The sequence below is a fragment of the Odocoileus virginianus genome, chromosome 14 (genome assembly GCF_023699985.2).
Source record: "Odocoileus virginianus isolate 20LAN1187 ecotype Illinois chromosome 14, Ovbor_1.2, whole genome shotgun sequence".
Lineage (NCBI taxonomy): Eukaryota > Metazoa > Chordata > Mammalia > Artiodactyla > Cervidae > Odocoileus > Odocoileus virginianus.
In genome coordinates, this window is record NC_069687.1 from 40,350,559 (window position 1) to 40,422,647 (window position 72,089).

Sequence of the window (72,089 nt, forward strand, 5' to 3'; positions counted from 1 at the left end):
TGGGAAGATGCCCTGAAGGAGGGCATGGCAACCCACTCCGGTATTCATACCTGGAGAATCCCATGAACAGAGGAGCCTAGTGGGCTACGGTACATGGGGTGGGTCTCAAAGAGTCAAACATGACTGAAGTGACTTAGCATATATTTATATACATATATGTACACATAAAGATCCTGGTGATTCTTGAAATGTTTAAAGAGCTCTCATGTAGAAGAGGTAATAAGTTTATTTGGTTTGCTGCAGAGAATGAGAAGTTAAAATGTCACAGAGAGGTAAATTCTGGGAAATTTTTGGTTCAATTTAAAGTCTAAAACCCAATATGGAATGCACATTCTACAAAGGCAGGGAATATTGTGTGTGTGTGTGTTTATCTGTGTGTGAGTTTATCTGTGTGTGTGCATGTGTGCTTTTAATTTCCAATGTTTAGTACATATCAGCTTGTGTGTAAAATGATTTTCAAAAGTTTGTTGGATTAATCAACTAGCTAATGGACAACCGGGGAAATTTTCTAACAAATGAAATTGAACTAGCTAAATGAAATGAACTATGTATGTATTCCATAATTCCATTATATCACAGTATAGAAAGCTCACTATCTCTTCACAAGCCTGTGCTATTAATATTACAAGGTGGTTAAATTCAGCAAACAGGAAACTGAAAACATAAGCAACCTTCATAAAAGATTCATAGAAATCTCTGATCTTAGAGAAATTAGTTCAATAAAATCATAGGGTCCAGTTATAGGGTCCAGCCAATGAACCTAAGAAGGGTACAGGGAAAATAATTTTTTCTTCCCCTATACTCTGAAAATTGTATTTTATTTAGGGAGTATAAGTGTTTTGAATTTCACTAGTTGATTGTATTCTATTGTCCTGGTTGGTTTTCACTTTTTTTCAGTTTAACATTATTTAAAAATCTATCCATGCTCTTTAAATAGCTCATCAAGCTCAGTGTTTCTCCCTGCCACACTGTTATTCCTAGTATGCTTTGATATTTTTAAATTAATTTTCCTGGTTAAAAACAGCAAGAACAATCCCTTATGATTATACAATGGAAGTAACAAATAGATTCAAGGGATTAGCTCTGATAGATAAGAGTGCTGAAGAAAATGGATGAATTTCATGACATTGTACAGGAGGTGGTGATCAAAATCATCCCCAAGAAAAAGAAATGCAAAAAGGCAAATGGCTGTCTGAGGAGGCCTTACAAATAGCTGAAAAGGAAAGATATACCCATCTGAATGCAGAATTTCAAAGAATAGCAAAGAGAGATTGGAAAGCTTTCCTAAGTGAACAGTGCAAAGAAATAGAGGAAAACAATATAATGGGAAAGACTAGAGATCTCTTCAAGAAAATTAGAAATACCAAGGAAATGTTTCATGCAAAGATGGGCACAATAAAGGACAGTAACAGTGTGTACCTAACAGAAGCAGAAGGTATTAAGAAAAGATGGCAAGAATACACAGAAGAACTATACAAAAAAGATCTTCACGACCCAGATAATGATAATGGTGTGATCACTCACCTAGAGCCAGACATCTTGGAATGTGAAGTCAAGTGGGCCTTAGAAAGTGTTACTTAAACAAAGCAAGTGGAGGTGATAGAATTCCAGTTGAGCTATTTCAAATCCTAAAAGATGATGCGGCTAAATTGCTGCACTCAGTATGTGAGCAAATTTGGAAAACTCAGCAGTGGCCATGGGACTGCTCAGAAAAGATCAGTTTTCATTCCAATCCCAAAGGGCAATGACAAAGAATGTTCAAACTACCACATAATGGCACTCATCTCACATGCTAGCAAAGTAATGCTCAAAATTCTCCAAGCCAGGCTTCAACAGTACACGAACCAAGAACTTCCAGATGTTCAAGCTGGATTAGAAAAGGGAGCAGACCCAGAGATCAAATTGTCAACATCCATTGGATCATAGGAAAAGCAAGAGAATTCCAAAAAAAAAAAAAACAAACAAAAAAACCCATCTACTTCTGCTTTATTGACTACGCTAAAGCCTTTGACTGTGTGGATCACAACAAACTGTGGAAAATTCTTCAAGACATGGAAGTACCAGAACACCTTACCTACCTCCTGCAAAAGCTATATGCAGGTCAAGAAGCAACAGGTAGAACCAGACATGGAACAACAGACTAGTTCCAGATTGGGAAAGGAGTATGTCAAGGCTGTATATTGTCACTCTACCTATTTAACTTCCATGCAGAGTACATCATGGGAAATGCCAGGCTGGATGTAGCACAAGCTGGAATCAAGATTGCCGGGAGAAATATCAATAACCTCAGATATGTAGATGACACCACCCTTATGGCAGAACTAAAGAGATTCTTGATGAAGGTAGAAGAGGAGAGTGAAAATTTTGACTTAAAACTCAACATTCAGAAAATGAAGATCATGGCATCCAGTCCAACCACTTCATGGCAAATAGATAGGGAAACAATGGAAACAGTGACAGACTTTATTTTCTTGGGCTCCAAAATCACTGCAGATGCTGACTGCAGCCATGAAATTAAAAGACCCCTGGTCCTTGGAAGAAAAGCTACAACAAACCTACTCAGTATATTAAAAAGCAGAGACATTATTTTGCCAATGAAGGTCCATCTAGTAAAAGCTATGGTTTTTCCAGTAGTCATGTGTGGATGTGAAAGTTGGACTGTAAAGAAGGCTGAGCACTGAAGAATTGATGCTTTTGAACTGTGGTGTTGGAGAAGCCTCTTGAGAGTCCCTTGGACAGCAAGGAGATCAAACCTGTCAATCCTAAAGGAAATCAGTCCTGAATATTCATTGAAAGGACTGATGCTGAAGCTGAAACTCCAATACTTTGGCCACATGATTCAAAGTGCTGACTCATTAGAAAAGACCTTGATGCTGGGAAAGATTGATGTCAGGAGGAGAAGGGGATGACAGAAGATAAGATGTTGGATGGCATCACTGACTCAATGGACATGAGTTTGAGCAAGCTCTGGGAGTTGGTGATGGACGGGGAATCTTGGCATGCTGCAGTTCAGGTGGTTACAAAGAGTTGGACATGACTGAGTGACTGAAATGAACTAAACTCCTGGGATAACTTGTGATGTGAGGTATGACTCCAACTTAATTTTCTTGAATTATATCAGTTTCCTAACGCCATCTACCAAAAAAATCTATTGTTTTTGCCCTCACTTATAGTGCAGCATTATCATATAGAACATTCATATGTGTTTGTACATGTGTGTATATATATTCCTGAGCTTGCCATTATGTTCTGAGGTCTTTCTATCTGTGATGAATTCCACATTGGTTTCATTATTATCATATCATTATTATGGCTTTGTACTATGCCTTGTATCTAGCAGAATGTGTTCCCATTCTTTGCTTTTTTTTTAGATAAAAATAACTAAATTATTCAAAGACCTTTATTCTCCCATGTATAATTTTTAATATAATTCCTGCTGCTCCGGCTGCTAAGTCACTTCAGTCATGTCCAACTCTGAGCGACCCCATAGATGGCAGCCCACCAGGCTCCCCCATCCCTGGGATTCTCCAGGCTAGAACACTGGAGTGGGTTGCCATTGCCTTCTCCAATGCATGAAAGTGAAAAGTGAAAGTGAAGTGGCTCAGTAGTGCCCGACTCTTCGTGACCCCATGGACGGCAGCCTACCAGGCTCCTCCATCCATGGGATTTTCCAGGCAAGAGTACTGGAGTGGGGTGCCATTGCCTTCTCCAAATATAATTCCTAAGTTCCCCTAAACATGCCTGATTGAATTTTGATTGAAAATAGGATAGCATCTCCTGAAAATATTGACCATGCATATTTTAGACCCTTATTCTGTCTGGTCCATTAATCGTACTGACTTTTAGTTTTCAGTGTACTGCCTCTCTTTACACTGCCACAACAGCTCCCTAATTTTTTTCCTGTGTGTTGGTATTGGAGAATTAACTACCTTGACAAGTCATATGTGCCCATGGCAGGTTTGAAATTCAAGCCCTAAATTACAATAAGCTGGAAAGTGTAGAAATGGGATGGGTCCAGAGAGCATGAGGTTTAACAATCAAGGCTCAACCATTCTATTTTTAAATGCACCTTCCTCCATACAGCACCAGTAAGACCGAAGGACAACCTGGGGTCTCCGGTCTTCCCACCCCTGGTATCATTCAGCGTTTACCAGGAGAACTCCAGCACAATCCTGTATTCCCCTTCTGTGTTTGGTTTATGCAGCTACTCTTCCATTCTAGGGCCAGCCTCCCCCTGACACTGTTAATGTCACCATCACAGGTCCTGCTTATTAGTTCAGATTATCCAGAAAACTTATTAGAGTTGGCAGTTTGCAACAGTAACAAAACACATTTTTAGACTTTTATTTCCCAAGTTTGTACATGAGGGAACTTCCCAAGTGGTGTGAACGGTAAAGAATCTGCCTGCTAATGCAGGAGACATAAGAGATGCAGGTTCAATCGCTGAGTCAGGAAGATAGCCTGGAGTAGAAAGTGGCAATCCACTCCAGTATTTTTGCCTGTAAAATTCTATGGACAGAGGAGCCTGGAAGGCTACAGTCAATGGGGCTGCAAAGGATCGGACATGGCTGAGAGACCCAGCACACATATACGTATATGAGACCAGTCACAAAATTTCCAGCTTGCCAGGTAATGCAGTAGAAATTTATCAAGCTAGAAAAACAAACAAACAAACAAACAAACAAACACTATTTTCTCTCTATCACAGCTCAGAGCATGATTGTACATACTTTTCCATGTAATAAAGTACACACACACACACACACAGAGAAAGGACATAGTCATTCATGGGGAAAGGGAGTGAGTATATGTACAGACTTGAAAGTAAAATTGTCTGGATTGGAATCCAGAGATGCTTTTGAGTTACTACATGACCTTGCACTAATTATTCAACCTCATTTTCCCCAATCTACCAGCTACCTACCTCACAGGGTTGTTGTGAAGTTAAAATGAATTATTATATATATATGTGTATATATATAATATATTACATATATAATTATATAATATATATATTATAATTATATTATATAATAGTATAATATATAATTATATAATAATATATAATATATATTATATATATAAATACATATATGTGCATATAAATTGGGTACATGGTAAGTACCTTATAAATGTTGACTGTCGTTATTATCGTTGCCCTCAGAGATTTCAGGAGCTTGAAATTTTTCAGTCTAGGAACTCACTGTTCTTTATCCTTTTCCCCATTTTATGCCCTCTAGTGGTAGTTTTAAACATAACTTGTTTGATTTTACATGGATTCTTTTCTTTTTTGTTTTTTTAAATTTGTTTATTTTTTAAATAAAGGATAATTGCTTTACAGAATTTTGGTGTTTTCTGTCAAATATCAACATGAATATAAACATACTTTGTTTCTCTGATTTTATAAAACCCAAATTATTTTAAGTGCAATCTTATATGTGTATCATTGCAGGCAATTTGCAACCATCTTTTATGGATTTGGTAAGGAATGAAATTAAAAGACAATCCTTTGAAGGAAAGTTATGACCAACCTGGACAGCATATTAAAAAGCAGACACATTACTTTGTCAACAAAGGTCCGTCTAGTTAAGGCTATGGTTTTTCCAGTGGTCATGTATGGATGTGAGAGTTGGACTATAAAGAAAGAGCACCAAAGAATTGATGCTTTTGAACTGTGGTGTTGGAGAAGACTCTTGAGAGTCCCTTGGACTGCAAGGAGATCCAACCAGTCCATCTTAAAGGAGATCAGTCCTGGGTGTTCATTGGAAGGACTGATGTTAAAGTTGAAACTCCAATACTTTGGCCACCTGATGCAAAGAGTGGACTCATTGGAAAAGACCCTGATGCTGGGAGGGATTGGGGGCAGGAGGAGAAGGGGACGACAGAGGATGAGATGGTTGGATGGCATCACCGACTCGATGGACATGGGTTTGGGTGAACTCCGGGAGTTGGTGATGGACAGGGAGGCCTGGCGTGCTGCGGTTCATGGGGTCGCAAAGAGTTGGACACGACTGAGCGACTGAACTGAACTGAAGGAATAGTTTGAGGATTGTCTTGCAAAAGAAATTTTCTTCTCTTTGGTGCTTGTTTGGATTCATTTCTCAAGGAGGGCTTTGTCCAAAAGCAATCCCTTTCTCTAGAAACTAAAACTCTGCTTTACCTTGCATTCCCTACAATCTCCATTTTAAGCCTTGTAAAAGTAATAATACATTTTTACATTAGCAGTATTACTTCCCTGCCTCCTGAAAAGTAAGCTTTAATCTACAGAGATAACAATGTTCCAAAAATAAAATGGTAGCATTCAGAAGCTATTGAAAGCTTAACCGAATAATGATAAAACACTTACCTGAAGCTACTGGTTGCCTTGAAAAATCAGTCAGCTTCCTTCCCTTCCCTTCCTTTCCTTATTAAAACCTTTACTTATTCTCATTCTGAATTTAGACATAAAGCAGATTATTCTTTTTTTCCAGATCCCTTGAGATATAACTTCATGTAAGTTTAAAGTATACATGTGGTGATTTGATACACATATATATTGTGAAACAATTGCCATAATAGGGTTAACACCTCCATCACCTCACATAATTGCCCTTGTGTTTGTGTGGTGAGAACATTTACAACCTACTCTCCCAGCAACCTTCAAGTGTAAAATAAAATATTGTTGACTATAGTCACCATGCTGTACTCCTAGAGCTTACTCATCTTCTACCTGGAAGTTTGTACGTTTGATCAGCATCTCTCCAGTCCCCCTATACCCCAGTCCCTGTCAACCACAATTCTACCTTTAAAACAGATTATTCTTAACTGTTTTGTGCTGAAGGAGATTACTGTCAATTGGTATAAGCAACAGTTGCCCAGTCCCTTCCTGATTTCCCTTTCCCCTACTGTTGCTGTTGTTGTTCAGTCACCCAGTCCTGTCCGACTGTTCACAACCCCATGGGCTGCAGCACGCCAGGCCTCCCTGTCCCTCACCATCTCCCGGAGTTTGCCTAAGTTCATGTTCATTGCATCAGTGATACCGTCCCCTGACGCCCTCTTCTCCTTCTGCCCTCAGTCCTTCCCAGCATCAGGGACTTTTCCAATGAGTGGTCTGCTCACATCAGATGACCAAAATACTGGAGCTTCAGCATCAGTTCTTCCAGTGAATATTCAGGGTTGACCTCCCTTAAGATTGACTGGTTTGATCTCTTTATTGTCCAAGGGAATTTCAGGAGTCTTCTCCAGCACCACAGTTCAAAGGCATCAATTCTTTGGCATTCTGCCTTCTTTACGGTCCAGCTCCCACAACCATATGTGATCACTGGGAAGGCCATAGCCTTGACTATACAGACCTTTGTCAGCAGAGTAATGTCTCTGCTTTCCAACACACTGTCTAGGTTTGTCATTGCTTTCCTGCCAAGAAGAAATCATCTACTGATTTCATGGCTGCAGTCACAGTCCACAGTGATTTTGGAGTCCAGGAAGAGGAAATCTGTCACTACTTCCACCTTTTTCCCTTCTATTTGCCTTGCAGTAATGGGGCCAGGTCTTAGTTTTGTCATGATTTTAGTTTTTTTAATATTTAGTCTTAAGCCGGCTCTTTCACTCTCCTCCTTCACCCTCATCAAGAGGCTCTTTAGTTCCTCTTGGCTTTCTGCAGAAAAAAAAAACTTCGGTTTCCCCCCACACTATCCGAAAAAAAAGCAAAGATCTAACTGAAATTTTTCTTTTTCTATTTTACAGACTTAATTTTTTTAGGGTGGTTTTAGGTACACAGCAAAATTGAGACAAAATTAGGACATTTCTTATATGCTCCTCACAGGGATAATCTTCCCTATAACCAGCATTCTTAATAACAGATCTTAGATGTTTTTACAACACAGCTCTTTATATACATTCTTAAAATATCAACTTGGACCACACAAACAGCAAATAGATATATCATAAAGTGGGCTATATTAAACTGTAAGGAATTAATCAAGTTATTTGAAAGACCTTATATTTTTATTTAATCCCAAAAAATTAAGTCAGAAAGGAGAATTGGAATAATAAACTATACGATTTAGTGAGTGCATCAAATATTGAAAAAATGCTCTTGAGCTACTTAATTTATTTATACATTATTTTGTCCTTGATCAGAATAGGAACATAAATATAAGAGAAGGAAAGAACCTCCTTCATGGCTTAATGAGTCTGTTTGGTTTGACTGATAGCATTTATTTCATGATCCCCAAAACTTCCTTCTTTGAGCTTGGAGTGGAAAAAGGCTTACTATAAAGAAAATTTTATTACCTCCCCTTTCTGAGTTAGTGAAAGAAGACATGTCCTTCTGATGCAGATTGCAAATAATTACCACTGAGTAAGAAAGATAAGAGCAGAAAAAGATGGAAAGTCTGACTACTTGCTTCAGAAAAGAAGTGTGAGTCACTCTAGGAACGGCCAACGAGGACTTTTCAGGAAAAGACATAAACCAGATCCATGAGCCATGACTGGCAAACAGCACAGGTATTAGAAATCAATTTTTGCTACCAGTTCTTACCAACTTTCAGTTCTAAATTCTACAAGCATAATCCGTGTAAGCCAATATACCTATGACACATTTAGATTATATGCTAAGATATATTTAATATACTTCATTTACTTTAATTCCATCGGATGGAAGAGTTAGCAAAAGCAAAATAAAATTAAAAAGAGATTTTTTAAAGCATTCAAAGAAGAGACAAAGGTTGTCCCTTCTGACCAAATTCTCATCAGGCTCCTCCAAGTCCTACTCTCTACCAGACCTAAAGCTTGGTCTTTAAAGACTTAAACAGGGATTCCCAGGTAGCACTAGTGCTAACAAACCTGCCTGCAATGCAGGAGACATGAGACATGGGTTCCATCCCTGGACTAGAAGATCCACTTGAGAAGCGCATGGCCACCCACTCCAGTATTCTCGCCTGGAGAATCCCATGGACAGAGCAGCCTGGAGGGCTACAGCCATGGGGTCACAAAGTGTCAGACAGGACCGAAGCAACTTAGCACAAACACGTAGCTTCTAATCCGCAAGACCAGAGAAAACTCACAGCTGCCTCCAAAATTTACTGTGTGTTCCAGCCAAAACCTGAAGAGGGAGCCCTTGTCTCCAGCCTTGACGGAGGAGAGGCGCTTAATTTCATTAAACCATAAATGGCAGTTAGCAAACCCAGATGGCTTTCACAGGGACCAATTCTCCTCCCTGCTCTTTGTAATTTTTCACTTTCTTGATTTTATGAGTCCTCAACCACTCCCTTCCCCAGTCACTCCTTCTCCTTTTAAAATGCCCAGTCACTTCTGAACAAATCAAAGTTGAGTTCAGTTCACACCAGACTCTTTTCTCTATGTGGTATTATATTACTGATTATCTGTGCAATATTATATTACTATCCTTACCACTTTCATGTCTAGCTTTATCAATGACAGAGGAAGTGGAAGGAACAGAAAAAATAAGATGTTCCCTCTCAAAAGAAAAATGCCCAGTCCAGTAATATTGAACTAAAGGGAAATACATGAACTCACTGATTAAAAATGTTTTATTAGTGCTTTTTGTGGAGTCCTATCCCAATAATCTACAGGTGGGAGGTACAACCGAATAAAAAAGCACCAGACTAAACTGTTAGTTACTCAGTCAAGTCTGACTCTTTGCGACCCCAAGGACTGTAGGCCATCAGGCTCCTCTGTCCATGGAATTCTCCAAGCAAGAATACTGGTGTGGATTGCCATTCCATTCTCCAGGGGATCTTTTCAACCCAGGGACTGAACCAGGGTCTCCTGCATTGCAGGCAGATTCTTTACCTTCTGAGCCACCAAAACTTACTCTATTCAAATCTTTAGGCAATGAATATACCAGAGGACAGAATGTACTGTGTAAATCAAAATACACAATACAATTACTACATTTCTTTGGTACAACACACAGACAGTGAAAGGAACAAAGAACAAAGACAAGTGAATTTCAATCTATGAAATAATAAAGCAGACAAAAGAGATCCAAGAAGTTGGAAATCAAGAAATTAAAATATGTAAATAGGTAAGAAGTGGACAGTTGGAATTTCTCCATTATTCTTCAGGAGCTACATTAAAAAAGATTTAGGAAAACAACCATTAAGAAATACCACACCTTAAAAATACAACCACCAGAAATATTCACGCAATTTTTACTTGAATTTTTTAAATTATTGTACTTCTTCTCTCTGCCTGCAATCCAGGAGATGCAGGAGATGTGGGTTTGATTCCTGGGTCAGGAAGATCCCCTGGAGAAAGGCATAGTAACCCACTCCTATATTCTCGCCTACAGAATCTCATGGACAAAGGAGCCTAGTGGGCCGCAGTCCTTGGGGTCACAAAGAATAGGACAAGACTGATGTGACTGGACATGCATTTATTCTCTGTACTTTAACTGAAATTTTTAGTCATTTACATTTTTACATATTTTATTTGTCTGATAATTATGAAATGGGAAAAATCTTCACTATTTTCCACTCAGATAAGAAATGCTGCTATGAAACCTGCAAATTTATACCAGAGATAGGCAATGAAGAACTTCTGAAGTTTGTTTGCTTTCTTCCTCTCTGCTCCAAAAACACACAATTTCAGAAACTTTTTTTGTTAGTTTTACCACACAAAGGCATAGTTCTCTTTAAAAATGGCATTGGAACCATTGGAAATTCTCTTAAACTACCAGTGCTAAGTATAACATGTTTCATATTTAACAGTAACAAGAGTTATTCTGTTCTTAGTGAGATTCTATATTACAAAATAAAAAGAATAGTTTCACTTAAATAAGGTAACTGATTCCATTAATTTCTTCCTGATAATTACTATATGTATATATTGCTTTAGGTGTATTTAGAAACTACTTTTACCTTATTCTTAACAGTACCTGTAAAATTTAGGTACTGTAGCAAAATTTTACAAGCTAGAATTTTACTCAAATCCTATCTTCTAATGGAAACCTGCCTGTGAATTCTTTTGGCAGTCTATTTTGCCATTTATCCATCTGTAAAATTTTTTGATCTTTTACAATGGACTGGACACTATTTTAGGTGCTGAAAATATAAGGCAAGCAAAACCAAAAAGGGCTCTGGCTCTACAGAATATGTGTTCAGTACAATGACCTAAGGCAAAGTGCAAAATACAATGCAAAGGACTTGGGAAGTTCTAAAAATCAAGAGCTCAGTGCAATAGAGAGAAGTAAAATAGCAATAAAAATACTGTAATCTATTGTTTTGCTCAAAAAGTGAGCCTCTGCTTCAAATTTTATTACAATCAAAGTACAAAAATGCCCCTAGAAAGACAACACTTGGGATCAAGGTGGAAATGTATATGAAACTGCTCAAGCTAATGGAATGGAAATAATCATATTTTAAGACTTCTAGTGTGTGATATTTCATTTTTTTAAAAACAATTTAAATGTGTACATTATGTGCATACTCCCAAAGTATCTGCAGAGAGAATAGACGAGTATACAGTACAGGCTCCTATCTTAAGATGCTCACTGTAGCGCAATGTTTATTCCTTGGGTTTTGTGAGTGAAACTAGATGTTTACTGCTGGGGCTTTGTGAAAAAGTGTCCTAAGCATTTCTTTCTCACAAATTTAAGTTAGGTAGAATATTGTTACTCATCCTTACAGCTAATTTTCTGGTAAGTTTTTTTTTAATAGTTTTTATATACATCCTTGCTAGAGTGTAACTTAATTGTAGAGGTTTTAATCATTTGATTTTTCTTTCCTGTTCAATTGGCTTTGTTTTGTGTTGTTTATTTGTTTTGCTTTATCTTGTTTTGTTTGCATGGAGATTGAAAAGTAAACAGCTTACATATGAAAAAAAGAGACAAGAAGCATCCTAAAGGGCTCAAATCTCATAAATATTAACATATGTGCATGTGTGCTAAGTCATTTCAGTTGTGTCCAACTTTTTGCAACCCTGTGGCTCCTCTGTCCACGGGATTCTCCAGGCAAGAATACTGGAGTGGGTTGCCATGCTCTCCTCCAAGGGATATTCCCAGCCCAGGGATTGAACCCACATCTCCTGGGTGTCCTGCATTGGCAAGCAGATTCTTTATCACTGAGCCACAGGGAAAGCTCAGTAGACTTATATAAATATATGGGCTTCCCAGCTGGTGCTGAGCTTTCCGAGGTAGCTCAAACTGTAAAGAATCTGCCTGCAATGTGGGAGACCTGGGTCAGGAAGATACCCTAGAGAAGGAACGACAACCCACTTCAGTATTCTTGCCTGGAGAATCCCATGGGCAGAGGAGCCTGGCGGGCTACAGTCCTGAGGTCCTGAAGAGTCAGACACGGCTGAGCGACTTAATATCATACATACTCCAGGTGGCGCTAGTGGTAAAGAATCTGCCTGCCAGTGCAAGAGACACAGGAGATGCAGGTTCAGTCCTGGGAAGATCCCCCGGAGAAGGAAACGGCAACCGACTCCAGGATTCTTGCCTGGAGAATCCCATGGACGGAGGAGCCCGTCCATGGTGAGACAATCCATGGGGTTGCCAAAAGTCAGACAGGACACAGCAACTATGCAGACATGCATATCAATTTAGTCCTATAAGGAATTTGCTCATGCAGTCATGGAGACTGTAAAGTCCCAAGATCTGCAGGGTGAGTAAGCAAGCTAGAGACTCAAGAAAACTGAAAGCATGGTTCCGGTCCTTAGGCCAGTAGGCTTGAGACCCAGGAAGAGCTAGTGATTCAGTTCAAGTCTGAAAGCAGGAAAAACTATTATCTCAGTTCAAAGCCAGTCAGGCAGAAGGAGTTTCCTCTTACTCAGCTTTTCTGTTCTATTTGGTCTACTGATCCAAATATGAAATCTCATTCAAACACCTTCATAAAAATATCCAAAACAATGTTTCACCAAATACATGGGTCCAGTCAAATTGACACATAAAATTAACCATCATAAGTGACTTTAATTAGTATCCTTTGTCTTCTCAAGCTTACAAATAATTCCATAGCATTCAGAGGAAAGAGAGAGAGTTGACACAATAACAACCCACAGACAACTATTTACTGCATACCTACTGTTTGTTCACAGACTGCCTTCTTTGTTTTGGTCATCTGGCTGTGAATCTAATCCATGCAATCAGACCTAATCCATTTAGGTATATGCAGCAGGAGGTCAAGATGAGATGAAGAATTTTCCTGGGAATTTAGGTAGTATTATAGGGGGAAAGGTGAGCACACAGATTGAACAAGCAGGCGTAAAGATAGGGATAGATATGAGACGTTAGGATAGAGAATTCAGTTTACTTGGAGCGGAGTATGCCCATAGATCAGTGATGGGAAATAAGGTTATAGTGATCTACAATTTTAAAACTGCTTTGAGATATTTATCATTTTTTAATCCTTAAAACCACTTTTGAAAACTTTGTAAGGTATATATTGCCACTATTCATTTTTATAGTGGAGAAGGCTTATCATTATATAGACATTGGAGCACTCATCTGATTCCTACATCCGTGGTCTTTTCCCACTGAGGTGACAGTCAAGGACCATTTATGATTCTTGAGCAAAGAGTGTTACTATAAAAACAGTGTTTTAGAAGGTTTGATCTTAGTTTATGAGATGCGTTGAAGAGTGGCACCCGGAAAAAAAAAAAAGAGTGACACCTGGGAAGTCAGGAGGCAGCAATAATGCTTTGTGTTTATCCAGGCATAAAGTGTTACCACAGAATAAAGAAATGTAGGAATATTGATATGGGTGCAGTCATTTTTAAAGGAAGAAATGACAAATTCATATGTGTGATCTATTAATATGTGTATAGTAAGATATACAGTAAAGACATAGAGATAAGAGAAATAGATCCCCACTTAAAAAATTTAGAGAGATATATTTTATCTAAGTTTAAATTCACCTTAGTTTTAAAGCTTTACAAATGTTCAATGTTGTTTTTGTCTTACATCATCTTGTGATACCCCTCACATTTAAGGGGAAAAAACTCTCACAAGAAGTTCATTCTCATAAATTTAAAATCATCTCATGGAACACCCAACAGATTCAAACAACTTGAAAAAAAGATAATTGTTGAAAGTACTTCTATGTTTAAACTACTTTTTTTTTTTTTCAGGTCTTTCTTTTCTTATGATAATGACCTTCATTATAATACTGCTAAATATATCTCACAAACACTTTTGGACAATGCTCATACATAAAGTGTTTTCTTTTTCTTTTATTGGATACACAGAAAATTGAAAAATAGGCCCTCAGTGAGAGAGGATAGAGAGAGGAGGCTATTCTGAGAATTTAAAAATCAGAACAAAATGCATCATTAAATTTCCACTTATTTTTAAGATACACATTGAAAACAAACTTTGAATTTAATTCAGTTGACCTCTGTTTCCTTTCTGGTTTGATACAAAATAAATACATATTCTCTTAGGATAAGAAATTGTCCAAGCAAATAAAATAAATGTAGTTCTTGTAGACTCAGAGCAAATCCAGTCATTTAAAAGACTCTGTCATCATTTTTAAAATAACAGTCAAAGAAAAATTGGCTTTTATAGGTAGAGTTTATACTGACCAATTCTCTGTTTTGTTTGGTTTTGGACACTTACTCATTTAGAATTTAGATAAGAAATAAAAATATTTTTTAATATGGATCACTTTTAAAGTCCTTATTGAATTTGTTACAATATTGCTTCTATTTTATATTTTGGGGGGGTTTGACAATAAGGCATGTAGGACCTTACCTACCCGACCAGGGATCAAACCCATACTGCCTGCATTGGAAGGCAAAGTCTTAATTACTGGACTGCCAGGAAAGTCCCAAAACACTTGTTCTTTATCTTACATAAAGATTCAAAGACTGGAAAAGAAAACACAAATAAATATGACATAGTTTCTACTATTTAAGAGTTTAGAAAAAGATTTATGAGTGTGAGAAAAATTTAGCAATTGTTGTTTTAGTCAAACTCACTGCATATGAGGAAGAAATAAATCCAAATTGAGTTTATCTAAATCAGTGGTACAGTTACTGGGGTCAATGAGAGTAGTCATGATGGGTATCAGGTGGGGTATAAAACGGAATTATGTAATAAAGCTTCATATGGATCTGTCCTGCAGGAGGGAGCACATCTGAAATGGCAGGGAGGAAGGATGAACAAGCTGGGTGAGTGTGAGAAACAGCTTGACTATTGGGAAGTGTGTGGCCAAGGGCCTTGCATGTTAATAAAGATTCTCTAACTCAGTGGAGGGGAAATTTTTTTAAAGCAGCGTGGAAATATATCATGAGACTTCTATAGACTCAAGATACTTCAAAATGAAACTGGCCAAAATGCCAAACCTTACATACTTTCCACCAGAATACAGAAATGGAGATTCTCTCTAAAAGTATGATGTTTTGATTGCTTGTAGAAAGAGAAAGCAAGGGAAAAGGGAAAGAACATTTTGTTAGGCTGAATTAAGTACTTTCTTACAAAAATAAAGTTCAAGATTAATAGTAATTAGAAAGGAAGGCAGGTTGGGGGAGAGCAAAATGGCTTAAGGGATCAAGTGTATGGTGACAAATGGAAGCTAAACTTCGTGACGAATGAAAACTAAACCATTGCTGGTGAGCACGCTGCAATGTATACAGAAGTCGGAATATAATCTACACATGGAAGGAACTTATATAATGTTATCAGCAATGTTGCCTCAATTTTTTAAACCATCAGCAAAAAAAAAATGTAGTTCTGCCTCAGACTTTTTGTTTCCTATTGGCAGAAAAAATAATCAATACAATTCAAACAAACCTTATATAAATTTTATTTTCTTCCTCATTACCTTATGCATAGTTGAGCTACCTATGGATCATTTATTCCACCTACAGAATTGCAGAAAAATTTTTTAAACCTTTTCCAAATATTTTACATAAATAATAACCTATTTGTGCTTCATATTTGAATGGCTTCATGTAAGTTTATTTTCCTTTAAAAAAATCACATATCAAAATGTGAGAAACATTCCTTCCTCCATCTCAAGCTATGTTTAAAATTGCTCAGGTGGTGCTATCATCAGCATTTTACCTATTCTTTGTACATATACGATAATCATCATTTGTGTTTCTTACAAGTCTTGTAATTTTTACTAAAATACTGATTTCCTGCTGAGATACTTCCAGTGCATACACACCATATTTTTGTTTTCTTTCATCCATCTGCTAGTTGTGAACATCAAACTATAACTCATATCTAAATAATCAGAATCAATATTAGTAGACGGTCAGAACTCAGTAACTGAAGACTAAAGAAACAAAGGACTGGATGAATGACAAATGAATGGATGTTAAATACAGCCATGTGGGAGAAAGGATATACTGATTATATCTGTAATTGATCTGGAAAGAAAAAAGATAAAATAAATATCCTGGCAAGATAAAACTTGTATTTCAGCATTAAACTAAAATTACAAGTAGAGAGTAGAAATAATTGTAAAATTGTATCCTGTATAAGTAATACATACAATTATTCTCTGTGTAAAAGTTTTATGATATTGTCGATAAGATTAAGGTCACTTTGAGTATAATACCATGGATGATACATATAATATTGATTTGTGGATATATGGAGTTCTTTTCCCCAAGTGAACTTTGAACAGATGGTTTGTAATAGAAATGAGGGACAAAACCAAGGCAGACTATCTACATAGCAATAATAGAAATAGTTAAGAGCTCCTAAATTCCAGTCACTTTTTAAAATACTTGTGTGCACATTAACACACTTAAGCGTTACAAAGACCTGAGGTAGTTACTAGATTCTTCCCATTGTGCAGATGAGTAAACTGAGGCATTTAGAGGTTAAGTGACTTCTCCACAGAAAATGTACAGAGAAAGGGGAGACTATGATTGAGCACTGATCACACAACCATCACTGACATGCAGCAGGCATCTGTGTTGGTACAAAACAGGCTCCCACCCAAGTTAACTCACATTTCTCATGTGTCTGTGGAATACTCTAGCAAATTCTAGGATTTATATTCTGTTTACCAATTGGTTGTTCTTCTTATATATGGGGAATCTGCTTCAGTTCTCAAGCGTGTTTCTTTTTGATGAATAATTGAATCAAATTCACAAGTAGGGACTCAGATATCCCAAGGTCTTCTGGGCATCAATATTAATATACTCTTGTTTAACATAGATGATACCAACTAAGCATCATGCCCATAAGCTACACATGAGGCATTTTTAGTGTGCCTGAATTGTCCTACCCTTGTGTTAGCTTTCACATTAAATTCTATTTCTCTCTCAAATTCTTGCTAGGCTGCCATCTCCTCAGTGAAGTCTTGCTTCCCTGTATTTTCTTCTGTCTCTTACATGCTGTTAGTGCGGCACCGTTATTCTAGATTTTGAATTTTTTTTACATGCTATTCTCACACTAGGCAGTAAGACTCTTGAGACTATGCTGTTAGGGTTGCCCAGGTCTAATGTTAGATGCATTGCAAATGCCTGTGAAATAAATTAAAATCTGACTACTATATCAGCATCGTTGCAGTCTGATTTACACGACTACCTTTACAGCTCAGTTTTAAGCTAGGACATGAATTAACTCTAATTTGTGGTGAACAATTTGTTTCATAACTTTCCCCAAATAGTCCACAAAGCTATATTCTTCCCATATGCTTTATTCTTTCTATTTTCTTGATATTCTTAGTAATATTTTTGCATGTGGAGGGAGCTTTTTATATGTCTATTAAATTTAAGAAGAATTCTACCAATTCAAAGTCCCCACATGTATTGATAGTGGCAAATTTAATACACTGCCCATTTTTACAAAAATATATTGTCCTTAGAATTAGAAAAAACAATGTCTAATTCTACCAAAATGAACTTACTAGCAATTGTTATTCCCACTCAAAAATAAATTCACTTTTCAAATAAATTTTCCTGACTGTAAGTTCTGTAAAAAGCAACTCCTATTTCTAGCAGGAAAGCCGATTAAGAAACCCTGCCATCACTATAAATACCTAGACACAGCAGGTGAAATATAACAAAACTTATTTTAAATGCCTAAGTAAGTTTTCAACGAAGAGGCGAATTGGTCAGTACCAGAAATAAACTGGAAACTGAAAACAAATGATAAGCATGTGAATGGAACCTGAAACTGTCCTGTGATGTGTTTTTCCTCCCAGAACTTTAGGGACTCAAGCTGTACACCCCCCGAGAGACGGGAAACAAGGGGTGTACTCTCCAGTCTATGCAAGACAGAGAACTGGAACTGAGAGAACAGAGTTGGGACCCTCACATGTCTACACATTTGGTGGATGATTTAATTTTTTAAATTGCCCGATGTCACGGGCAGATAATAAGAGAGCTTATCCCGTCTCTTCCTCTGCTCTATGTGGAAAAAATATATATATTGGGGAATATATAAATGTATACAGATATATTCCCAAATAAAGTGAAATTCTAGTCTTATGGCTACAGTGGGTTTGAGGGTAAAATTAACATGTACTATTAATGCATCATAGTGTCCCTAAGGCAGTGATTACCATCAGGCGACCCGATACAGCTAACGCAAAGCTGTTCCTTAAAGCTATGCCACATGTATAATCTCACAAGAAAGGGAGGACAAAAGTGCAAGAATAAACTGGCAATTAAGAACTAACAACACATATGGAAATCACAGAAAAAAATAGCCATGAAAGAGACTGATCAGACACAACAGGGAAATTAGGGAGACTCAAGAACTTGAGCTGCAGAGAGATAATCTAAACGGGAGTATAAAAATATGACATATCAGTTTTTAAAACTTTTATAAATGCCCAGAGGAATAAACATGATTGTGTTGACAGGTAACACAAGTAATGAACAGACACTGAGTGTGGAGGTCTACAGGAAGTAGAGATCAGACAGTCAAGATGAGAAAAACAGACCCATTTAGGGGAAACAGTTTGAAGGAGAAGAATTTAGTAAAAATAGCCTAATTTTGGTGCATATTACAAAACCATGAGGAGTAAGGTTAACCACATAGAATGAGTCCATTTCAGGGCTTCTCAGGTGGCCCAGTGGTAAAGAACCTGCCTGCCAATGCAGGAGCCTCAGAAGATGCAGATTCCATCCTTCAGTTGGGAAGATTCCTCTGGAGGAGGAATTAGCAACCCATTCCAGTATTCTTGCCTGGAAAATTCCACGGACAGAGGAACATGATGGGCTACAGTCCATGGGGTCGCAAAGTGTCTAATACAACTGAATGGACTAAGCACGCATGCGAGCCAAGCTGAAGTAGACAGTGTGGGTAGTTTCCAACATCCACCCCCTCACTTCCCCAACAAGAGGCAGTATAATTGGGGAATGAAACTCAGTTTTGGATGGGTCTGCTTTATCCTCCCTGCCCAAACCATGTGTGACCTAGAATGTAGTACTTTAATAGTGAAGGACAGGGAAGCCTGGTGTGCTGCAGTCTATGGGATCTCAAAGAGCAGACACAACAACGACAACTTTAACTGTAGGAACTCTGCCTGCAAACAGCCCCTTGACACTCCATGCCTGTAGTAAATTCTATTCCCTTGCCTACTTCTCCCCCATGTTGTTTTCTGAAATTTTAGTGTCGAACAAGATAAAAACAAAACAAAACACGCCAAAAAAATGAGGCACTTTTAAATATCCCTGCTGCCTTCAAAGCAGTACCTATGTAGTAGCCTAACAGATATTTAGAATTCAGATGGGGGTAACGAAGGAGAATGTACAAGTAACACAAGTACAAGTGATGAGTTGATAAATGTCCATAGCCGGCTGGGGGGTTAAGGGCTGATTTGTAGACTTTGATGATTTCTATGATATAAGTATTCCCACCATGACTGACTTCAAGCTTCCCTTTAACAACCAGCTTGCAGAATGTCTGATTATTTAGCACTTGATTATCTCAAACCACTACAAGTTGGCTCCAGCACACTGCTGTCAGCCGACATTCAGAAGACAGTACTGTACCATCTCAGATATACCTTCCCATGAGAGTTGTCTGTTGTATTTTCCTAACTGGTTGTATCAACCCATGGATAGTAAATATTCTCAGATTCTATAAGTAGTGTTACTGTCATCTTAGGTGTTTGATGGTAATGTGGACTTTGTCTTTGTCTTTAGATAAATAGAAAATTTATACTAATGGAAAATTGGGAAACACTAAACCAGAGTCTATTTTAAACTGGACTCCCAAGCTATAAAATATTATAATATTTCTAAATTTGTTGATCATTTACTCAGCAAAATGTATTAAACACTTTCTAGGCACAGTTTGTCTTAAACCAATCAAACAATTCCATCTCCCCTGCTCCCAGAAATGTTCTCTAATTTAGTTTTTAAATATTCCATTTCTTTCTTCTATGTAAACAGGATAACAAGGCAATATCTGTACACAATAATCATATTTTTAAAGTATAAATTCTGGAAGGAAAGAAACATACTTAAATGTTTAAACTATGACAGATCATGGTAAAACATCTGCAAGCAGAACTTTTTTTTAAACAAGCCACCTGAATTTTGGCAAGTCACAAGATCAATAATCCACCTATGATAGTAATTAAAATAATTGATTGTAGTACTTTTTGTGATAGAAAAAATCTGAAATGTCATTAACTGGAAAATAAATTTGTGATAAATACATAAAATGAAATGTTACATAGCAGAGAGGATGAATAAATCCAACCCATACAAATCCATATGGGTGAACCTTACAAATTTAATACTGAACTGCTGGCTTATACATATAATATGATGTTTTTTAAATAAAAACTTTAAAACCTTTGTATATATGTATTATACATAGACATATATATATAGTCTGCCATTCATGGTGGTAAAACAGAATTCTCATGAAAGTATTTCAGTAACCTCAGAAGTTGAAAGAAACTTGATGGTATTAAAAAGAGATTCATAATTAGCTTTATCTCTATCAGAATGTTTTATTTCTAAGTTGGTGATTTGCGTACAGATTTTTGTTTACTTTTTGTCCTTTTGGAATGTATGAAAATTTCCATAATATATTTTAATAATTAAAACTGTAAAATTCATTGACTAAACATTTATAGCTTCACAATATTTTGTGATTTAAGTATTAGTCAACAGAGTGTTATCCTGTGCATAAAAATCCTCATTAGTCTTACCCACTTTCAAGTTTGGAAATTAATTTCTTCAATATTTAATTAACAATATGTCACTAATGTTATTAAGGATATTCTACCCAATTTCAAATCATAACTTGCAAAGTAATACATTTATAAAGCATCAGAATTAATAACTAGGAATGAGAGATTAGTGTCATCTTACCTAGAATAAATATAATGATGACACAAATTCAATCTCTCTTTGTTATTCATCATCCACGTTTCATCCCAGGAAGATCTACTAGATTTTTCATGATCAAGATTTGTGATGTCATGTGAATGTGTATGCTAGTACACATGTGTGCACAGAAATATGTGTTCCCATGTATGTGTATCCAGAGAACAGTGTCTGTGATATAATTTTTAATTACGGAAATTGATCCAAGGAACAGAACACAAATTGTAATCAAACAGGAATATTTAGTTTTTCTGAAACTAGAACATTGATTAAAGAGACTCAAAGAGATTAATTCTCTGACCTAGAAACCCCAGCTTTGCCAAATTCAGTATTGAAATTATATATTGGATATAATCAACACTGTTGAGAAAACTGAATAGGCTACGGAGAATATGTCTTCTCCTTCCATTGAAGTTTAAGGTCAGATTCAGGGAAAAATTGCCTTGCAATGGGTTGGGTTTGGGAAAACAAAAGTCCAGTTAACCATAGATTTTCAAAATTCTATCCCCAGTGGTCTAGTGGTTAGAATTCTGCACAGTAGAAATTCTAGGCCTCATCTGATCTCTGACCAGTTTTGTGACCTTACTTCTCTGATGTTATTTTTCTATTCCATTTTTCTCTCACTTGTGTAAATTATCTGATGTTCTCTGTGTACATACTCCATACTGATTATATTTATTTGTTATAAAATATTTAGTAGGATTTCTTTCCCCAAGACAACCCATGACTTATATGTGCCTCAGAATTTCCCCCTGAGATACAAGAAAGTTTCCTAGCACTACAAAAAATGAAACAAGATATTTCTCTGGTTCATCCTTGGTAGTAAAAAATTAGATTACTTAGCACCTAAAAGAACAAATAATGTACATGTAGATGTACTTTCTCCAAAATGAGGAGAAATAGGATGATTTACTAGTGCTTGAACTTTTCTAGTCAGCAAGGGCCACGCAATTTTTTTGTGTGTAACTAATTTAGCTTTATCAAATTCTGGCACAAATTTATTTTTTAAAAATAAAATATTTATGACCCTATATGGAATATTTTTATGCCCCAAATTACAATTTAAGTAGGATTTATTTACTTTCAAATGGATTTGTCTAACATTTTAAATATTTAATTTTAAAAAATTAAATCTTAATTCAAATTTTAAGGTAAACATTTATTATATAAGGTGGTATTCAGCTTTATTTGAATTAAAATGTTATATTAATTGACATCTTGCATACATAAAAATGAACTTATGATGATTCTTTTTATTCTGTTTTGTTTCATTTTTAAGTAAAGGTTGAGTTGCAGGTGTGACCAAATCAGAACCTTGATAATAATCCTCGTAGACGAATGAATATTCTGAAATGTACAACTCTAGTTTGATAAAGTAGTGAAGATGAGCTCATGGTGGAAATAAAATATAATGATATTATCAAAGGGGTTCCCTAGTGTCTTAGTGGTAAAGAATCCACCTGCCAATGCAGGAGATGCAGGTTCAATACCTGGGTCAGAAAGATCCCCTCTGGAAGGAAATGGCTTCCCACTGCAGTATTCTCACTTGGAGAATCCCATGGACAGAGGAACCTGGTGGGCTATACTCCATGGGGTCACAAAGAGTCAGATATAACTGAGCAACAACAACAATACCATCAAAAGACATTTAATCTGTACCTTCATAAGAAATGTTGTTTTTTTTTAGGATGAAAGTACAATTAACTGCCAAATATCATTATTTGTTTGAAGTAGTCAACTCCTTTGCCAAAAATAGTCCAAGAGGGAAAATTTCCCTTTTTTTCCTTACCACCACCAGCAAATTTCCCCAAAACTTAAAGGACAAGTTATCTTACACTTACAAATGCTCAATTGGCTTCTCGAGTCTTCTGATCCCAAGTATAGAACCTCTGTCAGGTGACTGCCAGGTTCCCATGCTCACATCTGCCTCCCGGACTTCAACAGGTTGTTACTCACTGGAATGTCCTGCCCTCGCCACTGGTGCTTCATCTGCCAAAACCGCCAGTGTCTCCACTCTCCCAGGGGTCGGCTGGCCCAGCACCACCTTCATGCACCAGCCACCAGAGGCTGCCCATGTGCCCAGGCCCAACTTCATAGAATTACCAACAGCTGTTTCCTCCCATCACATCTAGATCCAGGTAAACTATTCCGCCCTGAGACCTGAAACAGGGCTCTGCCAGCACCTAATAACACAGTTCAGAAATGTGCAGGTTTAATGCCGCATGGACTAACTTCAGTTAAATAGAGTCAAGAAAATGGGAAAAGCTCGCAGATAAATTCCTGTACTTTCCTTGTCTTTCAGACTGTTCTGAGTTAACAAAGATTCCTTAAGACCTTCCTCAAAGACTTCTGAACTGATTGTGAGAGATATGTTGTGTTTCCTTCTGAAGCTGTGGTTGCGGGGTCATGGACCACCTTCCTTCCTGGACTCACTTCTTTGACCCACACTCTTTTTGCCCTGGCATTGACCCTCCCCATAAAGTCTTAGGATGCAGGCTCTATTCTTCAGGGAGCTTTAAGACATCAAACTTTGGGGGCATACCTAATCTTAAAGTTGTAAGAAATCTAAAGTACTATGGAAATAATTAGAAATCTTTCTGCAAAACTCCACTTGAATATCCACAGTTATCACTCCTTAACAACATGGCCCCAGATTTAAAAATAAATAAAAAAGACAAAGTTCTCCTTAATCCAGAAAATTAATCTAGTTCAGGAGATTTTGTTTTTTATACAGTTCTGTACTATGTGATGTAAAATTCTTACCATTTTTTTAAACCTCAGTATGGACTGGCAAATGATAACCAAACAATTAAAAAATGAGTGTTTTTAAAGAAATATAGGAAACATATGATTAGTTTACTATGGAAAATAGATCTTATGAACAATAACAATGAATATTAACAAAAACAAATTCACTCAGTTCTTTTTTCTTATGATCTTTATTGAGGTATAATGTATATATACAGTAAAGTGTATGCATTTAAAGTATACAGTTGAGTGAGTTGTGACAAATATCTATACCCATTACCATCATCACAGTCAAGATTTAGAATATTTGCATCATCCTAAATAGTTCTCTCATGACCCTTTCCCACTCATAGCCCCAGGCAATCTCTGGTTTCATCCGCTTTTCATCTGCTTCCACTTTCTGTCACCATAGAGTAATTTTGTCCATTCTAGAATTTCATAGAAATAGAATTATTACACACACACATTTGTGTTTATATGTGTGTCTAGGTTCTTCCTCTCAGCATAATGTTTTTGAGGTTCATCTATGTTTTAATAGTTGTGTCTGTTAGTGAAGAAGTGAAGTGAAGTCGCTCAGTCATGTTCAACTCTTTGTGACCCCATGGACTGTAGCCTGCCAGGCTCCTCCATCCATGGGATCTTCCAGGCAAGAATACTGGAGTGGGTTGCCATTTCCTTCTCCAGGGGATCTTCCCAACCCAGGGATCAAACTGTGGTCTCCTGCACTGCAGGCAGACTCTTTACCATCTGAACCACCAGAGAATCAGTAATTTGCCTTTTTCTTGCAGGGTAATATGCCATTGATCACATGTGAATGGATCTTTTCATTGTTTCTCTGCCTACTACCTACCCAGCTGCTATAAGCATTTATGTGCAAGCTTTTGTGGAGGTATGTATTCACATTTATTTGGAGTGAATATCTTAGTAGCAGAATTACTGTGTCATATGGTAACTATATGTTCAACCTTACCACCTAATTGTTTTCTAAAGTAGTTGGACTCACAAGAAATGTACAAGAGTTTCAGTTGTTCTGTATCCTTCCCAGTGTTTGATGTCATTAGTCTTTATGATTGTAACCATTTTAGAAGGGAGTGTTATCTCTTAGCAAATTTCAGTTTGTGTTTCTCTGCTGAGTAATGATGCTGAACATCTTTTCTTGTGCTTATTAACCATGTCCTATCTTTTTGGAAAGTGTCTATTCACAACTTTTGTTCGTTTTTATTGATATTTCTCTTTTTACTCACTTTTAAACAACAGAGGCCTTCAGTATCTACTGAAGGGTCTTGTGGTTTGCAAATATGCCAGAACATTTTAATTAAATTCATGAAATAAAAACAATTAATTACCTCATTTTCTGCTTTTAGCCTCCTTCCTCAGGAAACTCCAGCTCTTCTCACTTTCTGTCTGTTCTTAGAACAGGCCTGGTTTTATTCTCCACCTCACATTGCTCTTGCAATTAGCTCTGTTTGAAATTCTGCTTCCTTTTCCCCTCACGAGATAGAACCCTTCTCATCCTTCACATCTCAGCTCAAAAGTCATATCCTCAGAGATACCTTCCCTGACCACCCAATCCAAAATAAATCCTTTTATGTCATTTCCTCTCACATCACCCTGTTTCCAGCACTCCTCATAACCTGCAGTTATATTTGTCCATTTATTTGCTTAGTTCTTAGTTGTTTCCATTTCCCCATACCTCTGCTCCCTGAGAACAGGCACCGCGCCCAGCCTGTTTCCCAGAGACCCACAGCACGTTGCACACTGCAGAGCCCACAGTGGGAGTGGAATAAATATTTGCTGCTGAATGAATGAATACCTCAGTTCTTCATGAGTCATTAATTAGAGGGTCAGTGTTTATGTAGAAAAATCACCCCCTAGAGTCCTGTTGAAGTTTTAGGCAGCTATCAGTAACTCACAATGGGTATGTCCTTGAACTCTCTACTCAGGAGAGTCGAGGATAAAAGAGGCTTCAAGAGTTTTCCTACATGACTGTGTGCACCTCCAGGAATTCCAAGCAGCCACAGTATAGTTCTTGGCTTTTTGAGGCTTCCCTGGTGCCTCAGAGGTTAAAGCATCTGCCTACAATGTGGGAGACCTGGGTTCCATCCCTGGGTCGGGAAGATCCCCTGGAGAAGGAAATGGCAACCCACTCCAGTATTCCTGCCTGGAGAATCCCATGGACGGAGAAGCCTGGTGGGCTACAGTCCACAGGGTCGCAAAGAGTCGGACAGGACTGAGCGACTTCACTTCACTTTCACTTTTCATCAATGTTGAAACTTTTCAGAATGAGTTTCTCAAAATAAATAGGATTATCCAAAGTCTATTGAGCTATTTCTGGCTCACTGAGAAACTAGGCAAATCACACAATGAAAGCCCAGTAGAAGACAACAGGGAGTGGTGAGTAGCTTGAAAGTGTTAGTCACTGAGTCGTGTCCGACACTTTGTCAATGCATGGACTATCCAGTCCGCCAGGCTCCTCTATCCATGGAATTTTCTAGGCAAGAGTGGGTAGCCATTTGCTTCTCCAGAGGATCTTCCAGACCCAGGGATCGAACCCGGGGCCTCCCACATAGCAGGCAGATTCTTTACCATCTGAGCTACCAAGGAAGTCTGGTGGGTATCTTGGTGAGTGCCAAGTGTTGTCACACTAAAATGCAGGATCAGTTTTACCCAATATCCTGGTTTATGAATGATTAAGTGAATGAAGACAGATTTACTCATAGGCTCTATCTCAGTAATTATGTTAATGTTGGCAAGTAACTTCATCTCTATTTCAGTTTTTTTTTTTTTTTAATGTGTGTTAGTTGTTCAGTTGTGTTCCGCTCTTTGCACCAATTGTGGTGCACTGGTTTCTCATTGCGGTGGCCTCTCTCGTTGCAGAGCATGGGCTCTAGGGCATGCGGGTTTCAGTAGTTACAGCTCCCAGGCTCTAGAGCACAGGGTTGCCAGTTGTGGTACACTGGCTTAGTGTAGGGTCTTCCTGCACCAGGGTTCACACCCGTGTCTCCTGCATTGGCAGGTGGATTCTTTAGCCCTGAGCAAGTAGGGAAGCCTCTCTTTATCTTTTTTTTTTTTTCCATTTATTTTTATTAGTTGGAGGCTAATTACTTTACAACATTGCAGTGGTTTTTGTCATACATTGAAATGAATTAGCCATGGATTTACATGTATTCCCCATCCCGGTCCCCCCTCCCACCTCCCTCTCCACCCGATCCCTCTGGGTCTTCCCAGTGCACCAGGCCCAAGCACTTGTCTTTTTATCTTTAAAGTAGGGACAATAAGACCTAGTATGTAAGCTATTTTCTGGATCAAGTAGAAAGCTAGTAGTGAAGTGAAAGTTGCTCAGACGTTACCAACTCTTTGGGATCCAATGGACTATGGAGCCCACCAAGCTCCTCTGTCCCAGGCAAGATTACTGGAGTGGGTTGTATCCCCTTCTCCAGAGGATCTTCCCAATCCAGGGATCAAACTCGGGTCTTCAGCATTGCAGGCCGATTCTTGACCATCTGAGCCACTAGGATTAAGTGGAATGCTAGTAGAGTGCCTGGCATATAGTAGAAGTTTTATTTTGGTTGTTTATTTCCCAATGTAAATCATTTATGTTTACATGTATAAGAAAGCAAACATTTCCCAAACACATACTGTATTTTTCTATTCAAATTGCTCCTAATAAATATTCACTAATAGCATTAAAAACGTAATGTGTCTTGGAGCTAATAGGTAGCAATTATATAACCTAGAGATTGCAGCAATAAATGAAATAAAAGTCCATGTTTTTAAAAAGAAAGACCCTAAATTCACATTACACAGTGAAAAGTTAATGTGAAAAGGCAGCATACTGTATGATTCCAACTTTACGACATTCTGGGAAAGGCAAAACTATGGAGGCAATGAAAAGGTCAGTGGCTGCCAAGTGTGGCGTGAGGGGAGGAGAGATGAACAGGCAGAACACAGGAGACTTTTTAGAGCAGTAAAAATACTCTGATATAATGATGATGGACATAGTGTATGTCATTATACATTTGTCCAAACCCATGGAGCATATAAAGGGCTTCCCTGGTGGCTCAGATGGTAAAGCGTCTGCCTGCAGTGCGGGAGACCTGGGTTCGATCCCTGGATTGGGAAGATTCCCTAGAGAAGGCAATGGCACCCCACTCCAGTACTCTTGCCTGGAAAATCCCGTGGGCAGGGGAGCCTGGTGGGCGGCAGTCCATGGGGTCGCGAAGGGTCGGACACCACTGAGCGACTTCACTTTCACTTTCACTATGGAGCATATAACATCAAGAGTGAACCCCAGGGTGCACTATAGGGTTTTGGTTAATTGTGGTGTGTCAGTATAGGTTCATCCTTGGTTTAAAAAAGAAAAAGCATCATTCTGGTGAGTGATATCAACAATGAGAGGGATTATGCATGTGTGGGGTTAGACAGTGTATGGGAAATTTCTGTATTTCCCTCTAAATTTTGCTGTAAACCTAAATTTGTTCTTAAAAATTGTCAAAATAAAGATAATAATTCAAAGGAAAAAACGCTTTTCATAATCAGTTTAATAGAGCAGAGATTCAGGCAAACTCAAAAATAATTTTTCTATAATTCTTATTAAACATTCTCTAAGGAATAAGTCATATAATTTGTGCTTGACTTTAAAAAATTGTTGTAGTGCCTTTATTTGGCAATACTATGGAATTATATATTGTATTCTGCATACCTTTTTCAGACAATCAAATCTTACTCTGTGAAATTTCCTTTTTAAAAAAATTATTTTATTAATTTCAATTGGAGAATAACTATAATACTGTAATGGTTTTGGCCATACATCAACATGAATCAGCCACAGTGATTCATGTGTCCTTCCATCCTGAAATTTCTATAAAAATAACTTTGTCTAAATATATGCTGTTACTTATATATGAAATCTAAAAAATTGATTTATTTATAAAAACAGAGGCAGGTTCACAGACATAGAAAGCAGACTTATAGTTACAAAGGGAAAAGGAGAGGTGGAGGGGGAAATTCAGGGCATGGGATTAGTGGATACACAACATAGATAAACAAGGGATTTACTGTACAGTGCAGGTCAAGAAGCAACAGTTAGAACAGGACATGGAACAACAGACTGGTTCCAAATTGGGAAAGGAGTACATCAAGGCTGTATATTGTCATCCTGCTTATTTAACTTATATACAGAGTACATCATGAGAAACGCTGGGCTGGATGAAGCATAAGCTGGAGTCAAGATTGCCAGGAGAAATATCAATAACCTCAGATATGCAGATGACATCGCCCTTATGGCAGAAAGTGAAGAGGAACTAAAGAGCCTCTTGATGAAAGTGAAAGAGGAGAGTGAAAAAATTGGCTTAAAACTCTACATTCAAAAAACAAAGATCATGGCATCTGCTCCTACCACTTCATGGCAAATAGATGGGGAAACAATGGAAATAGTGACAGACTTTGTTTTCTCGGGCTCCGAAATCACTGCAGATGGTGACTACAGTCATGAAATTAAAAGATGCTTGTTCCTTGAAAGAAAAGCTATGACCAACCTAGACAGCATATTAAAAAGCAGAGACATTACTTTGCTGTCAAAGATCCATAGTCAAAGCTATGATTTTTCCAGTAGTCATGAATGGATGTGAGAGTTCCATACATGTTCTGTCGATACATGTATGGATGCATGGACTATAAAGAAAACTGAGTGCCAAAGAATTGATGATTGAACTGTCGTGTTGGAGAAGACTCTTGAGAGTCCCTTGGACTGCAAGGAGATTAAATCAGTCAGTCCTCAAGGAAATCAACCCTGAATATTTATTGGAAGGACTGATGCTGAAGCTGAAACTCCAATACTTGGGCCACTTGATGCGAAGAGCTGACTTCTTGGAAAAGACCCTGATGCTAGGACAGATTGAAGGAAGGCAGGAGGAGAAGTGGATGACAGAGGAAAAGATGGTTGGATGGCATCACCGACTCTATGGACATGAGTTTGAGAAAGCTCTGGGAGTTGGTGATGGACAGGGAAGCCTGGTGTGCTGCAGTCCATGGGGTCACAAAGAGTCGGACATGACTGAGGACTGAACTGAACTGAACTGAGCAGGGAGCTATATTCTGTATCTTATAATAACCTATAATGTAAAATAATCTAAAGTTGTATACCTGAAACTAACACTAATCTACTCTAGTTAAAGAAAAATAACTTTGTATAACTATAAATTATAAATGTGATGCAAGTATTATTATTATATAGCAACTGGACATCAGAAGTTAGTCAAATTGTACAAAGTTAAACAAAGAAGAAGTCCCTATTCATGTCATCTTTGACATCCTGAAAGATGTCATCTTTCAGAACAGAGAAGAAGAGAAATTTGATGAAATAAAATGACTTCAAAAATCACATCTGAAATCAATAGATATATAAGTAAAGTCAGCACCTGTATATAGATGAGTCTCAAATCTACCTGACTACATACTCCACTTCATGCTGACCACACATACTTGTATATTCTGTTGTCACTTAAACTCAGCAAGCCTAGAAGAAATATCTTTGTCTCTGTAAAAAAAGTTTCACTTTCTCAATTAAAATCCATTTTATCTCCTTAATCATTAAAGGCTTCAAAGTAATCACTTGTCTTTCAGTCTTTGATTTCAAATCTCATGTCTAACCATGGTAACCATGTTACCAAGTTCTAAACATTTTCTAGTGATATAAAAAAAACAGATTGTTGGTTATTTCTTACTTCCTTTCTTAGGCCTCAAACCAGAAAGGGGAAAGGAAATTCTAAATGTAACAAGCAGAGTTCAATCATTTGCTTACCATGGGAAGAAGGAGCCTGTGAATTTAAAAATAGCCCTTGCCTAGAGTCCAGTGATCAAAATCTATTCTTGTCTCAGCTACTAACTAGCCTTGTGACATCAGATAAGACACTTCCCCTCTCTGCTTCAGTACCTGATCTTCAGAATGGTGGGGAAGTGGGTGGTATTTTAAAATAGATTATAAAATTCTGTGTGATCCTCCCTCTTGTCATATTTGTCCCCTTTTTTCCATCCCACTGTAGCTAGTCCAAATATAGACACTTATCACTTCATTTGTGGATTTAACATCACTTCAAAAATCACTGAAACTCTGCCCTAAAAGCCACCTTTGACCTTACAGATTTAGCTTTCTAAAATATCATCCTTTGTTCATTTCTTACCTAAAATGGCTAGTAGGGTTTGTTAACATCATATTCCTGATCTTTCTAAATCACCTGCCACTGAAATTTATCATACAAACCACTTATCACAATCAGCCTTTCTGCCCCAGTCAATCTGTATCACTCATTCACATGAAAACATGAACTGAGCTTTCTCATTTCTTCTCTTTCGCTCATTTTGTGTCTACAAGTCTTCTTTACCTGGAGTATCCTCTTTATTAACCCACTGAAATCTTGCCTGGCTCATATTTCACATCTTCAAAACAAGTCTGTCCTGATCACTCCAAACAAAAATGTGTTGTCTTGCACCTGAACTCTCTCATCAAGAGAAAAGACTTGAGTGTTAATAGGTGGGATGGGAGAGGGGTCTCTTAGGCTGTGGGGATGAAGAACCCAAGTTGGGTGCATGGTGGTGAGGGATCCCCATCCTGCTGGATTCAGCAGGATCTCCCCCAGCCATCCTGCTGAAGTACTTTTAAAAAAAGACAAGGTACTTCAGCAAGGGCTGTTGGTGCCCTGCCTGTAATCCAACTGCACTGTGCATGCCAACCACTGCTTACTAGGAGCACTCAGAATTCTCGGGCTGAGGACTCTGTGGCTCCATGCAGAGCAGGCCACAAGTTCTAGGGAGCTAATCCCGAGAGAAACCTTCAACCAAGGAAAGATGAGAGTCCGTGGATGAATAGCCTAGTTTCTTTGCTCCTCAAGCAGAATAATTCTGAGGGATGTTCCACATAGCCTTCCAGAGTTTCCAGTGGGATGGAGCCGCAGTTTTCCACAGCAGTAACCTACATAAGAACTTTCTTCTAAGTCTTGCTTCTTCACTTCCCAGGTGGTGCTTTGGGAGGTCGAGTCCATATAAATTAAAGTGAAGGTCGCTCAGTCGTGTCCAACTCTTTGCAACCCTGTGGACTATACAGCCCATGGAATTCTCCATGCCAGAATACTGGAGTGGGTAGCCTTTCCCTTCTCCAGGGGATCTTCCCAACCCAGGGATCAAACCCAGGTTTCCCTCATTGCAAGCAGATTCTTCACTGGCTGAGCCGCAAGGGAAGCCCATTCTCCAGTGGATCTTCCCAACCCAGGAGTCCTACTCGGGTCTCCTGCATTGCTGGCAGATTCTTTACCAACTGAGCTATCAGGGAAGGCAAATTATTTGCTCCCAAATACTTGTCTTCGGGATCTGCTTCTGAGAGAAATGTATGAGTCTTCTAAGTACTTTTTTTAATCTTTTTTCTTTGGCCTTATTTTGACTTACATGATTTAATCTTTTGAGAAAACTGCAATTTCATTTATGCTTTCAAATTTGATGATATTTATGCATTATGTTCTCTAGCTTTATTTACCATACTTGTAAGAATGTTTACTTGTTTTTCAGTAAATTATCTCTCAGTTCTATTGATCATCATTTCTGATTTTGGGTTATTATTGCTTCTGTTACTCTTGTCATTATCTATTTTATTAGTGTCTACTTTTAATTTTGGTATTTCTTCCTCCATGTTCCCTTGGTTTACTACATTTCTGAGACTATAGCTAAATTTATTCTCAATGTGTCTTATCTTTTAATTATGGATATAAAATTATACATTTCTATCAAATATTAATTTAGAGCCACAAGGTAGAACATAGTGACTTTTCTATGTATTAATTTTAAATATTTTAAAAATCTCCATTCTTATATAGTTAGCAATGTGTTATTTAAAAATATGTTATTTCCAAAATTACTGTATTTTGTTAGATATCTTTGGTTACCGATTTCTAATTTTATTTAGACTAGAGGTTTATGGACTCTACTGTTACCCTTTGAATCTCTTAAAACTTTAGCCCAAAGTAATGATTCATTTCTTTAAAGTTTCAAAACATCTGCTTAAAATATACATTCTCTGTTGAGTAAACAGAACTCTAAAATATCTATTGACTGAAAAATATTAATTGAATTTGGGCATTTCAAGACCTGATTTTGTCTGCTTAATCTGTCAATTTCTTAGTTAGTTGGTTAAAATATTGTACCATAATTATTCAGTTCAGTTCAGTTTAGTCGCTCAGTTGTGTCCAACTCTTTGCGACCCATGGACTGCAGCATGTCTCCCTGTCCATCACCAACTCCCGGAGTTTATCCAAACTCATGTCCATTGAGTTGGTGATGGCATTCAACCACCTCATCCTCTGTCATCCCCTTCTCCTCCCACCTTCAATCTTTCCCAGCACCAGGGTCTTTTCCAATGAGTCCATTCTTCACATCAGTGGGCCAAAGTATTGGACTTTCAGCTTCAGTATCAGTCCTTCCAATGAGTATTCAGGACTGTTTTCCTTTAGGATGGACTGGTTTGATCTCCTGCAGTCCAAGGGACTCTCAAGAGTCTTCTCCAACACCACAGTTCAAAAGCATCAATTCTTTGGTGCTCAGCTTTCTTTACAGTCCAGCTCTCACATTCATTATATGACTACTGGAAAAACCATAGCTTTGACTAGATGGATCTTTGTTGGCAAAGTATTGTCTCTGCTTTTTAATATGCTGTATAGGTTGGTCATACGGAGAAGGCAACGGCACCCCACTCCAGTACTCTTGCCTGGAAAATCCCATGGACGGAGGAGCCTGATAGGCTGCAGTCCCTGGGGTCGCGAAGAGTCCGACACGACTGAGCGACTTCACTTTCACTTTTCACTTTCATGCATTGGAGAAGGAAATGGCAACCCACTCCATTGTTCTTGCCTGGAGAATCCCAGGGATGGTGGACCTGGTGGGCTGCCGTCTATGTGGTCACACAGAGTTGGACATGACTGAAGTGACTTAGCAGCAGCAGCAGCAGCAGGTTGGTCATAACTTTTCTTCCAAGGAGCAAGCGTTTTTTAATTTCTTGATTGCAGTCACCATCTACAGCGATTTTAGAATGGAAAAAAATAAAGTCTCTCACAGTTTCCACAAATATTTGCAAATAGATGGTTTCCCCATCTATTTGCCATGAAGTGATGGGACCAGATGCCATGATCTTAGATTTCTGAATGTTGAGCCTTAAGCCAACTTTTTCACTCTCCTCTTTCACTTTCATCAAGAGGCTCTTTAATTCTCTTCACTTACTACCATAAGGGTGGTGTCATCTGCATATCTGAGGTTATTGATATTTCTCCTGGCAATCTTGATTCTCACTTGTTCTTCATCCAGTCCAGCATTTCTCATGATGTACTCTGCATATAAGTTAAATAAGCAGGGTGTCAATATATAGCCTTGACGTACTCCTTTTCCTATAGATTTGAGATTTTTTTCCTCTGCAATTACATCAGTCGTACTTTATATATTGCAAAGTTATGATTCAATACCCACAAGTTTCAATTGTCATATTTTGGTTGATTGTTCATTTTATCATTATGAAATATTTTCCTTTGTCACATTGAACACACTTCATCTTCTGGCTTCGCAGATGGTACCAACTTCTGATTCCCCACCATACATGGGCTTTGAGACCTGGCTCTTCTCTCTCTGCAGGTGCTGAGGCCTCAGCCACTGTGGATTTTTTAGGCAACAGGCACTGCTCAGGTCTAATGATTTCAAATATGACTTATTGATATACATATATTTTCTGTTTCTGGCAGCTAGACATCTAGACACTTTATTTTCTTTTTCTGATATTAAAAATCCTATCTATATCATTATCTATGTGTCTACCAATCTGCTTTTTTAATATGTTTATGTTTATATATACATACACATTATATATATATATACACACACATATATTTGTATACAAAACAAGAGGAGATGCATACATGTATGTGTAATGTACACAGAAGGAGAGGGAGTGCCCAGAAGAATCGATGTATTAACATGTGCTTCTTCTGCCGTCTTGACCTTGAATATTATCTAATCTTTCCTTAAATAGAAAATAAATGTAATTAATTGACATTTCTATCCAACTTCTTGAATTGAAAATACATTTCTTTCTTTCATTTGGAAATGATTTTCCTCAACACTTTAGTGAATAACCTCATTGCTCTCCTATGACTGTTGCCCAAAAGATTTCAGTAAATGTTGCTAACGACTACTTAGCCCTTTCACTAGAAATGCAAATCTCCCCTCGAGCAATACTACTGATGTATTTCTATAAACTCCTTATTAAATGCTTACTGCTTTTAGAAATGGTACCTGGGCTGATGCCCAAGCTTACATTAAGAAGGGAATGGTATTAATGTGCCCTTTAAAAAGCATTTTTTATAGCCTAGCATGAAGAAAAATCACTTTAGTCTCATAATTTGTTTTATGCATTTCTGTTATCATTGCTAATTAGAGTATCCCAATAAAACATTTATTTATTAAGTCTCTTCAGTTTAGTTTCCTCAATTAGTAAAATTTATTTTCCTCTCTCAGTAAAATTTCTTTCTTCCCATTAAAATTTTATACAATTTGATTGGATAAAGACTTTAAATGGATGATCAAAATAACTAATGGCAGAGAGATTGGCTAAGTTAATGCATTATTTGTTTTCTTTTATCATTCTATTCAGACTTTAAAATTACAGATCATTTTCCTTTCTAAAAGTAAAAAAATCTTAAGAAGTTCTAAATCTCATTTAGCCAGACACATCCACTTATGTCTTTAACAATTTAGGATGTGTTTTGACAGATATTCTTTCTTTCTTTGCTGTCTAGATTGTAATTTATGGTTTCATTTCACAGCAGTTAAATATTGCAGTCATTTTCAGGAAAAGAAAAAAAGTTACCATAATCTAGCTACCTTTATACTGTCATACATGAATCATTGAGAAAATTTTAGGAATCTATCCAACTGCATTTCTCATAAAACACTCTCATGTCTGTATAATATGCAGTGCCAAGACTTATATCTGTGTAGCTTAGAAAATTGAGATAACTGAATAAAACAAAAGAAATTAAATAAAGCACATTTGCAAGTACAATTGTGACCATGTAACTTGAACAAAGCCTATTAAAGCAAGTTTTGTTTAAATGCATTTTCTTACATAACATCTTGCAGCATTTTATAGAATATTAATTAGAGATAAAGATCTTTTACATGTAAGCCCCCAAAAAACATATTCTATTAAATGACTGTCAATTACTGTTAATTATCAAAAAGATATGATTCATTTTCTAATCAAGATTAGAACTGTTATCCCAAATATGACTGAAGTTAAGATTTTTAAAAAGATAAAATGAAATCATTTTTTAAGATTAGAATACCATAGACAGAGGATCCTGGCAGGTTACACCAGGATGTGTAGCGTTGCAAAGAGTCAGACACAATTGAAGTGACACAGAGTTATTGTAATAGCATAACTTGTTTTATTTTATTTTAAATCAGATTTCAGTCAGTTCAGTTCAGTTCCTCAGTCATGTCCAGCTCTTTGCAACTCTATAGACTGAGGCACGCCAGGCCTCCCTGTCCATCACCAAATCTCAGAGCTTACTCAAACTCATGTCCATTGAGTTGGTGATGCCATCTAACCATCTCATCCTCTGTCATCCCCATCTCCTCCCACTTTTAATCTTTCCCAGCATCAGGGTTTTTTCAAATGAGTCAGTTCTTTGAATCAGGTGACCAAAGTGTTGGAGTTTCAGCTTCAGCATCAGTCCTTCCAGTGAATATTCAGAACTGATTTCCTTTAGAATGAACTGGTTTCATCTCCTTGCTGTCCAAAGGACTCTCAAGAATCTTCAACACCACGGTTCAAAAGCATCAATTCTTTGGCACTCAGCTTTCTTTATAGTCCAGCTCTCACATCCATACATGACTACTGGATAAACCAAAGCTTTGACTAGGCAGACCTTTGTTGACAAAGTAATGTCTCTGCTTTTTAATATGCTGTCTAGGTTGGTCAGATTTACACACATTTAAAAAGGGAGTTATGTAATACAATTCACTAGATAATTTGGTTTATAAATCAGAAACATCTTTTCTTTAACATGTGTCTCTTCTAACATTTGACCTTGAAGTCTAACTAATCTTTTCTTTAACAGAACAAAGTTATTGGTTGGTGTTATCATTAAAAAATATCTGATGAACTGGCTACTAGTATATTGTTTTCTGGTTTTATCTTGGTTTGATTATCTTAATTTATTATCTTGAGAAAACTATTTCTTCATGTATGCTTTCAAATTTTTTGTTGTTGTTTAGTCGCTAAGTGTTGTCCAACTCTTTTGTGACCCCAGAGACTGTAGCCTACCAGGATCCTCTATCCATGGGATTTCCCAGGCAAAAATACTGGTGTGAGTTGCCATTTCCTTCTCCAGGGGACCTTCCCAACCCCAGGGACTGAACCAGCATCTCCTGATTTGGCAGGCAGATTTTTTACACTGAGCCACCATGGAAGTCCACTTTTAAATTTACACATATGTATTTTTTTTCATTTATTTTTATTAGTTGAAGGCTAATTTCTTTAGAATGTTTACTGTAGCTTTAGTTTATGTCTCAGTTTTCATTTTTAACAAAAATGGCTATTATCATTTGCAATATATGATAAAAATAATTACTTTGATTACATATTAGAATATATTAATCTCTTCCATTTATATCACTCTCTTTGATCTTGAAATTTTAAGTTTCTATTATTTATTTTTTATTACCAACTGTGGTCATTGAGATTACTTTCCTATTTAAAGCTGATCCTTTAAGAGCTTCAGATGAAAAGATTTGATAATAAGGCAGTTTCACTTTTTATTCATCAAACGTGTGATTTCCTCCCAGTTTAGTAAAATTTCTGAATACATTGCTTATTTTTGTAAATAATCATTTTATTTTATAACAATATATTTATAATTGCTTGAAACTATCATAGTGTAATTTTCTTCATTGGATTTCCCAATTTTCAAGCTATTTTCTTTTGACATCTGTAACTTCAATGACTCATGAAGCTCCCTCCATAACAGGACATAATTGTTCAGTGGGTGAGAAGACTCAAAGTAAGACAATGGGTCAAAGATTAAGATGGGGAAAGGAGCATATAGATATCTTTAAGCTTAGAGCTCCACAGAACAGTTCTGAAAGTCTAACTGTATCCACAGGTTTTGGCTTAATGAAAGTGTGAGGAAAATGCAAGAGAAAGAAGAGAATGAAGAAAGGAGGAGAACAAAAAGAGAGGAGAGGGAAATAGAAAGATCAGTGGTGATCCCATTTAAATTCTTTAAATCATATTATAGAATTTCCTTCAGTTGTTCAGGCTCTGTCTTAGAACAGATACAATCATAAGTTCAACAAAAGGATAGCTTTGTAATTCATAAGTAAGGGGAAAGACATCATACTTCACCTTCTGACTATTTTCAGCATTAAGGAGACACAGAGACTGGCAAATATGAAAGCCATTGTGTACTGAATAGGCTTTGCCATTGAGTTTTTATTTACTTTATTTTTTATTAATAGAGAAGTTGCTGGTTAGTGCTATATATAGATACACACACACACACACACACACACACACACACATATATATATTTGAATGCAAATAAGGATTCCTTTGAATTTGAAACAAAGAATAGTCCTGACATTACAACAGACTGCTCATTTTATGCTTTTATAACTACTTTCAAGTAAGCATTTGAAACACTTTGCAATCTCAACATATTATTAAATAGTCAGGTTGATGCAATGTATTTTAAAATAGTATGACATTTCTAACAATTTGGACTTGAGCTTTAGGCTTTAACACAAATTACTTGGACATTGCGGTGATCTATACTTGTCTTCCGACACAATGTTTAGAGCGACTGTTTAAAAATATAAATCTTATTTCACTTCCCAGCTTAAATCCTCTAATAGTTCCCCAAGGCCAGATTCCTTAACAAAACATTAATAGTGCCAGAAAGAAAAGCCCAGGCACATGGGTTCTCCCTTACTCACTATGTGCCAGCCACCAATGATCATGTTCTCGTTGTTCCAAAGTTCCATAATCCACAGGTCATGAGCATCTTAGCATTGCCTGCTTCTTGCTGAAATGTGAAATGTGTCCACAATCTTTCCAGTTAACTCTTGTTTCATGTGTGAACTCAAACTTTACTCCCTGAACCCCTAGATTAGATCAGTTATCTTTGTCACATGCTCATTTACTTTCCAATATTTTCTTTTTTACCACTTGTGACAACTTAACATTGTGGGAAGGTAAAATAAAAAGCCACTGTTATATATTACACTGTGATTAAAAATGTACCTTATCAACTTTACTCACCATTTTATCCTCACTATCTAGCACTATACTGAGGATCAGGTAGATACTCGGTAAATATTTCTGGCTGAATGCATGAATACACAGCATGATTGCTGTGGCTTTAAAATATATATTGATGAAAATAATTACAATTACAAATATAAATTTCATTTTAATTTTGTAATTATTTTGTAATGACCAACCTAGATAGCATATTAAAAAGCAGAGACATTACTTTGTCAACAAAGGTCCGTCTAGTCAAGCCTATGGTTTTTCCAGTAGTCATGTATGGATGTGAGAGCTGGACTATAAAGAAAGCTGAGCACAAAAGAATTGATGCTTTTGAACTGTGGTGTTGGAGAAGACTCTGAGAGTCCGTCGGACTGCAAGGAGATCCAACCAGTTCATCTTAAAGGAGATCAGTCCTGGATGTTCATTGGTGGGACTGATGTTGAAGCTGAAACTCCAATACTTTGGCCACCTGATGTGAAGAGCTGACTCATTTGAAAAGACCCTGATGCTGGGAAAGATTGAAGGCAGGAGGAGAAGGGGACAACAGAGGATGAGATGGTTGGATGGCATCACTGACTCTATGGACGTGGGTTTGGGTGAACTCCGGGAGTTGGTAATGGACAGGGAGGCCTGGCGTGCTGCAGTTCATGGGGTCACAAATAGTCAGACATGACTGAGCGATTGAACTGAACTGAACTGAACTAGGTTTGTCATAGCTTTTCTTCCAAGGAGCAAGTGTCTTTTAATTTTGTGGCTGCAGTCAGCATCTGCAGTGATTTTGGAGCCCAAGAAAATAAAGTCTGTCACTGTTTCCTTTGTTTCCCCATCTATTTGCCATGCAGTGATGGGACTAGATGCCATGATCTTCCTTTTCTGAATGTTGTTTTAAGCCAGATTTCTCACTCTCCTATTTCACCTTCATCAAGCAGCTCTTTAGTTCCTCTCCACTTTCTGACATAAGAAATATATGTGAGAATAAGAAATATATGAGAACATGTAATAGTATTTTAGTTTGAGTCCCCCACACACGTCCCCAAACAAGTAAACCCTGAAAAAGCAGTTCAAGTGTAAGTTGTTTAAATAGAAGATGACCACAGGAAACACTGGTAGCACAGAGAGAAAGTGAAACAGGACATGGAGACAAATTTGATAGTATAATAGTGTAATAACAACACAGTAATAAGGGTGTGTTATGAGGAAAGTTACTACTTTGAGCTTTGGGACCCAATGTAGAATGTGCATCTCAGTCTTATCCTATCTGAGGAGCAAGGGAACTGGGATATTTCAACACTGTCTCCCATCAGTTGGGGTTGAAAGATGTTCCCACGGGAAGCAATTTCCCAGAACTTCCAACAAACTACTATGTATCAGTATAACAGCCTCCAATTGCCAGAGAAAGCCCACGAAGATAGTATATGCTGTTCTTAGAAGTCTACTGGCATGTGTTAAAATGCTAAGAACCTAGGGGACCTAGCAGAGCACGCAGTTTGCTTACAGTTCAGTCACTCAGTTATGTCCAACTCTGCATAGGCCTCATAAATATTTCTCTTGCATGCTTGGTTGCTCAGCCATGTCTGACTCTTTGTGATCCCATAGGTTGCAGTCCACTATGTTCCTCTGTCTATGGGATTCTCCAAGCAAAAATATTGGAGTGGATTGTCATTTCCTTCTCAGGGGATCTTCCCAACCCAGGGGTTGAACCCAGGTCTCCTGCATTGTAAACGGATACTTTACCGTCTGAACCACCAGGATCACAGTACACTATGAAATATTTTGATGATTCTAAGATTGAGGGGGTCAATAACCTTGTTTTAATCATGATATCCCTGAATGAAGTGTTAAAATTGTTGGTGGTCATTTTTAAATACAACAATAAAGAACATAATAGGAATGAATAAGTATAGACAATAGTGAGTGGCTTTGCTAAACCTATACAGAAGCAGGTAGCCCTTAAGAAATGCTTGGGAAAACAAATTAACACAGCATTTGAAGGCTTAGTCTAAAATGATTATAAAAATGCTCAAGACATGTGTGAATATACTTTGAAAAATAATTTGGCAAACAGTAGGCCATTTCTTTTCTTTTTTACTTCATGTCTTCAAATTGACCAAACTTGCTTTCCAAGTGGAAGAAAACATACAAAGACAAATAAGAATATGGATCCTAAGGGAAGAGCTGAAGTGGAAGAAAATCAAAATGAAGATATTGGTTATCTTGTGGTATTTTCACATATAGATCTGATAATTCTTGGAATTATTATACTTGAGTTAAATCTTAGATATTTTACATAATATCATTATCCTCCCACCATAAATATAAACTACCATAAGAGATTGTATATGAATGAATATTGCACTTGTATAATGAAATAAAATATTGAATTTATCTTGTGATTTTAAACAAACTATAATACTTTATACATATTTATTACCCTCATAATATGGCTAGATAATAAATACTGCTACTTATCTAAAAAAAAGATTTGGAAGCAATGCCACAAAATTAAAAACCTTTCTGATTGTTAATGGAATATGATAATATCCAAATTTACAGGGGTATATCTATAATGAAAATAATCACTGCAAACAATACTTTCAGCAGGCATAATGATATGCATTGTTTCAACTAATCCTCAAAACATTCCATTTTAAAAGTAAGTCTGACACTAAACATCTAAATGTGATGTCTCTCACCTTCAAAAAAATCCTAGAAACTTTGGGTTAGTCCTACTTCAATTTCCCCCCAACAAATCCAACAATCTTTTCTTCTCCATTCATTTTCTTCTTCAAAGTAGAAATAAGGAACTGACCCTCTTCCTGTTGAAGACCAGTCTTTCATTGGTGCTCTGAATCAGCTCATCTTTTGACTTAGGAAACTGACATTACCAACTATCCTTCCTTGCTTCAACCACATCAGCTTTTAAATACCTTCATATCTTTTCCATATTTAAAACCAATAAAAACAAGCACAAACAAAACACAAAACCTCACTATCAAATCCCTCGCCATCTACTCCTTCACAACCAAACTCTTCTAATAAGTTGTCCATATTCATTTCACTTCCTTCCACTTATTCACTCCTCACTCCCCATTCTCTCCCTCATTAAATGATTAACCTGATGGATTTTTTTTTCAACTTCATTGTGCTTAATCCCTTTGTAACTTTTGTACCTGTACCTGTTAACTACTTCTTCCTTCCCTTGGCTTCATTGGTACTATTCATTCCCAATTTTCTTCTCATATTCTGTCTGAAACTACTCAATTTCTTTGTCAACTTTATCCTCCTTTACCCACAGATGAAATTCTTCAAGGCTAGTGCTTCCTTTCTCTATTTTATCAAAACAAAGTAGAGATGGTTGTGTCTGGGGAACTTGTAACTAAGGATAGATGTTTAAGTAATTCAGACAATAGTGACTCTTCCATTGTAGACATTAATTATATGACATTGTATGGACTTCCAATGTATCTGAGTTTTGTAGAAAACAGATTATAATAAATAGAAAACTTGACTGTCATCTGCTTTTTTAAACTGTAAATCATTCTAGAAACATCAGTAGCTACATTTAGAAAACAGCCTTAGATTTAAGAAAGCTCTAGTTTGTTGAAAGACAAGGAAGCCTGGTGTGCTGCCGTTCATGAGGTTGAAAAGAGTCAGACATGATTTAGCAACTAAACAATAGCAAGTGTGTGGAAAGAGATATTACTTTTCTTTCTTCATGGGACTGGTCATATAAGACACAATGTGACATCTTACATTTCACCAAAAGATGCTTTTAAGATTAAATGCTGGTGCAATGACGTGATCTAGCTATACTCCCCACCATGTGGAAAAGAAAAATCTTAGCCTCACTGTATTTCATTGCTGACTACCCTGGAGACGTCCTTCAATACTCATATCCTGGTTATTCCTTATTCTTGTCCTTGAATGTCAAAATGTAAATCAAATTCATGTGTATTACCTGTCTTATATGACTGCTTCGCAGGCACAACATGGATTGCTTGTATAGTACAGATTACAGGAACAAACACAACTGAAATCAGTATCAGTTACTTTTCTGAGGATATTAAGACCACTGAACAGGTGAATTGCTGCTGTAAGTATTTTTCTGTGCTAAAATGTATGCAAATACTAGTATTGTCTTTACTTTGTTTATTCCTTGCCAAATAGGGTTGAAATGAAGATTATTGTTGTAGGATGCTGGTTCATTTTTAGTAAAGTTCCACTATTATGTAAGATATTTACAGAACTTGAGGAATAGTGATATATTAAGACATTTCATCACAGGTATTGGCTGGTGCAAAACTTGACAATAAACTGATATATTAATAAAATGCATGATCTGAAGAGTCTGCTAAACTTTAACAAATTATTATTTATATAAGGAATAATGCACAGAGATATATAATTTATGCTGCTTGTTTTACATAGTAATATAATGGACTGGGAAAAATTTAACAAATTTAATATTTATTATAAGGCTAGAAATGGAAAATTTTAGCATGCTGAATTTCCACATTGAGTTTTATAATTCTTATTGAGAAAGACTGATGATAAACCTTCACAAATGTAATCAGTTAATGTAATCACTTAAACTAGACATGCTTGATCTATTCCACTACCTAAATTTTGCTGACAGTATTATTTCTTATTCTTATGGTTATTTTGTTTGCATATTATTAGAAAAATGTAGAATCAGCTAAAAATGTTAACAATGATTTTTTTCAAGACTGTAGGTATTACATTTATGAGTCCCATTGATCTCAATGTCAGCAATCTATAACATTCTAGAATTTTAGTCTGCATTTTCTAGCTAAATATTTATATATCCTAAATGTTTGCCAAGCTACTACATGAACTTAATAATTAAAATTTAACTGTCTTAAATAATGGTATTCTAAGTAATGATATTAGAAATATTTTTAAGTATTCTAATTAAAGTCCAACAAATATTCTAATAAAATTAGAAATGTAAGTGTCTTGAATAATGTTATTCAGCATTGAATTACCTTAATTTGACAGTGCCATCGCCCAACTACTAGTTACACAATTTGTTTCAATTTCTTTGTTTTTCTGTATTTAGAAACTCTAAAATAATTATTTTCCAGAAAATAATTGATTATAGGATTTGCAAATAGCTGTTTTAAAGATTTATTTAAATTTGAAACACATATTTTTAATCGTGAATCAGTCTGGCCTGTCCTAGAGTGGGCTATAAATTAATCATACAGTATTACTCTTGTGTTTGACTTTTTGGTTCAGTAAAGTACTTTTGAGATTTACCCATGGTCTCATAGAGTAGATTTGCAGCAACCTCTTCTGAGGATAGCATGAAAAATAGACATTTCAACTGTGCCTAGATTCACAATCAGGTTGATGGAAACAACCCCAGGTCATTCACCTTAAAACCTAAATAAAGAAACAAGCAATTGGCCAACCAGAGGTATAGAATCGGTATAGAATTTAAAGACTCAGGAGACAGTTTTCTATAGCAGATTAACCTGGGGTATCCTCTAGTGCACATTAATGAAGTCTTCTTTATGTATAGTTGGGAAGGTCCCCTGGAGGAGGAAATGGCGACCCACTCCAGTATTTTTGCCTAGAGAATTCCAAGAACAGAGGAGCCTGGCCGGCTACAGCCCATGGGGTTGCAAAAAGTCGGACACGATTCAGCGACTAATACTTATACCCATGTTTTCATCTGTCTCATCAACTTGTTCCTCTTTATTGCTAGGTAGTATTCCACTGTATAATTTATTCATTCATTCATGTGTTGAAAAATGTTTGGGTTGTTTCCCGTTTGGGAAGATAATGAATAAAACTGCTACCAACATCTTCTGCAAGTCTTTTGTACACATAGATTTTCATTTCTCTTGGATAAATATTTATTCTGGAATTTTTTTGGTCTTAGGGTAGGTATCTGTTTAATTTTACAGGAAACTTCTAAACTATTTCCCAAAGTAATTGTATCATTTTGCATCCCAACCTGCAATGTGAGTATTCCAGTTGCTCTACATTCTGACCAACACTCCATTTTTTTCTAGTCATTGTAGGACTATAGGACAGTGAGACCACACAAATTTTTATCTTTGAGACCACAGGATTTCTGAAATCAGAAGACCAAAAAGTAACAGAGTTTTAAACTGTGAGAGCGCAAGTTAGTGCTATATTTTTTTATTTCTGGATTTGATTACTCAGTATCATACTCACATAAGAGTTTTATCTGGGGTTGAGCATTTTCTTTGCATTTGAGACTTCCTCAGACTCAAAGCCCTCATTTATCAGCTCAAAAGTTAAAACCACTTGCCAAGTTTCACTTACACAAAGCAAAGATTGTCCCTCTTCTAGAGGCTTGCTCCTCCACCTATCCTTAGCAACTGCACCAGGTGGAATGTTTTCCATCTCTTGCTCACCTGTGAAGAGTTTATCTCTCTAGAGAGCGTTTAGGTCTAGATTTATTTGTGCCAAATAGAATTGTCACAAAATGGTGGTTTTAAACAAAAGCATCAATTTTCAGTTTATTGGACAACTTGTGTCAATAGGAGTGGAGGTCTTTCATGTTCTTTTACAACCTAACCATAAGCAGGGCTCTTACAAAAAAGAAAAAGAAAAAAATTATTTGCTAATTTGAGCAAATTCCTAAGGATGTATTCCAAGAAGAACATTATTAAGTCAGGAATAATAAATGTTTTCATAAAGATTGCCAAAAAAGAAAGATATGATGAGGGTATTATTTGTCAAAAGAAATCCTATGCTCCTTTTCCCACAGAGTGTTACTGCAGAGATTTGAAACAGGACTCATTAAATTTTATTTGCACTTATTCTATCAAAATATTTGTGTACTGTTTTCAAACTTATTTGCATGACATGCTCTTTCCTCATCCACTACACATTTATTTCAAGAGCAATCTTATGAGCTTTCCCCCACTTTTACAAACAAAACAAAATAAATGAGAATAACTACTATCAGGTATGGGGTTTCTTTTTGCAGTAATTTAAATTTTCTCAAATTGATTGTAAAGATGGCTGCACAATACTGAATATAATAAAAATCATTGAGTTGTATACTTTATATATGTGAATTATATGGTATGTGAATACTATCACAATAAATCCATTACCTAAAAAAATTAAATAAGGGAAGGAAATATGAATGTCAATTAAGCTTCTGCATTATGACCAACCTAGACAGCATATTAAAAAGCAGAGACATTATTTTGTCAACAAAAGTCCATCTAGTCAAGGCTATGGTTTTTCCAGTGGTCATGTATGGATGTGAGATTTGGACTATAAAGAAAGCTGAGTGCTCAAAAATTGATACTTTTGAACTGTGGTGTTGGAGAAGACTCTTGAGAGTCCCTTGGACTGCAAGGAGATCCAACCAGTCCATCCTAAAGGAGATCAGTCCGGGTATAAATTGGAAGGATTGATGTTGAAGCTGAAACTCAAATACTTTGGCCACCTGATGCAAAGAGCTAACTCATTTGAAAAGACCCTGATGCTGGGAAGGATTGAGGCAGGAGGAGAAGTGGACGGCAGAGGATGAGATGGTTGGATGGCATCACCGACCTGATGGACATGGGTTTAGGTAGACTCCGGGAGTTGGTGATGGACAGGGAGGCCTGGCATGCTGCAGTTCATGGGGTTGCAAAGAGTCAGACTTGACTGAGTGACTGAACTGATGAATACGCCTCCAATAAGTTGAATTCTCACCCAACTGAAAACCAAAATCAATTTTATGGGGCAAGTTCCTAGTACACTAAAAAAAAAGTAAAGTAAGAAAATAATCTGATCTACCAGAATATTATCACAATAAATATAGCAAGAATGTACTGAATTTATGTTTGATGTCAGGTACTGAGTTCAACATGGGCTTCCCTGGTGGTTCAGACAGTAAAGAATCTGCCTGCAATGCAGGAGACCCAGGTTTGGTCCCAGGGTTGGGAAGATCCCCAGAAGGGAATGGCAACCCAATCCAGTATTCTTGCCTGAAGAATCCCATGGACAGAGGAGCCTGGTATACAGTCCACAGGATCACAAACGGTTGGACACGACTGAATGACTAAGTACATACACACACACATGCATGCACATACACTGAGCTAAACTTTATAAATGAATTCTCATTTAATCTTTATATCAGTTCTATAAAGTTACTATTATTGTATCTTTTTGTAGATGAGAAAACATACTTAGATCAAAGAAAGTAACTGAAAAGATTCAGAGCTCTAATTCTAGGTTCGTCTGATTTAATTTTTTAAGCTATTGCTCTCCAACATTACAGCATAATATCCAAGAAGATTCCATTGTTGTTGATTGTGGCCAAAAAATCTACACATTCAGATACCCACATCCAGAGTCACAAAAAGGCCAAAAAAGTATTTAATGGCATGTACACATCAAATCAGCCTGTTCTGCTGAAAACCTAGATGTAGGAACTGAAAGCCTAAATGAAGAAATCCTAAATTCTTCGGAGGTTAACTGGAAGCAGGGATTGCTGATAGATCTTCCACTTATAACTCTGCTCCTGTTCAACATCAATTTAAAAGCTCATTGATCCTGTGTCCAACCACAATAATAATACTTCAGGTTCTACGACACTTTATAGTCAATAAAGAGATATAGTATTGGTTAAGACAACTTATGGCCAGCCTTTTGAGAATTATTGAATATAAGTTTTGCAAGAAATCTTTGAAATTTTATTTTATAGGTAAGGACACAATTCCCAGAGAAGATAAAGCAATTTTCCAAAGTAAAGCAACTTTTTGAAAAGAAAATCACAACTATCTCAGGTATCTTGAGCCAGGGTCCAGGAATTCTTCCACCACATTATATTGGTTATTACTGATTAATAAGTGTTAGTCTCCTTTTCTCTCTCCAGTCCATTGTAAACACCCAACACTGGGCCAGTAATCATTTGTGATACTGCTTCCGTGTTCTCTAGTATAGCCTGCTCTCAGATTGCAAACTCCGGAAATAAACTTGGCGTTATCCCAGACTCTGCTCCTGCCAAGTCCAATTTCATCAGGGAGTAATAAAGAACAACAATACGCATTTTTACTTTAATGTTCAAAGAACACTTCTGGATCATTGAATTTTGGACAGCATTTCATCTGTTGGATGCAAATTATTCTAATTACAACAAGTTTACCTTACAAAAAAAGAACACCTGTTTTTTCAGAACAACATCGCCTAAACAACATTGAATTGAATAAAATTAAATTTTGCTTGCACTTAATAGTAGTCAGGAAAGGATGAAAAAGACACAAGAAATTATGTTTGCCACTGGGGAAAACACTGGATGATTAGAGAACTTTATGGAAAGAACATTTTACAATTTTATACTGTGTGCATTTGTACATGTGCATTTGATAAAAAAAAAAAAGAAAGAATAGCATATAAATCTTGGTAAAGCAATTCTACAGTGTTGATATTCTAACAATGAACTATTCCTTTCAGAAAGACAATTAAACAGTCAGAAACTGAGATTTGCATTATACATATGCAAATTTTCCAACTAACTAAAGCTTTCAGCTCCAAGATGCATCACTGCATTATTTTCATTATTCCTTCATAAGTATAAATTCTATGTAAGCCTACTGTGTTTGTCAGGCCAGATTCCACTAACCCTGTGATACAACAGAGAACAAGATCCCTGCCCTAATGAATTGTTTATTGTGTTGGAAGAGATCATTACTAAGGCATCTCAATTTTGCCTCTTAAACGAAAGGTAACTATGCACATTCATATAGTCTTAATGACTTCTGCTGACCATTCATTATTAAAGCACCAGGACCGTATTTTAGACTTTGTGTCTCTTTTAAACAGAAAGCTGTCAACCTCTACAGCTCTGTGAGTGTCCAAATTTACTGAAATTCTATTATTTTTTCATTCTTATGGTTTTTAATCTTCCATGACGGGTGAAACCAGGTAAGTAAACTTGTGAAAAAATTGTATGCTCAAATGAAACTCTGAAATATGTCCCTGTAAAGTACCTGGCCACTTACAGGGATCCTGGAAAACTTCTTCATGAAATTTGGGAGAAATAAGGGTTCATGTATTTGCTAAAAGTTAGAGCTCCTCGTGAAAATATTACCAATGATTAACTCCATTCTGTTTGTGAAGTTAGCAGAAGGGGAAATTGGTAACCAGGCTGCTTTGGCCACCTTAACAAAATATCATAGACTGAGTGGCTTAAACAACAGAAATTGATTTTCTCATGGTTCTGGAAACTCGAAGTTCCAGATCAAGGTCTGGCAAGGGCAATTTCTGGGGAGAACTTTCTTTTGGCTTGAGGATGGCCATGTTTTGGCTATGTCCTCATGTGACAGAAAGAACAAGCTCTCTGGTGTTTCTTATTACAAGAACACTAACCCTATCATATGACGGAGGAGGCACAAACATTCCGACCATACCATGTGGTTAGACTAAATAATCATATTTTTATTTTTCATGTCATTTTATTTGTATATAATTTATTTTACTATATTATTATTTTTAATTAATCATGTTACTATTATTATATTAGATGGTGATGTGTATGGAAACTTTTCTGAGGTATATATTTTAGCGTTATTTGGTTAAGTATCAATTTTCAGTTAAACTCAGAAATAGCATCTATTCTTTGAGTCTGTCAGAAGATGATATAAAAGTACTATGGCCTGTAGTTAATATTTAGACTCAAGGCTTTTGGCCTTCATTATATATTTTTTGATGCTGTAGATATCTGTTAAGTGCAGAAATAACCTTTATAATTAACAAACATGTCTCTCAAGTTCAGAGGAAGTGAGAGTTGTTTAGTCATGTCTGACTCTTTGCCACCCCATGGACTATACAGTCCATGGAATTCTCCAGGCTATAATACTGGAGTGGATAGCCTTTCCCTTCTCCAAGGGATCTTCCCAACCCAGGGATCCAACGCAGGTCTCCCACATTGCAGACAGATTATTTACCAGCTGAGCCACAAGGGAAGCCAAGTTATGTTAAAGCTATGTTAAACACTTTTGTTATGAAATTTATACTACTGCTTCATGAGGGGAATGAAAGAGAAAAATTTACTGATCAAATTTGTTTTTTCATACAGTCTCCAACCAAGAATGAGCCTTGGTTGCTAAGATTTCCCCTGGGGTTTTCTTTAAAAGGTTATAATGTTAGTTTTCAATGACTGTCCTTAATACAGTAGTAGTGAAATCAGTCAAGTGTAGTGATCCTTCATCTGGAAATTTTTCAGGCTTCATCTAATGGATCTTTAAGTTGTTTGTACAGATCATGGGTCAGTGAATTAAGCGAGTGGTTTTGTTCTTAGCGGTGGTGTTAAATGAGACAGTACAATCAACAGAAAACACGATGGCTTTTCTTTACTGGAAAGTAAAAATAAACATTATGAATATTTTTCATTTACACGTTACAATGAAACCACTTGTCCCTGCCTTCCAGCATGACTATTACTTGTCTTCAATCAACAGACAGCTGGGTATACAGCATTGGATAAACTAGCGGAGTACTTAAAGCATGCAAGTACTTCCTAAATTATAATGTGTAAGTGACCAGTCAAGGAAAATGTCAAACTGCCTTTTCTAACTTTTAGGTCCAATAGGTGTAGAGTGGTCCAATTTCAGGTGTTGCCTGAAATTCTGCAATTCTATTGGTGATACTGTTGCTGGCCCAGACCTCATTTTGGAGAACAAGGCACAGTCATTTCTCTTAAAAATTTACAAAACAGAGAATGATAAATGTAACATTACTAGCTTCCCCTCTATGGGTGCTTTGAGAAATGATGAGATTATATATGTCAAGCAGCTGGCACAAGACAGTTCAACAATGATAAAACCTATTAGTTGAATAAATAAGAGACATTGTCTATTATGTTTAATTTTATGTAGTTTTATTTACTTAAGGCAGAGTTTGGAAGGCTTGTTATGGTAGCATGGGCACATTGACATGAGTTCATTGAAAACAGTAAACTTTTTGGGAATTGATATCCAAAGTGGGAGAAAACTCAGCAGTGGGTTCCAGTCACAGCGATGACAAAGTAAACGCAGTAATATCATCTGGCAAAGTTAAAGTCTGGGAAACCAGTGTGGATGTTTTTTCAGTGATACAGATTTGACTTGATGAGAGCATATGGGTAACAGTAGAAGTAATGAACAAGGGGTAAGCAAGCCCAGCGTTTATTGAATGCCTACTCTCAGCCAGGCAGCATCCTTTCTTTTACGCTGGTTGCATGTCAAACCATCTGGGAGACTTTCAAATGTCTTCACACATTCAGGTCTCAATCCTAGACCTCAATAGAATCTCTGCAGGATGGTCCAAGAAAATCTTTTTTCTAAAAAAGTGTATTTATTTATTTATGGCTGTGCTGGTCTTTGTTGCTGTGCGCGGGCTTTCTCTAGTTGCGGCAAGTAGGAGCTACTCTCCATTGCAGTGAGCGGGCTTCTTATTGCAGTGGCTTCTCTTATTGCAGAGCATGGGCGCTAGGTGCTCGGATTTCAGTAGTTATGGCACGTGGGCCCATTGGTTGTGGCTCATGGGCTCTGGAGCACTGGCTCAGTAGTTGTGGCACATGGGTTTAGTTGCTCCAAGACATGTGGGATCCTCCCAGGCCAGGGATCGAACGCATATACCCTGCATTGCAAAGCGGATTCTTAACCACTAGATCAGCAGGGGAATGCCAAGCAAACTAAAATGCTCTTCAAAGCCTTTGCTGTTATGGCAGGTGCACCCTTGTTTGCCTGGAAGACTTCCTCACCCCAGAAATCCTAGAGGGAAACCCCCACTCCTTTCCTTCCCCACTTGCCCTCCTCCAGCCCAGCCACGTGCACGTAATCTCCCCCAGGGAAGAGCTAAGTAGTTATGGCAGGTACCTGTCCTCTGCTCCTCTGACAGCCTTCCGTTTACTCTCAGAAGTCTAGATTTAAAGTAAAACAAAATTTGAAGATTAACTTTTTCTCTTTAACTCTCTGCTCTATCTAATTCCTCTAAGGCACCGTAGATGCCTCTGTTTACAAAGGGAACACTCAAGAGGTGCAGACAAGAAAAAGATGCACACAGTTCAATGCTGCATGATCCTTCTTTGCTACAGTAAATGGCCTGAGTCAGGGTCTGATTCCAGGTCTAAGTCCCAAGTACATACTATTCCTACTCTTCCTTGCTGCCAAGCATTGCAAGCTATCTAGGAAAAAGCAATTGAATTAATAATAAATTTTGCTCTTGCATTTCTAAGACAGGAAAGAAATAAAAGTCATCATTTCATCTCACCAGAACTGTATCCTGAAATATTAAGATATATAGTACAGTAATCATAGCAACATCTTTTTCCTGAGCAACGAGGCTATCACCACAGGTCCCAATTTCATTACACATCTCCAACTCCTCACTTCACCTTTTGGCTCAACTCAGATTTTAAAAATTGAACATCATCCTTTCTTATAGATCTTTCTCTCCCACTTCTGGCTTTTCAAAGGTTCTTTTATACTTCTTACCTGTCTTGACTGTATTGAATCTCTTCTATCAGAGCACAATTTGTAAAGTTTAACTTCCCTGAAAAGAAGAACTGAGCTGACCCAGTTAAAAAACATGTATGATTCACATCAATATATGGCAAAAACCACCACAATATTGTAAGGTAATTAGCCTCCAATCAAAATAAATTACTTTTTTAAAACAAGAAAAAGAAAAAAACGTGTATGTATTAATCATCCCATTACAATTCTGAGTCCCTTTTCAAAATTGGCATTTCCTCAATATGTATGTTTTAAATCTGTGTTGTTTTAAAGTTTTAAAAGCATACAGTATTGCATTGCCCTCTGTTCTATTCTCTGGAACTTCTCTAAAATACAAAGTTATGATTTCTGGGGAACAATGATTTTCAAGCCCCACTTACACATTAGAATCTCTTGAGGTCTTTGAAAAATATTGTTGCTTGAGACCAATTAAATCAGAATCTTTGGAGTAGGATCAAGGTGTGAGTTTATTTTTAAATGTTGGAATTGAGAATTGCTACTTTCAGTCAAGTATTACTTTGAAAAGGTCCCTTCTCTTTCCCTTGAAAATGATAGCAAGAACAAAACAGCCCTGGGGCATGGGTTTAGGCAGAGGATCCCTAGGAGGGTTTGGAAATCTAGTAACTGGAGGGTTCCCAAGAGACAAATTTGGAAGTCACAGAATTGGAAGACATAATTCAATCAAGGATACTGAATCAGTTACCAGGTACTGTATTTATAGTCCTTGTATCAGCAAACTCTCCTCTGCCTGTAAGAAGTACCTCTTGCTCAAAATCGGTGTTTTAGATGATGGAAGGTAAATGACTCAGGTTTCTGTGATCTACACAGAAGACTAAGGAGTGAGCAGAGTCAGCTTGCCTTAATTGTCTTCTCACTCTGTAACCCATCTGATCCCTAAATTTTCTAGAGTAAACATGTCCTTTACAGACTCATCAACAAAGGGCCCAGATGTCTAGCTAAACCCCTGCCACAGGGACTGCAGGCACAGAAGGAGCTCTATAGGAAGCCTGTGGTTCTGAACTTGAGATTAGGCACCAGGTGACTGACTTGTAATATGTGTGTGTGTGTCTGTGTGTGTGATCAGTCATGTCCCGCTCTCTGTGGCCTCATGGAATGTAGCCCGCCAGTTTCCTCTCTCCATGGAATTTTCCAGGCAAGAATACTGGAGTGGGTTGCCAATTCCTACTCCAGGGGATCTTCCCAACCTAAGGATCAATATTGCTGTTTATTTTGAACACAGTAATCAATCTGGGCCTCAGATTCCTCATCATCAAAAAGGTATAAGATCAAGCGCCATACACATCTCCAAGGATTCCATAAAGTGAGACAGTCATACAGCTAAGTGCTTGAAATATTACAATATACAATTCAAACAAAAATAATTTTGATCACTGTGATTATTTATAAATGATGAACTTAGTCCATGTTCTACGTGGGGACCAACTTCTTTGGTAGAATGAAGTTTAGGAAGTAAAATATAAAACACGGGAAAACAGCCTCACTGAAGTACATTTAATGATATGCATACAGTGAAAACAAAAGAATTTTTAAAAGAGAAGAAAGACATCCTGGGTATTTGTAATGACAGTGAAAGTTTGAGAAGAAGGAGAGGAAACGTGGTTTTTGTAAAAAAAAAAAAAATTGTTTTTTGCTTTTTCTGTAATGTGTACCTTCTGCCAAAACATATTTGCTCTCCCTTTAGCAACCCAAGCATTGTTTAGGGTAGAAGTGACTGACCTTTAAGTTGAATTGCCGTAACTCCAAAAGAAACTTTTGTTGCTTTCTAAGCCAAAATAAAAATTCAGTCTTTATCCTTACTACATTCTCCAGGGAAATTTCAGCTCCTCAGGATAGCCCCTGGGACATACCGCTGAAAGAGTATTTGGCTGCTCTAGAGAGAAAGATCTCAAAGTTCCCCCGAGATGCCACTATAACTGCTCATTTCAGATACTTGTAGGCAGAATGTTTTCACTCTTAAAATGATTTTTCTGAGACATGTTTTCCAAAGAGATTGCTAATATTGAAATTCTATGTCATAGATTACTCACTAATAAAGAGGTTAACCTCATAACAAACCAGGAAGATTGTAAAATGTTGTATGAATACCTAAGGCTGCTGTCACAAACAAGAAAATGGTAACATGCAAGGGACAATGTGTTCCAAAGCCATCAGGAAGAATTGTGTTCCATTTAAGTTCTGCCATGGTTACCCCTCTAATCTGTTTTCCCTTAACATTTGTGAAATTAGTCAATGCTATATTATTTTACTTTTACGCTTACCTTTGGAAGTGATTATTTAAAAATCCACGGAAAGTTTTCTTCCTTAAGGGCAAAATTGCATGTTATTCAGTATGTATTTAGCACTTAATAAACACTTATAAATTACATACTAATATGAATCACATGATAATCACCATTTTCACAAGTCAAGTGTAATTTTATATCAGCAATCTCATATACCTAATTACATACAGACTAACTCAACTTTTTCAAATATAAGGTTGTTTGTACTTCATTTGTAAATATCTTAAAAAAAACATTTTCCCAACCAAGTCAGAAAAGATAAGCTAAGTGTTTTTTTTGTTTCATGTAGTCATTTGTACTTTATGGCAATTAAATGATACTTCTTCATGTTGTGGTGGTTTCAAGTCTTTACATTTTTTCTTTATAAGTCTTAGCATTTTTTGTTTGGAGGCTTTGGCATTTTAGTTTGGAGACAATATCCAGCTGCGGAAGACATTCGAGCCTGAGATTGAAGTAACCAAAGTCACATTTTATGACAAATAATCCGGCAATGACAGAATCTATAGGGAAGGGATGGTATGTAGATAGAGTAGACTGAAAGTGAAAGTCGCTAAGTCAGGTCCAACTCTTTGTTATCCCATGGACTATAGAGTCCGCGGAATACTCCAGGCCAGAATGCTGGAGTGGATAGCCTTTCCCTTCTCCAGGGGATCTTCCCAACCCAGGGATCGAACCCTCATCTCCTGCATTACAGGCGGATTCTTTACCACCTGAGCCACAAGGGAAGCCCCAAGTTAGACAGAAAACTGTTATAATTGTTCCATGTTCCTAAGCCCAGAAATGTTTTAAGTTTAACTTTTATCTTATGATAAAATATAATTGTTTTGCAATCTTGTGTTAGTTTCAGCTGTCTAGCAAAATGATTCAGTAACTCATGTCATATATCCATTCTTTTTCAGATTCTTTTCCTATATAGATTATTGCAGAATATTAAGCAGAGCTCCCTGTGCTATACAGTAGATCCTTGTTGATTATCTATTTTATATAAGTAGTGTATATATGTTAATCACAAACTGCTAATTTATCCCTCCCTGCTACCTTTCCCCTTCCTAACCATAAGTTTGTTTTCAAAATCTGTGAGTCTGTTTCTGTTTTCTAAATAAGTTCATTGGTATCATTTTTTTTCATATTCCACATATAAGTGATACCATATATTTGTTTCTCTGTCTGACTTACTTCACTTGGTATGGTACCTCTAGTTCCATTCCTGTTGCTGCAAATGGTGTTATTTCATTCTTTTTTATGTCTGAGTAATATTCCATTGTATACATCTCTACATCTTCTGTATCCACTCCTCTGTCAGTGGACATTTAGGCTGCTTCCATGTCTTAGCTACTGAAAACAGTGCTGTAGTGAACACTGGGGTGGAGTCTTAACATTTTTGTTGTTATTCAGTCACTAAGTCATGTTCGATTCTGTGACCCCATGGACTACAGAACGCCAGGCTCTTCTGTCCTCCACTATCTCCCTGAGCTTGCTCCAATTCATGTCCATTGAGTCAGTGATGCTATCTAACCATCTTATCCTCTACCACCCCCTTCTCTTTTTGCCTTCAATCTTTCCCAGCATCAGGTCTTATTTTTTATTTTAATTATATTCCTTTGATATCTTGTAAATAGGTATATTGAAACAAAATGTTTCAACTTTAATTTTTCTTGGGCTCAATATGTTATCTATATACATAACTCACAAGTGAGTTAACAGCATTCTTATTTCTTTAACACCATTTTCTAATTGTGTTTATTCAAGCTTGAAAAGACAAATCGCTAAATTTCATTCAACAGATACTTAGGCAAGTTTTTCCTTACTGTTTCATTTGGTCAGTCCTACTCTTCACTTGTCCTTCTGCCAAATTAAAAAAAAATGTTTAAAACTATTTCACAATAAGAAATATGGGTTTCCCTCTAAGTCACTACTAGAAATCACAAATGTTAATAATATCTAACAAAGACATGTTTAAGGTGATGGCCCATCTTTCAAAACTGATTGAATTCAATTTTCATGACTTTTGAATACCCACAGAATAAGAAATACCTACAGAATACCCATAGATAAGAAATAGCAAAATGTTACAAAGACTGCATACTCAAACTGTCACTGCCTTTTCCATTCTATTTTCTAGCATATAGTTCACATTTCAGGGTCATTTGTCACCAAACTTCCTGCCAGCTTCCAAAATGCTAGCTCCCAGAGAGCCTGTGCTTCCCAGAGAATAATCACAGTTGCTTCCCTTTGCATTTAATAAGATCTTTTATCAATATAATGAGTCCTCTCTTTCCCATCCCAATTTTCTACCCCTTAATTTTAGTCTATGCACATTTAGAGATTGTTTTGCTTATTCTCTAGACCCTTCTCTTGGGCAAATGCTTTTTCCCTTACCTAGAAGGTTTATGTTGACTTCTTCTAGTAGTTATGTAAATGCTTTCATGTGCAAATTCTTCATTGTCTTAGTTTCAATTTCAGGAGCCCCTTAAAGATGTTCATCTACAAATCTAACCTTACACCATTTCTTTCTTACATAGCAGAATCACTCGATACTTCTTTGCATCTATTTATTTTCAGATTGGTCTTTCTCCATGGGGACGTGGGAGAATAAATGTGAAAGTGGTTGGAGTAAGGAAGAGAGGGATGGAGGACTGGGAAGGGGAGGCAGAAGGGAAGGAAGGAGAGGAGAGCAGAACAAAACTGGTGAATTCATTGCTTCCTCTGAGTCTCTTACTTACCAGAAGGACTCCCTGAGTCATTGGGGAAAGCATTTGAAAAATGGTGACTGAAATGTCAGTGTTAGTCTAACGAGAGTTACATAAAGAAGGTAATTATAAAAAGACCAGATGTCATATATGATCAGTTCTTCACATTTTTAGAGGTTTCTCACCCTCTCTCACCCAAGGCCCAGCCCTGACTCAGGCAAATATCCTGGCTCATATCTGATCAACTGTTAGCATTTGTCTCTAATGTTTTCATTTTCTCTCTCCTTTATATTAAAACTCAAAACCCAACTCTAAAACAGCCTTAACACTGAATTTTCCTAGTCATTAATCCATGTCTTCACAGCATAATATTGAATAACAACCACATAAATTCACATTATTTTTCTCTTGGATTATTAAAATAAAACAGGTCATCAATGGATATAGCTATTTTCAGAAGCTACAACAGGAAAATTGAGTTGGAGTTGATTCTGTAGAGGGGAAAGAGTAAAATCTGTCTGGGGCTGAAGAACTGAAAGTCAGCTTGGACTGAAAAATGAAAAAGAAGTCCTGCTCTTGAGCAGGTTGAGAGAAGCAGACACAGATAAAACCAGCTGTTCCCAGGAAACATTGTCTCCCAAGGACACGCAGCTACAAAATATCATCATGACCCTTCTTTGTGTGACCACTGCTTTGTCACTTATAATGCCTGCAGCCCTGCTTTGCTATCCTCGCCCATCTATCAGGATTCTTTACCACCGATTCACCGGGGAAGCCCCCATCTATTACTGGGGATACTCAGTTACTGTGCCGCCCTTGCCTTATGCTAAGCAGCTTCAGTCCTCCTACTCTTTGGGACCCTATGGGCTGTAACTCACCAAGGTCCTCTGTCTATGGGGATTCTCTAGGCAAGAATACTGGAGTGGACTGCCTGTTCCCTCCTCCAGGGGATCTTCCCCACCCAGGGATTGAACCCGCATGTTTCACCTCTCCTGCATTGGCAGGCGGGTTCTTTACCAATAGTGCCACCTGGGTTTTTCCTAATCCTGCTGCAGAAAGAGCACCCGACCCAGAACAGGTCTCCCTTTCCCTGGGGAGCTTCCTCAGACTCCTTCAGCAGGAACTGAAACCTCACCATAAACAGTAGCCTCCTCCCCTCTGTGGGGGCTTCCCAGGTGGCACCAGTGGTAAAGAATCCCCTGCCAATGAAGGGGATGTAAGTGGTGTGGGTTTGATCCCTGGGTGGGGAAAATCCGCTGGAAGAGAGCATGGCAATCCACTCCAGTATTCTTGCCTGGAGAATCCCATGGACGGAGGAGCCTGGTGGGCTATGGTCTATAGGGTCACAAAGAGTTGGACACGACTGAAGCGACTTAGCACGCATGCATGGCCCCCTGTGGAGAGCACCATTCGTGGTTCCTCTGCACTATGCTCCAATGCTTGCAAGCCAATAAATACCATTTTGTCAAGCTATAGGTTTGAGAGTGGTAGACTGGGTGGTTGAGCTTTAACAGATGTCAAGTAGAAGTTGGAGAGTTTAACTGATTTCCTTGGATACTTGGAGTTTTAAATAAGATTTCCCAAATGCCAGAAGTTGTTTGGGTGGTATACAGATTATAAGGAAAAAATGTCTTTGAAAAAATCCTTTGAGACATAATGAAATAGTATCCGAGTGAAGATTCATGATTTCATCTAAAGCTGACAACTTTCAATAATAAAAATTTCTTACAATGATGAAGACATAACTTTTCTGAAAGATGTGACAGTTTGGCTAAGAAAGAATGAATTTCCATCAAGTGTTTAATTTTTAACAAGTCCAATGAACTCTGGGATTTCTCTTCTCTATCAAACTTTGGATCTCCTTGGCAAGTACCCAGTATAAATATTTACTTCCCTTCACTCTTCAAACAGGCACTGTAGGGTATGTACACCAGTAGTATTTGATCCTGAAGATTACTATGGGTATGGCCTATGTCTGAAACACCTTCTTCAGTTTTATGCATTGCAGCTTCAGAATACATTTCATATCTGATGAGAAATATCCTTTCTCACCATCTTCATCCTTTTTTCAGAATAGTCTAAATTGCTAAGACTTTTTATTCTACCAAATACATTTTGTTAAAATGGTGTTCTATTCCAAAAGAAAATTATATTAAGTGTTCCCCATTGTAACTTTATGTAAAATAGCAATAACTTTAAATTAATTCTGAAGCAATTGAATTTATACTCAGGACTCAGTATGCTTCTTTTTCAAGTACTATTTCTCAGTAAAATTTCTTTTACAGGTGTGTACCTAATATTTTTGCTATTTTAAATGATTTATTATTTTTCTTTATTCAAATTTTTTTCGTTAACAGAAACTGCCTTTAAAACTCTAACATGCTACTAACTGTGGTAGCTCAGTTGATAAAGAATCTACCTGCAATGCAGGAGACCCCAGTTTTATCCCTGGGTTGGAATGATCCCCTGGAGAAGGGATGGGCTACCCACTCCAGTACTCTTGAGACTTCCCTTATGACTTCCCTTATGACTCAGCTGGTACAGAATCTGTCTTCAATGCAGGATACTGGGCTTCAATTCCTGGGTTGAGAAGATCCCCTGGAGAAGGGAAAGGCTACCCACTCCAGTATTCTGGCCTGGAGAATTCCATGGACTGTATAGTCCATGGGCTTGCAAAGAATTGGACACGACTGAGCAACTTTCACTTTCTTTTCTCATATCATCATACCTCTATTAGGAGTATTAGGAAAACTTAGAAAGTGAAATATATATATATATTTCATACTCCTAATAGACCATAGTATCATCTTATCTAAAAATATTAACAATTATATTCCATCTTGTTAAACAAAATTCTACTTCTATTCTTGTTCCATGCTGTAGTACGCAGAACAATGGCCTCCCAAAGATTTTCATGTCCTAGTCTCTGGAACCTGTGAATATGCAAATGGAAGCTAAGATTGCAAATGGAATTAAAGTTGCTAATCAGCTGGCCTTTAAATAGGGAAATTGTCTTGATGGTCCCAGTCTAATCACATAAGTCCTTAAGAGCAGAGAATATTTCTCAGCTTCAGTCTGAGAAGGATGTGAAGACAGAGAAGGTCAGAGAAGTGACACTTGAGAAGGGCTGGCCACTGCTGGCTCTGAGCCATGGAATAGCAGTGACTTCTAAAAGCTGAGAAATTCTTCTCCCACAGAGCCTCCAGCCTTCTCCCACAGCCCTGCCAATACCTTGATTTTTTTCTCAGTAAGATTCTTGTCAGACTTCTTATCTACATAACTGTAGGATAATAAATTTATATGTTTTGTGCCATCAAGTTTGTGATAATTTGTTACAGCAACAGTCGAGACTAATACACATCTTTATATTGATCTGAACAGTATTAAATAATAATGTCAAATTTGCAGTGGAGAAGGAGACATTTAGGACCAAAAAACAAATGAGGCTGCCCTCCCTTAGCAATAAATGATACAAGAGTTCCCTTCCACTTCATAAAATGTAATTAAATTTCTAGTCTAATTTTATTGATATGATTTCTAATGATACAATGCCTCATATTTCATTTTTCTGGTTTCCATTGTTTATTTCTATTTGTTACATTCTTGACATACCATTTGCAAAGATTTATACAAGATTTCTCTATACCCATTTTTTAAGGAATTTTGAGGTGGCATCTCAATTAAGAAATGCGTTCTTATTTGAAATTCATAATCCCTCTTAAAGTATTGACCCCTTTTGTTACTTTTGCCATCATATCTCTTTATACTGGATATGACAAGACTCAGGTCTTACATCTATATTCTTATTCATCTTTTGACTTTTACCACTTTTAAGTTCCATTTCTAAAGATAGGCTCAATATACACAGCTACCAACATTGCCCATTCTCCTCCATTTCTCTCTACAGATCCAGTGGTCATGAGTAAGGTGAATATCACTCATTATCTTTCCAGTAGCCCTTTCTCTTCCTTTTTAATAGCACAGTGCTCTCAGACTAAATCATGATGGCCCACCCCTTCCTGACTATTAATAACAGGTAGTACATAAACCAAGATTCTTTTTCTCCTGGGAATTTAAATATTGATTAGAATGCTGTGATATTCTTTTTCAAATTTTTTAAATTATTTTTTATTTTTTAAATTAATTTTTATTGGAGTATAGTTGCTTTACAATGTTGTGTTAGATGGTGTTTTTGAACTTGACTTGTGAGCTCTCAAAAGAAACTGTCTCTGAATTTCTGACTGAGATGCTCAAAGCTGCCTCAGTTCTATTTTTCTTTTTTCCTGAGGCCTGGGTATCCTGGTTTCCCTCTACTGTGTAATCTATGCAAAATCTTCCATTTACATACACTTACTGACTTAATTTAACCAGAGTCATTTCCTAATTAGCCTCAGACTGATGCACAGAAGATAGTGATCAAAATTATGTATAATATTCTCACCTTTATGTGGATTAGTGCAAAAGTGCTTCTTTGTGTACTATCTTAGTCAAGAGTCTTTTAGTTCTACTGTCAGATTGACGATAACAAGAAGAAAGAAAATATGTTAAGTATGAAATATAAGAATAAGAACACATTCTAGTGGGATCTCCCCAGTGACTCCATTGTTACCAAATGTGCCTTCCAAGCAACTCTTGTTTTTCCCGAAGTGAGAGGCTGCACAACAGATGTTGGAGTGAGATTAATAGAGTGGTACACTTTGCTTCCTATTTTACAGTAAGGATGTCAGCAAACCGTTTTCCCAAATAAATACTATGTAATCTCAGATTAAAACTTTCTAGCAGCCATGGGTCTATGTCAGCTTGTTGCAGAGAAGGACCAATCCTGATTCCATGTTGGAAACTGTTTTTTTGACTTGCTTTTGTTGCTGTTGTTATTATAATCAAACATAATAGCCTGCCTCAAAGGATCTGCCCCTCTGCCTGACTGTTAAACTTAAGTGCTTCTTTAGGTAGATATACTCCTAAGTATTTTATTCTTTTTGTTGCAATGGTGAATGGTATTGTTTCCTTAATTTCTCTTTCTGTTTTCTCATTGTTAGTGTATAGGAATGCAAGAGATATGGAAAACAGTGTGGAGATTTCTTAAAAAGCTGGAAATAGAACTGCCATATGACCCAGCAATCCCACTTCTGGGCATACACACCAAGGAAACCAGATCTGAAAGAGCCACATGCACCCCAATGTTCATCGCAGCACTGTTTATAATAGCCAGGACATGGAAGCAACCCAGATGCCCATCAGCAGACGAATGGATGAGGAAGCTGTGGTACATATACACCATGGAATATTACTCAGCCATTAAAAAGAATTCATTTGAATCACTTCTAATGAGATGGATGAAACTGGAGCCCATTATACAGAGCGAAGTAAACCAGAAAGATAAAGACCATTACAGTATACTAACACATATATATGGACTTTAGAAAGATGGTAACGATAACCCTATATGCAAAACAGAAAAAGAGACTCAGATGTATGGAACAGACTGGTGGACTCTGGGAGAAGGCAAGAGTGGGATGTTTCAGGAGAACAGCATTGAAACATGTGTATTATCTAGGGTGAAACGGATAACCAGCTCAGGTTGGGTACATGAGACAAGTGCTCGGGCCTGGTGCACTGGGAAGACCCAGAGGGATCGGGTGGAGAGGGAGATGGGAGGGGGGACTGGGATGGGGAATACATGTAAATCCATAGCTAATTCATATCAATGTATAACAAAAACTACTGTAATGATGTAAAGTAATTAGCCTCCAACTAATAAAAATTTAAAAAATAAAAAAAAAAAAAAAAAAAAAAAAAAACTTAAGTGCTTTGTTCACCTCATAGAGATAATCTGACACTGCCCACCTGTGTTTCTGTTCTTGTTCAGTCATTCAGTCCTGTCTGACTCTGTGATCCCAGGAGTGCAGCATGCCAGGCTTCCCTGTTCTTCACCATCTCCCAGAGCTTGTTCAAACTCTTGTTCATTGAGTCAGTGATGCCATCCAACCATCTCATCCTCTGTCATCCCCTTCTCCTCCCACCTTCAATCTTTCCCAGCATCAGGGTCTTTTCCAATGAGTCACTACTTCACACCAGGTGGCCGAGTATTGGAGCTTCAGCTTCAGCATCAGTCTGTCCAATGAATAGTCAAGACTAATATTCATCCTAGATATCCTTTAGGATGGACTGGTTGGATCTCCTTGCAATCCAAGGGACTCTCAAGAGTCTTCTCCAACACCACAGTTGAAAAGCATCAGTTCTTCAGCACTCAGCCTTCTTATCCAACTCTCACATCCATACATGACTACTGGAAAAATCAGAGCTTTGACTAGACGGACCTTTGTTGCACAGTAATGTCTCTGTTTTTCAATATGCTGTCTAGGTTTGCCATAACTTTTCTTTCAAGGAGCAGCATCTTTTAATTTCATGGCTGCACTCACCATCTGCCCAGCTGTGAATGGCTACCAAAAAAAAAAAGAGAGAGATTAACACACTCCTTTCCAAAGGCTGGCCCTTCCAGGAGCTATTTTGCAAGACCCTTTTTACTTTACTTCCTCACTGCCGCTCCCTCTCTATTCTGTCTTTTGACTTGAGTTCCTCATTGCTGCTCTCCCTCTGGTTCTATAAAAGAACCTGGCATCCAGATCATGACAAGATGGTTACTTTGAGACATTCATCTACCATCTTCTTGGTCAGCCAACTCTCTGAAAAAAATCATATTCTTTGCCTTAACACATTGTCTCTCTGATTTACTGGACTGTTATGAGGTGAGCAGAGTCAGGTTGGACTTGGTAACAAACTCACTCCAGCACTCAACTGCTGAACACATGTGTGTATGTGTTAGTCACTTGGTCATGTCCGAGTCTTTGCAGTTCCACTGACTGTAGCCCGTCAGTCTCCTCTGTCCATGAAATTCCCCAGGCAAGAATACTAAAGCGGGTGGTTATTCCCTTCTTTAGGGAATCTTCCCAAGCCAGGGATCAAACTGAATTGCCCCTATCCCTTTTACTGGAATTAATCTATGGGAGAAAATGTTCAGAGCCCAGACATCAATGCATATAAAATTTCATTTACCCTGAAGGGAGAATTAAAGAATTTTTTGAAAAGTTCCTCAGACATCTCTGAGAATCTAAAGAAAAGTTGGAATACTTAACCACAAGAATATCTCAGAGAAACTGAGAAGCCACAGTTCCTGTTTTGTTGTTCAGTCGCTAAGTCATGGCTGATTCTTCTGCATCCCCATGGACTGTAGCCCACCAGGCTCCTCTGTCTATGTGATTTCCCAGGCAAGAATACTGGAGTGGGTTGCCATTTCCTTCTCCAGGGGATCCTCCCAATCCAGGAATTGAACTCATGTCTCTAGCATTGGCAGGCAGATTCTTTATCACTGAGCCACAAGGAAAGACCAAGAATTCATGAATTTTCCTTCTGTAGTTCTACCAGGAATTTAACTTCTTTTTCAAAGTTAGGGAGTTCTGTGATTTCCCTATGTGAGAAATGAATGTGAAAAAGCATTAGGACAAAGAATCAACAGTAATATATTGGCAGCCAGAATGACACATCCTAACACAGGACTCTCGTAGCTGTAACATTTTCTAATTTCTGTGCAGGGCTTCGTGGTGTTTTTTCTTTTCCCATCTAACCTCTGATACTCTGCTTTTCAGTCTCTCTGCCTCTTGTTTTTCTCTGTTTCTTAGGTCATTCAATTGCATTTTGTCATTTTGAAAATTGATTATTTTTAATATCTTTTGATTAATTTTTCTATTAAAACTTTTATCATATTTAACATTTCATTATTCTCCAAAATTTTTTGAAGTTAGAAATGATCAATGGTTTCCTTTCCAATGTTGTCTTTCTTTTACATATATGATACCTGAAGTATGAAAGCAAATCACAAAAGCTAGAGTAAGAACATCGTATTTTTATAGAAATAATGTGTATATAACAAATTTATACACTAAGTCTAAATCTAACTTACCAAATTGTAAATAAATAAATAAAATAAAGGAAAGTGGAAAAGACTAAGTCAAATGATACCACATGGGAAACCAGCAACCAACCAAATTCAAAATGTGGGAAATTCTTCACAACAATGGACCTAATTTCTTCAACAATAAAAATCATAAAAATCAGTGGGAAGAGAAGCAATTACAGACTTAAAACTTTGGTTTGTCACAAAATCCTTGTCAGTATCCTCATTTGCAAACAAACAAAAGAATAATAAAAAAAACTGTTAAAATATGTTTTTGAGAAAATCAAGAAAACTATATTAAGGAGTAATTAAAGTCTGTTATGTGTGATAATGGCATTGTGGCTATATTTTTTTAGTCTGTCTGCTAGAGAAGCACACTGAAGTAGTTTCTGGTGAAGTGTTAGGTGAAATTTGATTTAAAATATTCCAGTATCACTTGTCGAACTATGTGTTGGTGTGGGATGGGGAAACAGATAGCAAGGTTGACAGGATGTTGATAATTATTAGACAAGGGTTTTCATCATGCTCACTCTCTACTTTTATAAATTTTTGAAAATTTCCATAGTATAGGTGATGAGTTGATGGGTGACTTCCTTTCTGTGTTTTCTAGGTTTTTACTATGATATATAAGTATTAGTTTTACAAGAATAAAATTTTTAAATATTTTAAAGGTGTGTCCCATATTTTAAATGTATTCCTATTTCTAATGGAATTTGTTCATCTTCTATGTGCTACTGCCAGCTTTTCAAGTTTTGAGAAATAAATTTTGACATTATCAGGAAAGGCACCATCTTCCATCACAAGAAGGTTTTGAAGGTCAATTGGGATCACATTTCTGCAAATACAGTGTAGCCGTAACAGTATTATTCAGATGCATTGTTATCTGTTATTGACTTGTTTCTTGCTTTTCTTTTCTTTTTTTCTTTTCATATTACAATCCAAACTGCTAGCACATATACATAAATATTGTACATAGACTTTCATCTTATCTTCTACTGTATTGATTGCTATTATTTGGCTTCAGAAATTGTTTTTCTTTATTCTATTCTCTTGTCCCTGAGATGCAGCTAAAATCTCCTTTGAATAACTTCTAGATGCAGGAAAATTATCCTCAGATAACTTTTCATATTTCCCTGAAGAGTATCCCTATTAAAAATTCTCATGTTCTCCTCTCAAAAGAAAGTGCCACATTCTCAAGAGGGAATTGTAAAATATCTAGGTGCATGGAAAACACTGAATAATAATAACAGCAACAACAATTTGCTTTCCCCTCCATATCCTTCAGTTTATCTTTCTGCTTCTTCCATTTGTCTCCAGGCCTATTGTTATTGCCCTGCCCTTGTCCTCCTAGTTCTTTCAGGCATTATGGTCCATTTCATTGGGTCTGTTAACCTTATTTCTTTGAGCCTTTTCCTTTATTGATTTATCCATATATTCCTTTCCCCTTTCTACCTTTCCACCACTGGACTTAGATAAAACTTCTTTCCCAAAATAAAAGCAGTCATTTGGACAGAATAGACAATTTATTTCTTTAATTTTCAGTTTTATTTTTTAGTTTGAAACTGGCCTGTTTGTTTCCATCTTTTTTTGTTGTGACCAGTTACTCAGAATCCACAGGGCCTAAAAGGCATCCTTCGGGGTGGTATAGCCAGCTCTTTCATTCTAATGATGAGAAACTAGAAGCCCATGTTTCCTGATTCAATACTGGAACTCTTTTCATGACACCTCAATTCATCATACATGTTAATGTCATAGTTTATATTTGCATAATATTGGGCTGTCCAAAAAGTTCTTTAAGATTTTTCATATCTTACAGAAAAACCCAAATGAACTTTTGAGCAACCCATACTATTACGTTTGTAGTGGCTTTCACATCTATCTTCCCACTTGAATATAGTTTAATAGCCACTCCTGACCATTAACTTCTAATCATATTAGCCTTGGCCTTGGGATATTTCTGCCCTGTGACTGCACCTCCTTACTCTAGGCCCTCAGATAACAGCACAGACTCCCACACTGTGTTGCCTTAAATGCTTTTCACTCTGGAGAACACATTTTGTTATATGCTCCGTTATCATGGTGATATTTGCCTTCAGTTCTATGTGGAACCATTAAAATGTGCATAATATATATCCTTTTAAAATAGGGTGGAGAGGAAGTAGATGAGAAAAGCAAGGGCATACTTCCTCCCAAACAAACCAACCAAGAACCTCTTACAAAGAGCTATGACCACAATCTGGATAAAGGAGGTTCACTTCAACAACAAAAGTGTCAGAGCTCAGATACTCCTAGATAGAACCTCCTATCACTTTTCTGTGGAACTTCAGTGTTTTCTAAACCTTTTCACACATCATCTCTTTTTCTTCTGTGGGGTGTCCCATCCTAATCTATACATAATTCTTTTTTCTATAAATTAGTTATGTCCTTTTCTTCCAAAAATGTAGCACTTTTTGCTTTGTTGTTGTTGTTTTTTTCTCAGCCTGAGTCAAAAGAAGCAGAAGAAAATTAAAACTTCAGATCTGTTCCTTAAGCCTGCAGAATCAATAGAAGCACAAGTGGTGTTTTTCACCTGGATATTTTTAGCATCTTGCGTGGCTCCTGCCACCTGCAGGTGCTCAGGGTGTCGATCAATGAAGAAATGAAAGACCTCAGTGGGATTTCCATGGCATGCCCACCCTCCACGTGTTCTTATGCAGCCCACCTTCCATAGAATGTGTTAGTTTACTTGTTTAGTAATTTACCCATTGGTTTGAGACACATTTATCGTTTAGACCATGTGGCCGTTGTCTCACCGAGTACTGATTCTTAATACAGCCCTGGAAGGAAAGCAGGGAACTTTTCAAAAAAAGTGCTTAAGAAAGAGAAAAATTAAGCCCTTTGTTTAAAAGCACACAGCAAGTTTGTGACTAGTCATGAACTAGACAGAACTCAAATTTCTGGCTGAGAATTCAGTGTTCTTTAGAAACTACACTGATTCTCAGAAATAATAAAAATTCCCATAGTGCAATCCAACTAATAAGGTAATAGATGTATGAAAGAGATCCATCACACAGAAAGCATTTGACCACACATCACCCTGGGCCCCATGATGTGTTTTGTTTATATACTTTAGTTGAGTAGCAGGCACGTAGCACAACAACTGTCAGAATGAATTGAGGCCACAGTTTCATGTGGCTGAATATGTTGAGTCATTTCCCTTAGTTCACACTTCCACCTCACTCAGTCTTCTAAGTTATTATCATGGTTTTAATCTCACTTTTATTTTGACAGTTGGGATATTTTTTAGATGCTATCCAAATAAAATACTGATTCTCACTTACAAGTCTCTAATCCTTCCCCAATAGAATTGGCTATTTGATACAATAGCTAAACCAGTAGGAGTAAAAGCACTTTTACAAAGACATTAAAAAGTTGTTTACAAAAACAACAGTCAATTTACAGAAAATAGAAACTGAAATTTGAGATGATTGCCAACAGCTTTCTCTAATGTGTACTCAGCGCTTTCCCCCTAAACCCCCTGTGATGTAAATTCAAAGCTATTTGAAAAAAGATATTACCATTCAGGTGAGAAAAAACAGCCAAATTAGCCAATTACTAATTAGTTAAAAGACATGATTTCTGATTTCCAACTGTTCTCATATTCTTTTGTAGTATGGTCATTATTTCTTCAGGCCTATATAATATTCTACTTAACTAATCCCCAAGTAAGGAAACTCTAACTTCACTATTATGTATTATTCTATTATTTTAATCATTTATTTGATAAAAACTCAGCTTCCTTTATATTCAAGTAATATTAGCAGTCTAAAAATGACATTTCTCAATGAACAGGATGAACCAATTTGGGGAGTAGAGAATCAGGTAATCACCATCAGGAAAATTAGAAAAAAGAAACAGTCTACGCAGTTGGAACACAGTTAAAGCTGCAGCATGAAAATATTGGAGAAGCTTGTTGGAAGGGCAAGACCTAACACCTTTACCCTTTACACTTGCAAAGTATTTTGCTTCTTGCCTCTGCTTGAATGCCTTTTGTCATTTATTATGACTGGATTTATTGTTCCAGTAGGGTTGTACCTAGAGTTTTGACCACAGTCAGAACAAACAAATCACTGGATCGAGCTGAAGCCATAGATTAATGACATAGTAGAGATTCCTGCACAGATTTGCTCTATCGCCATCTCAGATTTCTCTTACCATCAATCCATCCCACTGGTGCTCTGTGAAGGTCCTCAGAGGTCAGTATAATTTCAGTAAGATTTTAACTGAAAATTGGCCTTATCATTTGGGGACATTCAGCTAGTTTGTAACTGAGAAGCCACTCCCCCTGTTGAATGCTTAGCTTGTACATGAGCCACCCAGTTAGTGTCACTTTTCCCAGCAATACTCATGCTCTGATGCATCAAACATTGCTTTCCATAAGCCCAGCTCCCCCCAACACTTATTTCCCTGTCTTTGTCAAAGCCATTTCATTTCTTGTCATTACATCTTTGCTTACATTGTTTCTACCTGGAATATCCATTTGTATCTGCTTCATTTTCCATTTCATCACTCTATCATCCATATTCTATGTAAATTATCTGTTATCAGAACTGATCTTATCTGATTCTCCATCAAACTGTTCTGCCTGAACTCACCCTGAAACAACATTTTTCTCTGCTAAATTACCACTTGTCATACATTAGTGCAAGTCTTCTCTAACTGTCATGAAGTGAAGTAGATGAAGTGAAGATGGAACTTAAAATCTGTTCTTTTAAGGCAGGCTCTTGGAGAATAGGCTTGGCTGGAGATAGCATATATCTAGATGATGGTTTCAGAATCTGAAGATAGTAACAACCAAATACCAGTGCAAACCCAGGCAAGCTGTCAGTATAGGGGCCTACAATTAAGTATTTCAAAGAACGGATAAATCAACCTGAAGAATTGGTAAGTAAATAGAAGGTGGACAGGCAGGGGTATGGTGAGGAAAATGGTTAAGAGATAGCAGGACTAAAGCATGGCCTAAATTGTTAAGAAATTAAGCCTGTCACTGAGTCACTGAATCAATTACAGGGCATAAGACGAGATAAGAACACAGATTAGGTCAGGGTTAGCAGCAAGGGTGAAATAATACTGAGTTCTGAAATAATGAGCTAGAAATATTTAAATCCTCCTTGCCAAAGGTAAATATAAAGGACATTTATTGGCTCTGAGTGAATTTCAGGTCTTCTGTTAAGAAGGCTAGAACAAAAATATTCCCTTCCACTGCAAGTGAACAGTGAAGCATAAAATCCCAAATATAACTGCAGGTTCTATCACCTACTGATTTGCGTGTACGGAGCATGAAAGGAAGGCTCAGAAACAAAAGTATATGGAAAAACATACCAGGCAGAGTTTACTTACAAAGAAATACGAGGAAGTCAGACTTCAGAAGAACTAGCCCAACAGATTAAAAAGCAGGTCAAATTTTTTAAAGCAAACACACAATATTCTGAATACTGTCAATTTTACATTTACTTGCCTGTTCATGGTGGAAGACAGCAATTTTATCATGTTTACCATATTCATAACATTTATGGTCTCTCTTCAGACAATAGCATTGTCGACAATAAAGTCACATTCATTGAGGGGAGAGCGACTAAAAGGAAATACTGCAAATTTCATTTATTTGAAAGACTAGAACTAGACAGTCTTTTATTTATTTTTTGTTTATATCAGGGTGAAGTGTGAGGGTTTTTTTTTCTTTCTTTCTTTCTTCAGTGGTGGGATGTGGTGAATGTGCTTATGATGGTGGCAGTACCAGGTGTCACTTCTGCTTTTTACAATCCTTCCTGTGGTCATGCTTCCTTCCCTGCAGGACACATTTGTCTACCTACATTTGCTTAACATTTTCTCAATCAGTATTATTGATTTTATATTTTACTTTGACTCATTTTATTTGCATAGATGTAACAAGAAATGTTGATTAATATAGAATTACTTCTTTGATGGTTTTTTTTAATGGGACAATATGATACTAAGATTCAAGAGTTTACTTCTGTCTATAGGTATATAAAGCCCTATGCTTTATTTGTATGTGTTTATTTGTTCCGTTGAGAGCAAACTAACCCATCTGATTCATTCTACCTGATTTCACCTACAGTACTTATAATTTCAAGGGTGTCCTTTTTATAAAAGATACACAAATTTCTCACTGTCCTTGTCCTGCCAAGAAGTGACAATCTTTTCCATCTCCAGGGCTGAGATTTTGTAGCCCACATCAGGAACTAGATCAGGCTCCTGATAGATGTTATGGGCACCATTTCTGCATGCAAAACA

At 37.1% G+C, this 72,089-nt stretch overlaps 1 long non-coding RNA gene across 2 annotated transcripts; it reads left to right on the top strand.

Annotated features, from left to right (window-relative positions):
• Positions 1 to 23,324: 23,324 nt before the first annotated feature.
• On the top strand, positions 23,325 to 46,044 carry LOC139038184 (uncharacterized). 2 transcript variants are annotated; one of them, XR_011491111.1, is made up of 4 exons: positions 23,325 to 23,396; positions 24,795 to 24,895; positions 43,332 to 43,442; positions 44,895 to 46,044. It is a non-coding gene; the product is annotated as an uncharacterized lncRNA (long non-coding RNA). The 2 variants fall into 2 exon arrangements; XR_011491110.1 differs by lacking the exon at positions 44,895 to 46,044 and having other exon boundaries at positions 43,332 to 44,373.
• Positions 46,045 to 72,089: the final 26,045 nt, after the last annotated feature.